Here is a 60,948-nt window from a genome sequence, read left to right on the forward strand (position 1 = left end):
AAAGAGGCGAATATGAACTACAGCTAGTTTGAACAACAGTCCAAACCACAAATCTCAGAATTTCGATAACACCTTCAAGAGGATTGGGACCCAGCGGTCCCTTCGACAGCAGTGACTCAAACAAGCGGCCTCACCAAGGGAAGGGACTCAGCCAGATTTTCAATCTCCTTCCTATTATCTATGCTGATTTTTCACCACCTTTGATTCAGCCAGTAACAGCAGTGACATCAGCAAATTTCAATATGGCATTGGAACTGTGCCTAACCTTACCATCATAAGTATAAAGTTAATAGAGCAGGGGGATAAGCACACAGCCTTGTGGAGAACCTGTGTTGATGGAGATTGTGGAGAAGATTTTGTTGTCAATCAGAATTGAGTGGGGTCTGCAAGTGAGGAAATCAAGGATCCAGTTGCACAAGGAGGTATTGAGGCCTTGGTCTTTAAGTTTACTGATTAGTTTTGAGGGGATAATAGTGTTGGATGCTGAGTGTAATCAATGAAGAGCATACTTACGTATGCATCTCTGCTGTCCAGGTGTTTCAGGATTGAGTGAAGTGCTAATGAAATGGCATTCATTGTTGGCCTGTTGAGACGGTAGGCAAACTGGAACAGGCCTGTCACCTCTCAGGCAGGAGCTGGTATGTTCATCACCAACCTCTCAAAGCACTTCCTCACATGGATATAGATGCAGCTCGGCAATAGTCCAAAGTGCGCATGCAGCCTGTTACAGCTGTTCCGATCGGATTCTTACTTTTCTCTTCTTTTTTTTTAACTTACGTTATTTTTTGTATTTTTTTTTCACGGTAACATGTCGAAGCTGCACCCTCTCTAACATGCTGGTAGAGGGAGTTTTATTTGGGTCTTTAGCGCTGGAAATAGTTACATCCCGGCACACGGGACAGAAGCATGGTCTCATTGTTCATTCCAGGGACCAGCTGCTTGCGCTAATGCCGGCCGGTTTAGCAAGCCAAGTGGCGGACACCCCTGCTGAAATCTGGAGGAAAACACACAGAAGATGCAGAGGGGGATCACAAAGTCAAGGAAAGAGGACTGGGTCGAGACAACAGAGACTTATGGAGAAGAGGAGTTCGGTGGGTAATAAAATGGACGAGTTCACAGCGCTAGCCAGGTGTCAGAGAACATTTCGGGAGTGCAATGTTAGGTATTTCACTGGAACGGGGCTGCACGAGGACATACCCGATCAAAACTTCTCCATGGACGGCTTCCAGACAGTTCAGGCTGACCGGAAGTGCACTGAGAGCGGTAAGCGTAAAAGAGTTGGGTGCTTACTGTTCTGGTTAACAACAGATGGTGCAATCCGGGTCATATTACAATCGAGGAACGTGTTTGTAGACTGGACTTGAACTTTTTACTGTTGGACTTCGGCCACATTCCACCGAGATTCAACACTGGGCGGCACGGGAGGTCGTTCCTGCCTGTGGCCATCGAACTTGCAGCTCCTCCCGTGGAGGGTCAGACACCCTGAACCAATAGACTTGTCCTGGACTTTTTTTCATCTGGCATAGTTTGCATTTTGTTGTTTGATTGTTTGTGGTTCTTGTATTGCTATATTTATGCTCTATTCTTGGTTGGTGCGGCTGTAACGAAACCCAATTTCCCTCGGGATCAAAAAGCATATCTATCTATCTATCTATCTATCTATCTAGTCATTGAGACAGGTTACCATGTTCTTCTTAAGCTCTGGAATAACTGAAGTCTATTTAAAGCAGGTACATACTTCAGACTGTTGAAGGGAGCGGTTAAGGATCTCAGTGAACACTCTAACTAGCTGATCAGCACAAGTCTTCAGTACCTAGTCAGGTATCCTGTCTGTGCCAGGTGCTTTCCATGGGTTCACCCTCATGAAGGATGCTCTCAAATTGGCCTCAAAGACTGAAATCACTGTGTCATTGGGGGCTGTGAAAGTTCGTGAAGCTACCTTGACGTTACGGTGGTCAAAACAAGCATAAAGTGAATTGATCTCATCTGAGAGTTAAGACTTGTTGGCCTTGTTGTCACGCATGCTGCTTTGTTTCACTTTGTAGAAGGTGATAGCATTCAAGCCCTGCCACACCTTTCGAGCATCCTTCAGTGAATCAATTTTGATCCAGTATTGTGAGAATACTTTCCAGACATCATACCTAGGCCCCTTGTATTTTACTTGGTTGCTAGACCTGAACACCACTGATCTAGCCCTCAGCAGGCTGCAGATCTCATGGTTCATTCAGGGCTTCTGTTTGGGGGAGACTGAATGACTTTGTAGAGACTCATTCATCTACAACTGTTTTTATAAAGTCCATGACAGCCATGGTGTGCGGATGAGTACTTGAACACGATCTAATCTACTGATTTGAAGCAATCCAGTAGACACTCCTCCGCAACCACCTCTTTGTTGTCCCTAACTCTGGAGATTTGCTCTTTAGCCTCTGCCTATATGCAGGTAGGAGGACAGCCAAATGATCAGATTTCCCAAAATGAGGTCAGGCATCGAACGGTAGTCATTCCTAATCGTAGTATTGAGACCCCTGGTGCTGCAGGTGATATGTTGATAATAATTATGCAGAGATTTTCAAACAAGCCTGATTGAAGTCTCCAACAATAATTAGAAAGGCGTTTCTTGTTTACTGATGGTGGCACTCAGTACATCAAGTTCTTGCTTAACATCAGTCTTTGTTGGTATGTAAGCTGCAGTTATGATCATAGAGGAGAACTCGCTTGGTAAGTGGAACAGTTGGCACTTAATCATTAGGTGCTCCAAGCTGGGGGAACCAGTGTGCGACAAGACTGCTGCATCCGAAGCATAGACCGCCACCTTTTTTATTCTCCAAAGTAGCAGTAGTCCATCCTGTGTATCGAGAATTTCTCGGACCTTAGCGATGTATTCAGCATGTCTGGAGTGAGACATGTTTCCGTGAAACAGAGAGTACAGCAATACCTCATTTCCCTCCGATACAGCAATCTTGACCTAAGGAATACTCCCAACAAACACTTACGAGGATCTCCAGCTAGTCATTACTCTTTGAGTGAAATAATACTTCTTGACGTCAGCTCAAGACTCTCTAAATTTCTCATTGATGATTCTCTGAAATGGATACACAGAAGCTTGAGTGAGTGCTACTCAGAAGTTACAGAGTTCCCTAGGTTATGGAACACTTGATGTATAGAAATCTGACTTCACACAAATTCTCCAATTATTTTCATATATTGTTCAAGACACTAATAAAAAATATTTTGCAATTATCATTTACCATGAGACTATAAGAGACAGGAACAGAATGAGGCCATTTGGCCCATCAGGTATGCTCCACCATTTCATCATGGCTGATCCAATTTTCCTCTCAGCCCCAATCACCTGCCTTCTCCCCATACCCTTTCATGTCCTGACCAATCAAGATTCTGTGAATCCACTGCCTTAAATATGCATAAAGACTTGGCCTGCACAACTGTCTGTGGCAAAGAATTCCACAGATTCACCACTTTCTGGCTAAACAAATTCCTCATCTCCATTCTAGAAGGACGCCCCTCCATTCTGAGGCTGCGTCTTCTGGTCTTGGACTCTCCCCTCATAGGAAACATCCTCTCCACATCCACCCTATCCAGGCATTTCACAATTTGATTGGTTTCATTGAGGGCACCCCTCATTCTTCTGAATTCCAGTGAATACAGGTCTAGAGCCATCAAAAATTCTTCATATGACAAGCCATTCAATCCTGGAATCACTTTTGTGAGCATCCTTTGAACCCTCTCCAGTTTTCAACACATCCTTTCTAAGATAAGGGGTCCAAACCTGCTCTCAATACTCCAAGTGAGGCCTCACCAGTGCTTTATAAAGTCTCAACATTACAACCTTGCTTCTATATTCTAGTTTTCTTAAAATGAATGCTAACATCACATTTGCCTTACTCACCACAGACTCAATCTGCAAATTAACCTTTAGGGAATCCTGCACAAGGACTCCCAAATCCCTTTGGTCCCTGTACACCTCAGTTTTTTTGTATTTTCTCTCCATTTAGAAAATACTTAACTTTCATTTCTTCTACCAAAGTGTATGACCATACAATTACCGACATTGCATTCCATCTGCCATTTCTTTGCCTATTCTCCTAATCTGTCTAAGTCATTCTGTAGCCTCTCTACTTCCTCAAAAATACCAAGCCCTCCACTTATCTTCATATCATCTGCAAACTTTGCAAAAAGGCCATCAATTCCATCATCCAAATCATTGACATACAGCATAAAAAGAATCAGTCCCAACACAAACCCCTGTGGAACATCTGGCAGCCAACCAGAAAAGGCTTCTTTTATTCCCACTCTTTGCCTCCTGCCAATCAGACACTGCTTTATTTATGTTAGAATCTTTCCTGCAATACCATGGGCTTGTAGTTTGTTAAGCAGCCTCATGTGTGACACCTTGTCAAAGGCCTTCTGCAAATCCAGTACACAACATCAACCAATTCTCCTTTGTCTATCCTGCTTGTTATTTCTTCAAAGAATTACAAAAGATTTGTTAGGCAAAATTTTCCTTTGAGGAAACCATGCTGACTACGGCCTATTTTATCATGTGCCTCCAAGTACCCTGAGACCTCATCCTTAAGAATAAACTCCAACATCTTCCCAACAACTGAGGTCAGACTAACCGGCCTTGGGAGATGTACCTCTCCCAAGACTCCAACATCCAGCATGAAGAACACACAGCGGCCATTTAAGCTACACTAAGTACCCCTGACACAGTAAGAGAAAAGGGAAACTCAACAGAAATTTACCCAGACAACTTAACCAGAGCCATCACAGGAAACCTCCACGCTGTGTGCTGCTTCCACTGCCAGAATAACGCCTGCGAAGCTCTCCTTTTAACTGAGCGCCATCGACTTGCAAGAAACCTGCTCACCGTGCGCTGCTACCACCACTGATTGGGCCACCAGAATATGATGAGAATAATGTAAAATCGACTACCCTACACCTCAAGTAACTGGAACTACGCCAGAGTCTAAATGTAGTGAGACACAGCGTAAAACAAAAAGGGTAGGATCAGTGCGTGAAGATGCAGGAGAACTTATCACTTTGGTATCATGATACCAGCAAATGCAGGGAATTTTCAATCTAAATGAAATAATGGTGCCTGAATGATGCTCCTCTACAAAGGGACAGGTACTTACTCATTTTCTTGGGAGACACCTAAGCAGGAGTGAGTTTAAGTCGGCCAAAAATAGAAAAAGAGAGGACTACTAGAATTAGTGGAAGCACATTATGCATCAAGGTTTGCAATGGTCAATACTTTAGATATAGCAGAATGAGGAAACCAGATGTAGTCTCTTCAGAAGAAAATGTGGGATATGAGAGGAGAAAGTTATTGGAATCAGATACAGACTAATGAAATTGGTCAGAGTGCATCACAGGTAACTCTGGGTTCAGTTACATTTCTGAAGCCCCTTCAGGATACCACAAATTTGATAGTTGACCACATCGGCCTAATATCTAAGGGAACACGTAAAGCCGAGATCTGTGCTACGTATACTAGTTGGTTACTCACCGTGATTGGTACAAATTTATTACAACTTGACGCTCTAGTACCAAATTGGGTATCAGATGAACAACTTAAAGAAGAGGTTGTGGAAAAATGCCCTTGTATCATATTACCTGTGATTACAGCAAAGAACGGTTTTATGTCAGTGCTGTATTTCATATTCTCCAACATGAACTAGGGATAAGTTCCAAATAAGCCGTTATTTGTGAGGTGTTCTTTGGCTGTATATAACAAGGTTTGTGAATTGTGTGGTCAATGTACTGCGTGACTCAAGCTGATTGCTGATTGAGAACAAAGAGCCATCAATTACCAGTTGCACTTGCTGGGAAGAGGGCAATAAGTGATGTTGGTCTGGAGCAGAGCCAATAAAAAGGTGTTAAAGGTCAGACACATGACTATAGCCAATGATGCTGGAATGCAATATTTGAATTGATAAGAAATGAGTGTAAAACCAGAGGTCTCCACGTACAAAGTAGCAGTAACTCTGCAGGAGAACAGCTGTTGTGGATGTGAGGTGCCCCACAGCACATGGAGATTTGAAACAGGACAACTAGGAACATGTGGCCCGCAGTAAAAACTCCCTTTTTAACTGGAATTATATTTTGGGTTCTTTGACTTTTCACAGAAGGTCAGGGAAACTTAGTTGATGTGCACACTGGTATTGGTTGTGTTAAGTTAGCGTGTTCTTCGATTGAGACAATAAAGGATTTGTCAGTAAATACAGATTCACTCTATGTATCACTAATCATTATTACAAAGGGTGATTCTTGTAACAGCCCCCTCCTGGAATCCAGCACTAACCAGATTTTCCCAATCTACCTGCATATTGACTATTGTAACATTGCCCTTTTGGCATGCATTTTCTACATCCCGTTGTAATTTGTAGGGCCACATCCTTACCACTGTTTGGGGATCTTTATACAACTCCCATCAATGTCTTTTTATCCCTTGCATTTCCTTAGCTCTGTCCATAATGATTCAACACCTTCCAACTCTATGTCACCTCTTTCTAATGATTAGATTTCATTTTTTACCAACAGAGCAATGCCATCCCTTCTGCCTTCTTGCCTTTTGATACAATGTGTATCCTTGAACATTAAGCTCCCAGCTATAATTTTCTTTCAGCCATGATGCAGTGATGGACTGCAACATCATACTTGCCAATTTGCAACTGTGCTGCAAGTTCATCTACCTTATTCCATATACTGCTTGCATTCAAATATAACACCTTCAGTCCTGTATTCACACTTCTCGATTTTGTCTGCCTTTTACATTGCAGCTCATCCTGTTGACTGCGATATAGCCCTATCAACAGCCTCCCTTCACTACACATTGCCTCTGTTTGTAAACCAGCTACCTCATCTTCAGCACTATCACCCGTCTTTCCTACAATACTTATTGTATTGAAATATATGCAGCTTAGTACATTAGTCACATCATGCTCAACCTTTTGATTCCTAACATCTGCCTCCACAACCTCTCCAGTAAGTGTTCTGACGCTCTGCTTCCCATTCCCCTGCAACTCTAGTTTAAACCCTATTGTGCAGCATTAACAAATCTTCCCAGTAGGACATCAGACCCCCTACAGTTCATGTACAAACCATCCTTTCTGTACAGGTCCCACATTACCGCCAATGATCCAAAAATGTTATGCCCTCCCTCCTACACCAACTCCTTAGCCATGTATTAAACTGTATAGTCTTCCTATTCCCGGCCTCACTAGCACCTGGCATGGGTAGCCTTTCAGGTCCTGCCCTGTAACTTAGCACCTAACACCCTGAACTCCCTATGCAGAACCTCATCACTTGTCCTACCCATATCATTGGTACCTACATGGACCATGACTTCTGACTGTTTACCCTCCCACTTAAGAATGCTAAGGACTTGATCCGAGATATCCTGGACCCTGGCACCTGGGAGACAACATACCATCCAGGAATCTCAGATGCAGTATATGACCCATTAGTTTCATTAGGGTCAATGTTAAAGTGGGCATAGAAGATATTCGATTGGAGTTTGGAGTTCATTCTGGGCCATCCTATAAGGAGTCTACATCCTCCCTGTAGAATGCATGGGTTTTCCCTGGGTGCTCCAGTTTACTCCCACAGTCCAAAGACATACTGGGTTGGTCATTGTAAGTTGTCCCATGATTTGGTTAGGGTTAAGTGGGTTTGTTGGAAGTTTCTGGGACAGTGTGGCTTGAAAGGCCAGGAGGCCCTGCTCCATGGTGGATGGATGGATAGATGGGTGGGTAATAAGTAAAAGGTTCATTATAATGTCTATGAAGAGTGATAATGTGTAACCATGGAAAATAAGTGTTTCTCACCAAATTTTTCTCACAGCCTAGAATCTGGGGAGAACTGATGGGAAGATTGAGAGAATGTAAAAACAAAAATGGGATTAGTGAAGGATTAGTGTAAATGGGTGTTTACATTTGACACAGACTCAGTGATCCAAAGATCCGAAGATCCCCATTTCCACACTGCAGCATGTATCTATAGCGTGCTTCTATTGAGTAGGTTTTGCTGGGTTGTTAGGCTTGGTGGGCTCGTCAAGCAGACAACTCAATTGTGGTAAAGTCCTTTCCATTGCCATTTCTCAGCTGGTATCTCCTTGGGGTTGTTTTGAGACATTACTGCAGCAATAAACCTGCAATAAGTATCCTTGGAGGAATTCTATCCAACAATCTTTCAGGATAAATGTCATATATGAATACCTAGCAAACGGCTTCTCCTCCTTTTGTTTTCATTACTGCTCAATTCTGATAAACCTATTTCATCATAAGTATGAGAAATGGCCTTAATACAATTGTCATGGATAATATTGACGTGAGAACTGTCAAAATAGATACTTAGACATCATCAGACCTGCTGGTAGCTTATTCATAAGTGATTGCTAACCAAAGCATACAACTTTCATAATAACTGAATGCCAATCTCACCCACGTTTTATTTTGTCAAATCTATAGGGAGCTGTAAAATAAAGGCTAACCTGCTAGGGGAATAAGATAACAATTACAAAACTTCTAGTTTTATAGGGAATCCTACTTTTGGTAAGCGAGAATAAGCAAAACTAGAGAATTCTGTTGGGCACATTTGAATGCAATTCAACATGTAACATTTGATCTTTTAAAGACAACTGTATTTCACCAAAGGAATTGCAGGGTACAAGCCAAAGAATGCATTAGTTTCTGTAGAATAACCTTAACTGTAGGTTAAGGTTTGGAAGAATACATGTCTTTCTTAAATTCTTTTTAATCTTGCAAAACACTGCAATATACTGTAGAATTGAGTCTGGAAAGGTACATAAAGCTGGTAATGTGTGGTAAATCAAAGTGTCAAGTGTAAGGGTTTACTGCAGCAAATTTTATTTCACAATACCCAAGGCACGATGTGCAGAAGTGATCAATGGCTGCATTTAGAGTTTTACAGAACCAATTGGTTTGCAACAGAATAAGATGCTGCGACTGCACAGAACTGGGATTATCAGTCTGCAAAGAAGGATCAGGCGCTGGAAAATAACATCAGTATATTTCAGCCTTATACCCAACAAATAGGGATGTTCTTTTAAGGAAACAATATTGTGAATGTCAAAGGAAAGTGAGACGAGTGCCCAATATGTTGTGATACAAGTATAAGTGAACAGTACTACTGACATTCTGATAAAGATATCCTGTTAAAGGATAGTGTGCAGACACTGGATGATAACTTTAATATGAAGTCATTAAAATGGTATTAGCTGTAAAGCTGCAGGTTTGGAACAAGGATCTGGAGAGAAGGTGAGGCAGTGATTGAATAGTTTCATTAAAGAACCTATCCTTGCACAACAGTTTTGGTGCTTTTCTCAGATATTGGATTAGATACTTGGTCAATGAATGAATTCAGTCAAAGCTGTTGTGCATAAAAAAGTCTGACACTTGAACGTACATGTTAAATCACTGATAATGTGGTAAAGAAGGAATTTTGGCATGCAAGAATATTGAGAATTGTGTCTGCATAAACAAATTAACTGAGGCCACACTCAAACGGCTGTAGCAAAGTCCAAGGTATTGAAACTTTAACGTAATGGTGAGACCCATTCATACAATTGCTATTGTGGAAGTTGCAGTAAGGCAAGTATCTAAATAATGTCCGGACATGGATAAATTGCAAATAGAGTGCAGCTGCCTAGACAAGAAAAGTCTTTGAAGAGCATAGCTTCCCTTTGCACACCAGGAGTGATGAGAAGAGATTAATTATCCAAGGCGCACATGGCAACTAAGGGACAATAGCTTTACTAACTTCAAAGTATCATCGGTTGCCAGCTTATAGTTTCTATTGACTTTAACACCTGTATTGTGAATGGTAATTGTTCTTGCAAGTAAGGAATTCAAACATGCATAGCTCACAAAATGGTCAATATCCATAAGTGACAGTTAATTCTGTATTAAAATGGTATTTTTCTGTTCAGAATTCAGAACAGTATGGCGACAGGCCCCCTGCTGTTCTCCTTGTGCACAAGTAAGTGCAGTTGAGTCGTAAACGTGTGTGTGTTCTGGGTCTAGTTACTTTATTTTATTATCAGTGGCAACAGTTACTTTGAGGTTCCACCAAGGTGGCTAACCCTTGCATTTGTTATATGGGAAAAAGGAATTCCCATCTGGAAGTTGATCAGTTCTAAATCCCAGGCTACACACATTTGTACATACTTTCTCTTTTTATTATTAGTATGCAGACAATTTTCACTCAAAGTTGTCCTCATCCACTTTGAACAATACTTGGGAAATTCAACCAGTCAAACCTAATGTGTAAAACAATTCAAAATACTTTCTAGGATTGAATGACTCCCTACCCCTATCTTGCCTCCATTAATCTGAAAAGTAGTTGGTATCAGGTCACATTTCAGACTTTAGAAATTGTTGCAGTTTACCTGACCTTAATCTACCTATTATAGATACGACATCCAGATGCAAAGTGGAAATTCAGGACCAAACTGGAATCACAGAAAGGTTGATCATCAGCTGTGGAAGGGCTTGAATGCTATCTCTGTGTTATAAGTAAGGTCCTTTAACATCTGTCAGACGATGCTGAGGGTGTTCTATGAGTCTGTGGAGGCCAGTGCTATCATGTTTGCTGTTGTGTGCTGGGGCAGCAGGCTGAGGGTGGCAGACGCCAACAGAATCAACAAACTCATTCGTAAGGCCAGTGATGTTGTGGGGATGGAACTGGACTCTCTCAGGGCGGTGTCTGAAAAGAGGATGCTGTCTAAGTTGCATGCCATCTTGGACAATGTCTCCCATCCACTACATAATGTACTGGTTGGGCACAGGAGTACATTCAGCCAGAGTCTCATTCCTCCGAGATGTAGCTCAGAGCGTCATAGGAAGTCATTCCTGCCTGTGGCCATCAAACTTTACAACTCCTCTCTTGGAGGGTCAGACACCCTGAGCCGATAGGCTGGTCCTGGACTTACTTCATATTTTACTGGCATAATTTACATATTACTATTTAACTATTTATTACTATTTTCTATTACTATTCTATTACTATTTATTATTTCTTTGACTATTACTATTTACTGTTTACTAATAGTAATATTACGATTACTATTTCTATTACTATTTATTATTTATGGTGGGTTGTAATGTGGATGAAATTACCGGAGAACAAAGCAGCTTCTTTATTCAACACAACAAGGTACGGCAGGCATCTTACGCACGGAGACGCTTTCCTCAGAAAGGTCTGCTAGCTAAATGTGGGCTGGATATTTATATGCTAAACAGAATCGCTACTTAAAAAGTTACAGACAATGCTGCCTTTTGAAGTTACATACAAACATCACACCTTCCGATTTCATCCTTTCCTTCTGACGCCAACATGTCCGTGTTGGTATCCACAGCCTTTATTTCAATCCACAATACATTTATTTGGCATTTTATGTGCTAACATAGAAGACAATTAATATTTATAATGTATAGATAAGACTGTCTTCAAAACTACAGCATCAGGCACCAGAAGCATCTGGTATTCACACCTTTTAGGAAGCCCGTTGTGGTGGACTCAATCCACAGTCCTTTGTCAAACAGTTAAAATAGAAGTCTGGTGGCCAAAGTCATTTAAGTGTTAACAAATCATCTACCCAAAAAGAAATCCACTCTAACATGGTGCAACTGTAACGAAAACCAATTTCCCCCGGGATCAATAAAGTATGTCTATGACTATGACTAAAACCAAGCAACATATGTGACAACAAGGTTTTGCTCTGAGATGATCTCAACACCTTTTATGCTTTGACAAAACATGAGGGGACTTTCACAAACTCCCACAGCCCCCGACCATCTGGTGATTTCAGTCTCTGAGACTGATGTGAGAGCATTCTTCAGGAGGGTGAACGCATGGGAAAGCATTTGGCTGAAAACTGAAAACCTGCGCTGATCAACTTGCTAAAGTGCTCACTGATATCTTTAACCTCTCACTTTGGAAGCCTGAGGTATCCACCTACTTCAAGCAGGCTTCAATTATATTGGTACCCAAGAAGAATGTGGTAACACGCCTCAATGACTATCGCCCAGTAGCACCTAAATCCACTGTGATGGAGTGCTTTGAGAAGATGGAAAATATTAACTCCTGCCAGGGGAGCGATTTGGATCCACTCTAGTTTGCCTACTGTCACAACAGGTCCACAGAAGATGCCATTTCATTGGCTCTACACTCATCCCTGGAACATTTGTACAGTGAAACTGCATACATCATAATGCTCTTCATTGACTAGATCTCTGCATTCAATACTATCATCCCTTCAAAACGTATGAATAAGCTTCATGACCTCGGCCTCATTACCTTCTTGTGCAACTGGATCCTCAATTTCCGAAAATCTTTGATGAGTGGTGCCACAACAACAACCTCTTGCTCAATGTCAGCAAGACCAAGGAGCTGATTATCGACTATAGGAGGAGGAAACTGGAGGTCCATGAGCCAGTATTCATCGGGGATCAGAGGAGTAGAAGGTCAACAATTAATTCCTCAGCATTATTACTTCAGAGGATCTGTCCTGGGTCCAGCACATAAGTGCAATTACAAAGAAAGAAAAGCAGCACATCGACTTTCTTAGACGCTTTCAAAGATTTGGTGTGTCACCTAAGCCTTTGACAAACTTCTATAGATGTGCAGTGGAGAGTACACTGACTGGTTGCTTCACGGGCCTGGCATAGAAACACCAATGTCCTGGAACAGAAAATCCAACAGAAAGTAGTGGATACAGCCCAGCCCATCACGTGTAACACCCTCCCCATCATTGAACACATCTACGTGAAGCACTGCTGCAGGAAAGCAGCATCCATCATCAAGGACCTCCACCATCCAGACCATGCTCCCTTCTCACCGCAGCCATCAGGAAGGAGATACAGGAGCCTCAGGACTCACACCACTAGGTTCAAGAACAGTTATTACTCATCAGCCATTAGGCTCTTGAACCAGAGGGGATCACTTCACTCAACCTCACTCACCACAACATTTAACAGTTCACACAACCGCTGGACTCACTTTCGAGGACGCTTCATCTCATGCTCTCGATATTTATTGCTTATTTTGTTATTATTTTTCTTTTTGTATTTGCAGAGTTTGTTGGTTTTTTTTGCACATTGGTTGTTAGTCCGTCTTGTTATGTGTGTTTTTTTCATTGATTCTATTGTGTTTCTTTGTATTTACTGTGAATGTCCCCATGAAAATATAGTGAGTCACAGGGTAGTATGTAGTGACACATAGGTAATTAGATAATAAATTTACCTTGAACTTTGTTCTTGTCTGTCTATATCAGGGGTCCCCAACCTTTTTTGCACTGCGAACCGGTTTAATATTGACAATATTCTTGCCGACTGGCCGACCGGGGTGGGGGAGGGGGGAGGGGGGAGGGGTAAGGTTGCCGTAGCAGTCAAATGCGTTGTTTACTCAAAAGACTACAATGACCATGAAGCCTTGCGCGGGCACAAATGTGCATGCGCGTCGTGACCTGCCGATTCCTCACCGCCCCCCCCCCCCACCAAGCAAATCCTTTTTGGCAATTCTGTTCGTGGGGGTGGGTGTTAATCACTACCGGAATATAGGTGATAAGTGGGTAATACACTCAATTTTGTTTCTAAAAGGGTTTATCTAATGAATTTAATATTAAACACGCAGCACATATTTTCCTCGCATGGATATAATGGTAAGTCAATTATTATGGGAGCTTGAAGTGTTGAACGAACTTCCAGTAGAAGTGGCAGAAGCAGGTTCGATATGATCATTTAAAAAAAAATTGGATAGGTATCTGGACAGGAAAGGAATGGAGGGTTATGGGCTGTGTGCAGGTCGGCGGGACTAGGTGAGAGTAGCGTTCGGCACGGACTAGAAGACCCGAGATGGCCTGTTTCCGTGCTGTAATTGTTATATGGTTATATAGGTCACTTATAAGTCAATAGCATCATAACATTTTAAGTAACATTTGGATATTAAACGCACAGCACATATTTTCCCCGTATGAATATATAAAATCATTGCAACGCACCAATATCGCTGAATCAGTGGGAGCCTTGGGCTTGTTTCCCTGCAACAACACCGTCCTATCAAGGGGTGATGGGAGACATCGATACTCGAAGGGGGTTCCTGATGTCCAGTCTATTCCACAGTTTAGTTTTCGTTGCATTCATTACAGAAAACTCCGCTTTGCAGAAAAATGTTGGAAATGGAAGCAACGTTTTCAGTACTTTCGTGGCTATCTCAGGATATTTAGCCTTGACTTTGATCCAAAATGCCGACAGAGATGTTATGTCAAACATACTTTTCAGCCCGTCGTCATTTGCAAGGTCGAGGAGTTCATCGCCTTCCCGCCCTGACACGGATGACGCGCGAGTCATGACCTCGCATGCATAATGGCTGATCAGTGGCCATGACAGGGAATGAGGAAAGGTGCAGCTGACCAAATCATATCGCTTCCTTGTGGCCCGGTACCGGTCCGCGGCCCAGTGGTTGGGGACCGCTGACATACATGATTTCACAATCTATGGAAAAATATTGTGTTCGCAACAATTTCAAACAACTTGAATTACTACAAATTGGCATTCACACCAATTCATGCTAAAATCCAACTCAGGACAGAAGGTGCAGGAAAATATTATAGCAATTCTACAGAACTGCCTGGATACAGACTCAGTATCTTTCAGAGATCCATGATATATGTCATTGTTTATTCAATTTTCAGAATGTGGATGTTTCTAACAAAAATAGCTTTTATTCCTCACCTTTGTTTTGAAAGTGTAATAGAAAATATCAATCAGTGGAAAGAATGCAAGAGATGCTCACAAGTAAAGCAGCTCATTTTTCAGGAAGTTTTACATAATTGACAGTACCTTACATAAAAAAGATTTTAACCAGAGTAATGTTACTTCTATTTGAGTGTGTTCAATTATTTGGTTCATGTTTATAAGCACTGTTGCTGAAATGTGGGAAGGAACCTTTGTGTTGCTGTAGGAATTAAATCTTGCAAACTATTTAAAGGGTCCAGCATACCAAGAAACCCCACACAAACCAAAAAGCACAGGAATAATACACTGTTTGGATTAAGTGTTGTGGAGCTCAATAAAGTACAGTGTTGCAGCAAAGGTAAAGAGGCAGCCAGGAGGACTAACCTTACTTTTAATACAGTCACAAGAAGTGGAATGGCCATATTCAGACAAAACTTGCACTTATAGTAATGTTCCCAATAAAGTTAATAAGCTTATTCCTCTTTGCATTCCACTCTGGAGTATTATATACATATTATCACTAAAACCTACATGTTGACTTTTATTGCTTTTCACTAGAATCCAGTACGGACTGTTTGTTGGCACTTGGATTTTTCAGCATCCAACTTTAATTTAGTATCCTTTAGAGGTGTGATAATCTATAAGGATGGGACAAAAAGTACTAGATCTATCAGACTTGGCCAACTCATGCCCTCTCCTCACAACCAAGGATTTTTTTTCTTAAAATTCATTTATTCACGTTGCTGACAAGTCCTGTTGTCCATTCCCACTTGGCTGTAAAGTAAGTATGCTGCTAGGCTATTTCAAAAGTAACTAAATTGGATCTGGAATTACAAACAGGATAAGGATTTCATATTTCTCTCCATGAAGGTGACTAAGGAAATGATAGGTCGTACAATGATCGAACTATTTCACGTTCATCATTTAATTAATTTTAATTTTGCTTATTCCTGCTGCTACATTGGGATTTGAATTACAGTCTCTGTAATTCCACAGTTAAGGAAATCCAACAAGATGTTCAGATTAGAACTGCAACTAAGATTATTCCAAAGTAAAGCTATCTCTACCTTATTTCAACAGCGTTCCTCAAATCCAAATTCATTTGTGTTCCCAAAATAATCTTTAACTGAAAGTTTTTATGAACCAACAGTCAACATAAACTCATGTAACTTCTTGATCAAGTGCAAAAACTCATTTGCAACTAATTTGTGGAGTTGGTAGAGAAATTCTTACATTCAACATTCACTTCAACTGTGTGCATTAAATTACAAAATAACTAACGGTGTGAAAGCAGACAGTTTTCCATATAATCAACCCCATCAGACTTATATTTTGAAGCGAAAGTGATACAAAATTAAAGACTACAGCAAGCAGGCATCATGATTTGTTGATTTAATATTTTTCATTGAATTAAATAAAGGGTTCAACAAGGAACTTCAGGTGTGCGCCAGTTTATACAAAACTCTCGTACCACTATAATATTTAGCATTTAAAATTTATACAGAAACAATTCTAGTAGATGATAAAGTAGTCTAAAAGTGTATAAAAGCAATTTAGTACCCAAAGGCTACAAAGGACTGGATCAACGTTACACTCTGAACTTTGATAAAATAAGACAACAGTGATCATACCAGGTATACTATAATTGAATGATTCCTACACATGGTCAATCCACTGTTGACAGTGCAAAGTTCTTTTTAAATACAGACTTCCAGATATTTCTATTATAATATAGGATTGGAAGTATTGAGTGAATACTTGTTAATGAAACTGTTCAAAAATAAAATAATCTGTTAAGAAACACAAAAACCAGAGAAATAACTTCAATAAATCAAGCTCTGTCACAGTTGTGAAATCTTAGCGGGTGTAAATGGATGGAAGGGAAATGGAAGGTGCGGGGAGGAGAGGAAGAGGTACAAGGTGGTAAATAGGTGAAATCAGGAGATGGGGAGGGGTGAAGTAAAGAGCTGGGAAGTTGATTGGTGAAAGAGATAAAGGGCTGGAGAGGAGGGATTTGATAGGAGAGCACAGAAGGCCATGGAAGAAAGGGAAGGGGGAGGAGCACCAGAGGGAGGTGATGGGCAGGTAGAGAGAGAAGGTGAGAGAGGGGAATGGGAATGGAGAATGGTGAAGAAAAAAGGGGGCGCGGCATTTACCAGACAATCGAGAAATCGATGCTCATGCCATCAGGTTGGAGGCTACCCAGACAGAACATAAGACGTTGCTCTTCCAACCTGGTCTCATTGTGGCAGTAGAGGAGGCCATGGACTGACATGTCAGAATGGGAATGGGAAGTAGAATTAAAATAGTGGCCAATGGGAGATCCCGTATTTTCTGGCACTCCATGAAGCTGTCTGTCAGTCTACATCGGGTCTCATCACTACATAGGAGGCCACACCGGGAGCATAGGATACAGTAGATGACCCCGACAGACTCACTGGTGAACTGTCGCCTCACCCAGAAGGACAGTTTAGGGTTCTGAATGGTAGTGAGGGAAGAGGTGTAGGGGCAGGTGTGGTATTTGTTCCACCTGCAAGGATAAGTGCCAGGAGAGAGATCAGTGGGGAGGGACGAATGGACAAAGGGAGCGATCCCTATGGAAAGTGGAAAGTGTGAGGGAAAGGGGTAATCCCTCTGGAGATGGCCAAATGTACCAGGAATTATGTGCTGGACACGGAGGCTGATGGGGTGATAGGTGAAGACAAGAAGAATCTCATCCCTGGTGGCAGGTGGCAGGGTTTCCAGAACTAAATAGATGTCTTCCTCCTTCAGAGAAAGGGGCTTTCCTTCCTCCACCATCAACACTGCCCTCTCTCGCACCACTTCCATTTCACGCACATCTGCCCTCACCCCATCCTCCTGCCACCTCACCAGGGACAGGCCTGCTGTATATCAATGAGAACCAGCATAGATTGGGAGACCGCACCTATGCTCCGACAGCCAGAAAAAGCAGGATCTCCCAGTGGCCATCCATTTTAATTCTACTTTCCATTCCCATTCCGAAGTATCAGTCCAGGGCCTCCTCTACCGCCGCAATGAGGCTACACTCAGTTTAGAGGAGCAACACCTTATATTCCGTCTGGGAAGTCTCCAAACTGATGGCATGAACATTGATTTCTGGAACTCCTAGTAAATGCTCCCTCCACTTCTCCTTCACCACTCCCCATTCCCATTTCCCTCTCTTACCTTATCTCCCTACCTGCCCATCACCTTCCTCTGGTGCTCCTCCCCATTTCCTTTCTTCCATGGCCTTCTGTCCTCTCCTATCAGAATCCCCTTCTACAGCCCTTTTCTTTCACCAATCAACTTCCCAACTCTTTACTTCAGCCCTCTCCCTCTCCTGGTTTCACCTATCACCTACTATTTTGTACCTCTTCCTCTCCTCCTTCCACCTTCTTACTCCGACTTCTAATCTCTTTTATCCAGTCCTGATGCAGGGTCTCAGTCCAAAAAGTTGACTGTTTACTCTTTTCCATAGATGCTGCCTGGCCTACTGAGTTCCTTTAGCTTTTTGTGAGTATTATGCTATGTAAACTCTAGGCAATTTAGAGAAAACCCCCCCTTACACAAAGTTTCCATTAGAATTAGCTTACAAGTGAAAAAATGCTCCACTTTGGTGCCAGTCTCAAGAAAGGCACTTCCATCTACTATTACATAAGGAATTCATAGAGCATTCCTTCTCTTACTCCTCATCATCTTAGGGTACAACCATTCCAAAGTTCGACTGCTGGAGTTGTTGCTGGAGCTGCCTTGATTTGTCCTACAGTTGGTGCAGAACTTTTATCTGAAACACCTGTTACATGTCCAGCAGTTCCTTCTTACTTTATACTTTTATACTTCATACTTTATTGTCGCCAAACAATTGATACTAGAACGTACAATCATCACAGCGATATTTCATTCTATGCTTCCCTCTCCCTGGATGACAAACCGATAGTAAATATTAAAAAATTAAATTGTAAGTCATAAATAGAAAATAGAAAAATGGAAAGTAAGGTAGTGCAAAAAAACCGAGATACAGGTCCAGATATTTGGAGGGTACAGCCCAGATCCAGGTCAGGATCCGTTCAGCAGTCTTATCACAGTTGGAAAGAAGCTGTTCCCAAATCTGACCGTACGAGTCTTCAAGCTCCTGAGCCTTCTCCCGGAGGGAAGAGGGACGAAAAAGGTGTGTTGGCTGGGTGGGTCATGTCCTTGATTATTCTGGCAGCACTGCTCCGACAGCGTGCGTTGCAAAGTGAGTCCACGGACAGAAGATTGGTTTGTGTGATCTGCTGCGCCGTGTTCACGATCTTCTGCAGCTTCTTTCAGTCTTGGACAGGACAACTTCCATACCAGGTTGTGATGCACCCTAGAAGAATGCTTTCTATGGTGCATCTATAAAAAATAGTGAGGGTTTTAGGGGACAGGCCAAATTTCTTTAGTTTTCTCAGGCACTGGTAGGCCTTCTTGGCAGTGGACTCTGCTTGGTTGGACCAAGTCAGGTCATTTGTGATATTGACCCCGAGGAACTTAAAGCTTTTGACCTGTTCCACTTGCGCACCACCGATGTAAATTGGGTCATGCGGTCTGCTACTCCTTCTGAAGTCAACAACAAATTCCTTCATCTTGCTGACATTGAGGGATAGGTTATTATCTTCGCACCATGCCACCAGGTTCTTAATTTCCTCTCTGCACTCAAACTCATCATTACCCGAGATACAGCCTACAATTGTTGTGTCATCAGTAAACTTATATACTGAGTTCGATGGAAGCTTGGCTACACAATCATGGGTGTACAGTGAGTACAGCGGGGGGCTGAGTACACAGACTTGTGAGGCACCGGTGCTCAGAGTGTTTGTAGAGGAGAGCTTGTCCCCTATTTTCACAGCCTGGATTCTGTCTGTGAGGAAGTTGAAGATCCAGCTGCAGATCTGAGTGCTAAGGCCCAGGTTCCGGAGCTTAGGAATCAGTTTATTTGGAATGATGGTATGAAAGGCAGAGCTGTAATCAATGAAAAGGAGCCTTACATATGCATCTTTATTCTCCAGGTGTTCTGAGGAGGAATGTAGGGCCAGAGAGATGGCATCTGCTGTTGACCTGTTGCTCCAGTAGGCGAACTGCAAAGTGTCGAAGTTGACCGGTAGGCTATGGTTGATGTGTGCCATTACCAATCGCTCGAAGCACTTCATAGCAATTGATGTCAGAGCCACAGGACGATAGTCATTCAGGCATGCCACCTTGCTCTTCTTCAGCACTGGGATTATCGTTGCCTTCTTAAAACACGAGGGGATCTTAGACTGAAGCAAGGAGCAGTTGAAGATGTCAGCAAACTCTCCAGCTAGCTCGCTTGCGCAGGCCCGGAGAACCCGTCCCGGGACGCCATCTGGGCCCGTCGCCTTCCTTGGATTTATCTTCAGGAAGGCCCTTCTAACGTCCTCCTCGGTGATGATGAATCTCGATGCCACCAGGTCCGGTTCATCCGGAGGGAGCGGGACGCTCCTCTTCTGTTCAAATCTTGCGTAGAATACATTAAGTTTGTCAGGAAGAAAAGCGCCACAGTTATTGATATTCCCAGCCTTTTCTTTGCATCCTTTCTGCCTCCTTTTTGTCTGATGAAACCTGTCTATCTCTGGAAGAGCTTCTTTCTCGGAATCTCCTGAAGGGCGACCTTATTCTCTTTCTGCTCTTTGATTCATGTTCTTTTTCGCTTCTAGCATTCATGACCTCGCTCATGCCTGTAATCTGCTGAATTTTCTTTTGCATGGTGACATCACTTATGCCATAGGTACCATACGTGCCACAGTGCTCTTGTGCCTGTCCTCACTAGCAAGAGAAGAAGAGCAAGTAGATACTTCTGTTGGATTTGAATACTGTGTCCACAACCTGGTAGAAAAAGGGATGAAGGATGTTAAAAAAAAACTTATTCAACAACATAAATACCTAAACTTCTGAGGCCATTTTCTTTTTTGTGGCACAAACCATCATAATACCATTGTGCTTCAGTCAAAAGTTTTTTGTCTAGTATATATAACAATTAAGTAGTATCAAAACATAAATGTTTAAAATGAGTATCTTTTGCTACCCATTATGAATCATAGAACTGAATCCTACAGCTCATGACACCTATTAGAAATTACAGATTATGTAATTCAAATTCTAATGAAAAGTTTATTATCTTCTGTATCACTGAATTGCTGTCTTTTTCTTCTTCTGAATATGGTGCTGGGATATGTTTCCACAACTATAAATCACAATTTAATACCTAGGTCATGTAACCATTACTCAAAATGAACTTTGACATTGACTTCCAATTGGCCATTGGATTTAAAAACTTTATCACAGAGTGCTCACAATTTTACACTTACCAAATAAACATATCTGATAGCAACCTCAAATAATTTGTCCTTGCAACCCAGAAACACTAGGATAAATTTCAGGATCACTCCGTTTGTGTAAATTGAGACTTTGCCTGACTTTGCCTCCACTAACCGGAATAAATCTGCTGAGTGATATACAGTGAGTACCTCAGGTTTTTTTTATCTTCTGTGTTTTTTTGTGCTGCATCAGACCCTGGGTAATGAGGTTCATTCTCCTTACATTTGTGTACAGTAAACAACATTAAACAAACTTAAATGATAGAACAAAATCTGTTCATTTGCAATGCGCACCAATTTCCACACTTAACAATGTGTGGATAATGCATTACCTTTTCCAGTAAGGTTTGCCTCATTAAAAATGCAGTAAGTGGTGTAATTTTTTTATAAAGTACAAACTTCTATAGCTTGAAATCATGCAATTTGTTCTCAATATTTACACAGAAAGGAAATAGAATACCACTCATTATACTATAGATTATTGTCAAATAAATGCTAGGAAGTTATAAAATATCTTAATGGTCACTTGAAGCACAGTTTTGTTTTTGCCAATAGGTCTGCTGAAATAGAGCTAAAACTTTATCATGATTAAGGGTCTATCTGCTCAAAAAAAGTGAACTAAACTGACCCTTGTTGTTTTCTTTATAACTTCCACTCATCACCTCCCAGCTTCTTACTTCATCCACCCTCCCCTCCTCCCCCCACACTTGATTTCACCTATCACCTGCCAGATGCACTCCTTCCCCTTACCCCACCTTCTCATTCTGGCCTCTGCCCCCTTCCTTTCCAGTCCTGATGAAGGGTCTTGGCCCAAACTGTTTATTTCCCTCCATAAATGCTGCCTGACTTGCTGAAATCCTCTAGCATTTATGCGTGTTGGACAAGATTTCCAGCATCTGCAAAATCTCTTGTGACCAGGAATAAATTATTGAGCTTACTCAATTTTCGTCAGAGACTACAATTGTATTAGGCTTCATTTTTAGAACACATGAATAAATAGATTGGGTTTAGTTCAGAACAAATCATAGAAAAATTACAGTACAGGAACAAACATTTTGTCCATTACATCTATGTCAACCTCTGGAACAGCAATCTGGTCACCTTCAACCCCCTACTCTTGCCTTACAGCCAAAATCTTTCTCTTAAGTCTCTTTTCAATTTCTATTTGAAAGTCCTGGTTGATTCTTCTTCCACCCACCTGTTGAGTCGGTGAGTTCCAGATCATAAAGACTTCCTGAATTAAAAAAAGATATTTTTCACATAACCCTTGTCAAACTTTTAAATCTGTATTCTCAAGTTTTTCAACCATCCACTAATGAAAGCAGCTTTATTATGGTTTACTCCACCTAAAATTCTCTGAAATCTCTTTCTGGCCCAGCCAGGTTCAGTGCAAGTGTGCTGGGACCTTGGTCGATAATTCCAAGACATACATCCAGTATAGTAGATTTCAGCTTTATAGTATAGTATAGTAGATTTCAGCTTTATAGTATAGTATAGTAGATTTCAGCTTTATAAAATTATGCCAATGTCATTAAGATATTTAAATTGATAAGCCTCCACCAGGACACCATTACAAAGATTCCCCTCAACACCTTCTGCTTCAATGAGAATGGTCTTAGTTTCTCTATTCGAATCCTGATAGCTGAAACCACTCAAAACTAGAATGATTTGTTTCTGCATCCTCTCAGTGTTTCAGATACTTTCCAAAATTTGACAACTACAGCTGGACACAATGCTCTAAGAGCTGGGGTTTTATAGGAATTAAACACAACTTTCCTGCTTTTGTGTTCACAAAATGCTGGAGGAACTCAGCAGGCCCGGCAGCATCTATGGAAAAGAGTCCTGCCGAAGGGTTTTGGCCCGAAACGTCAACTGTTCTCTTTTCCACAGATGCTGCCTGGCCTGCTGAGTTCCTCCAGCATTTTGTGTGTTTTGCTTGGATTTCTGGCATCTGCAGATTTTTTCTGGTTTGTGATTTGTTCTCACGCTTCTATGTATGATGGTCAACTTATAAATATCTGAATCGGACCCTAAATCTCACATATGCATTTCATTGAAATGTGACAGGTGGTAGCAGACAACTTGCCTTCTAATAGAGGCTTATCAATGTAAATATATTGCCCTTACTTGAGCCAGTAAAAGAGAACCTATGCTAATGATCTTCCAAACTCTGAAGGCAAATGACATGCCCCAAAAGACAACTGTAACATGGAGATCATGGTGTGGAATCCCTGGCTCTGAAATACTGCAAACTAAAGGCAAAGCTAACAGAGGGCTTTACCTACTGTCAAAGTGTCATTAATTTTAATGACACAAAATTACAAAATTAGAAACTTGAAGTCATTAAAAACAAAAACTGAAAAAATATAATTTTTAGGGAATCAATGATCTGTTTTTTCCTGGATTTTTGCTATAGTATCACTATTCTATTAAAACAGCAAGAGGTTTTGCTAAAATACAAGCAATTCTCCTTTACACTTACAGGATGTAAACATTTCATGAGAATGGAACTCAATAACAAGAAATATCCTTTAGAACAAAAATGGATAAAACAATTACCAAATGATGGAGTTGATAATTTTTTGCGTGAGTTGCTTGAAGGTACTGCCGGCAATTGCAGGGTTTGGCTCATTCGTTGCTGTACTTGGTGCTTTCCGTGCTGACCAGATGACCTTGTAATTACTGGGGACATGTCTGAGCTTTTATACGACCACCGTTCACCGAAGTTCTTGCTTACTGTCACAAAACAAAAGCAAATAATAGCAGCACCTGACTCCAAAAGTCATTCGGTATGATTTAATCAAGATAATTAATGTCATGTAGGTGTGTTAAATAATAACCTGAGAAACTTCAAGAAAGCGTAGCGTTACTTGGGCTGCACTGAAACACAATCCAATACAGCCAGTATATATTTTAGTTTAAAATTACTATTTCTTGCTAATTTAAGAAATGAACCAATTTTATTTATGAATGTTTGGATTGCATCAGCATTATTTGATAATTCCATTCAATTCAGAATTATAGTTCTTTAACATATCACAGTTTTATATGAAATATTCACTTATATTTGCTCTAGGTATGACACCAGTTGTAAAATAAAAATAAAATTATCATTATTAATTCTCATTAAGCTCCCAGTATAATACCAGCATTGTGCTCCATTTAATTTTTATCTCCACTGAAAATCCACTTGATTTCATTTCATTACTAAAGATTCCACTACAGACACAACCACCTGATGGCAGTATGCTGTTGCGGCCAATGGGCAGAATTTTTAATAGCACTTTCGCACAACATTAATGTGTTATTGCTCTTGCTTCAATCACTTATGAAAGGTCAGTCCACTTTGCAATTTAGCCTTTAACCTCCTCATCCGTGATTCTGAAAGTGTAACTTCAACATGCAAAAAAGCATGGAAAATCAATGTTCATTTAAATATATTTTCATTTTTCATTTCCTGCACATTTTTAACAATACACCTGCTTGAGCAGAGAGGTTAAATAGAAAATGGACTCCTTTCCCCCTGTGATTTCCAGCTACAGTAAGCTACTATGTGGCAGCTGAATAAGAAATATGAAGGTATTCATGGCTTTCAGATTTTCTTCAACTGAGTCTATACTTGCAGACTTCCATGATTAATACTGTATCTCATCTAGTGAAAAGGTAAAAGCATGTGATGGTATAATCTTGTAGCTCTGTTATACAGTCATGCTGTGTTGTCATAAAATAAAATTAAAATTATGCCCTCTGTTATAACCGATGACTATTTTATATGCAGTTCCTTTTGGTTTAAAGACCGAAAATGAACTATAATTGATCATTTACACACAGCGAGCTGAGAATGACCAACTTATTTAATTAATATCAAGTAAAAGGTAAATATTGGCCAGGTGTACAGGATATGGTGCTGTCCTCTTAGTTCAGTAAATCTAGTTGGTTGAGAGGTGAGCGATGCAGATCAAACAGCTTGATGTATGATTCCCTGCCATTGATGATATGGAGAACACGCTATAATTGAATTAGAATGGACAATAAGCCAGATTTCACCATAACCACCATCTAAATGTAATTGTATTTGATATTTGATATAAGGGAAGGCAGGCAGTTGGCATAATTCTCTTGAGATTGCTAACCGTCATTATATCAGTAAAGGATAAATTATTACCTAATTGGGCAAATACTGATATTAATCTTTATCTATCAAATCCTCTTTCAAAAGTGGGTCAGGAAATTGAGAAGAGGGAAAAAAAAACAGCTGTTGTACATAAACAGATAATTTGCTTGTTGATGATTCTAATTTAATAAATCCCAAGCCCAAATAAATGGTGGAAGTTAATTGTTCTATATTTACTTCCGGAAAAAAAGTCTTCTGTATCTGAATAAAACTGAATATCATGAATGGCAAAAACTATTCCTGCTTAAAATTATTTTCAAATAATAAATTGCTAAATGTTTTTTCATTAACAATTCAAAACAATTAATCACTGGAGTTCACTCACATGTGCTATAGGCTGGCTCACATTGCAACGACATCATTTGAATGTTTTCTTCATTTGTCTCCACGTTTAGGTTTGAGAGATACTGCTTAACCTTTCGAGCCATTTGTGCACCCTCATAAAGCTTCTTAGCATTGAGCAGGGAGCTTCGGCGTACTCGCTTCTTATGACCTCCGCCTTGGACTGAATCTAACACGTTGGAATTTGTGCTGCCTTGACTTAATGACCTGTCCAAAGGGAAGAAGCAGAAATCAAAATGCAGCCAGGTTTTCTCAGCGGTTATAGAAACTAGCGCATGCAGTGAATGAGTGGAGGATGTTAGTTCATGGCACCTGCCGCCACTTCATCAGCATCACATGCCCACAGTAACAACAGAGAAAGATTTGTGAATAACAGACCTTACAATGGCACAGGAATAATTGCGATGAGTTAATAGATAACAGGATACCGAGAAAAATTTTAAGCAATATAGTTCCTCTTGACCATACTAAAGAAAATTTATATAGGTAACATAGTCTATGTAAATTAATAGGAGATTTGCTTTTATTTACTGAACTACAAACACTGACACTGCAAACCACCTGGTGGTCAGCTTGATACTTCTAAGGATGATTAGAAAGTTCTTGAACACTCCTTTCCTCAACCAGCACAAATAAAAACAGATAAAGGTCCTCCCCAGTTTATGAACACCTGACTTATGCACATCCCGTACAGACGATTGAGTGTTTGGGAGTCTTTGGGTATATTAAAGGCACAGATTGATAGCTTCTTCAATGGCAAGGGAGAAGGTGAGTGAATGTGGTTAAATGGCAGAATAAATGTGATGGCCAATTGGCCTAATTCTGCTCACATAATCTAAAACATTTTTAACAATTGTGTGGCATCCAAGCCCCTTTTACTAAGGCAATACAGGTCAATGCTGGAAAAGTTCAAAAAAAACAGGAACACAGCTCTACATTCAATACAATCATACCCTCAGTTCTAATTAATGAGCTCAAAAACCTAAGCCTCTGTACTTCCTTCTGCAACTGGATCCTTGAATTCCTCACCAGGTGACCACAGTCTGTGAGGATCAAAAATAACATCTCCTCCTCGCTGGCAATCAACACTGGTGCACCTCAGGGATGAGTTCTTAGCCCACTGCTCTATTCACTCTACACCCACAATTGTGTGCCTAGGCACAGCTCAAACACCATGCTAATGATACAACTATGGCCAGCAAAATTTCAAATGGTGATGAGGAGGCGTTCAGGAATGAGGTAGGTCAGCTGGCTGTGTGGTATCATAGCAACAACAATGCACTCAGCGTCAGTGAGACCAAGGAATTGGTTGCAGACTTTAGGAAGAGGAAGTCAAGGGAACACACATCAGTCCTCAGTGAAGAATCAGAACTGGAAAGGATGAGCAGTTTCAAAACCCTGGGTGTCAACATCTCTGAAGGTCTATCCTGGGCCCAACATATTGATGCAATTACAAAGAAGGCATGACAATGGCTGTATTTCATTAGGAGTTTGAGGAGAATAAATATGCCACCATACATATTTGCAAATTTCTACAGATGTACTGTGGAGAACATTCTTTCTGGTTGCATCACCATCTGGTATGGAGGGGCCACTGCACAGGATCATAAAAAAGCTGCAGAAAGTTGTAAACTTACCCAGTTCCATCATGGGCACTAGCCTCCCCATCATAGAGAACATCTTCAAAAGGTGATGCCTCAAAAAGGCGGCATTCATCATTAAGGACCCCCATCACTCAGGACATGGCCTCTTAGATCATAAGAGCATAAGACATGGGAACAGAATTAGGTCATTTGGCCCAATGAGTCTGCTCCACCATTCAATCAAGGCTGATCCTTTTCTCCCCTCCTCAGCCCCACTCCCCGGCTTTCTCCCCATAACCTTTGATGCCGTGTCCAATCAAGAACCTATCAAGCTCTGCCTTAAATTCACCCAACGACCTTGCCTCCACAGCCGCCTGTGGTAATAAATTCCACAAATTCACCCCCCTCTTCTAAGTGCTACCATCGAGGAGGTACAGGATCCTGAAGACACACACTCAGCGTTTTAGAAACAGCTCCATCAGATTCCTGAATAGACAGTGAACCAAGAGACACCACCTCAGCATTTTCCCTCTCCTTTTGCTCGGCTTATTTTCCTTTATATATGTATTCTTATTGTAATTTATATTTTTATTATGTCCTGCAATGTATTATGTATTACTACAAAATAACACATTCCACAATATATGCCATTAATATTAAACCTAATTCTGATACTATATTACTCCAACCCTACTGCTGTTACACCTTTTTATGCAAATTTCTTACCTAACTGTTCCTTTAATTTCCACTCATTACTGGGAGGCCTAAAGAATATCCCCTGTGAATGATTCCTCTCTCTCTTGCTCCTAATTTCTACCCACATGGTCTCACAGGATAATCCTTACAATACATCCTCTGTAACTACAGCTGCTATATCCTCCCCAGTCTGTAGGGAGAACTGTCCTCTTCTATCATGTCTGAAACTGCATTACCATGGAAAAATAAGCTATCATTTTTCCCTTTCCTCAATCACATTTCCATGATTGTTAACATCATGATTCCCAGTGCTGATTCATGCTCTTAGCTCATGTTTTATCCAGTAAATCCAGTAAAGTAAATTCAGTTGAGACCTACCAGACTTCTCATGCTACCAAACCTGTTTCTGTCTGCTCTTCCTACTAGATTGCTTGTTTTATCCTCTACACTAGGGGTTCCCAACCTGGCTCCATGGACCCCTTACTTAATGGTATCGGTCCATGGCATAAACAGGCGTTGGGAACCTCTGCTCCACATCTATACATGCTATTTATTAAAAGTGTCTTAGGTCAGTAGATGTCCCATCACTCATAAAAAATATCAACACTATCATATGAGAACACTCAGTCCTCCTTTATTGTCATTTATAAATGCATTCACGTTTCTCTGCAATGTTTCTCTGGACTGATATCACAGAAAACAGGACAAACCAAAGACTAACACTGACAGAACCACATAATTATAACATATAGTTACAGCAGTGCAAAGCAATACCATAATTTGATGAAGAACAAACCATGGGCATGGTAAAAAAAAAAAGTCTCAAAGTCCCCGAGTCGATCGACTCTCGAGTTCCCGATAGCAGGTGGGAAAAGGGAGAAATTCCCTGCCATAAACCTCCAGGCACCGTCAACTTGCCAATGCCTTGGAAGCAGCCGACCACAGCCGACACTGAGTCCATCCACCCGAAAACTTCAAGCCTCCGACCAGCCCCTCCGATACAGCCTCCCGAGCGCCATCCTCTGCCGAGCGCCTTCGACCTAGCCCCGGCCGCTGAGACAAGCAAAGCTGAGGATTCAGGGCCTTCTGCTCCAGAGATTCTGGTTACTACACAGTAGCAGCGGCAGCAAAGCGGGCATTTCAGAAGTTTACCAGATGTTCCTCCGTACTCTCACGTCCGTCAGAATTGTACACGGTCCCCTACTTGACGGATTACAGATATCATTCACCAGAGAGGCCACGCGTGCTGCTGTCGCGCCGACATCTTCTTCTCCTCCTCCTCCTCAAATAGATATAAAATTATTCACCATTAATTCAGTTGCAAAGCACAAAATTTACTGAAAAATACTCTTTTTTTGCAAAATAAATGCACAAGCTCAGACACAATTTTAAAAAAAAACATAAAATGGATCTAAAGTTATCCATCATGAATACAATTGCAAAACACAAAATTTACTGCAAAATGCTCTTCACTTGTAAAACAAATGCATAAGCCCAGGCACAGTCTTAAAAAAAATTTAGAGTTTATATATTTTTTTAAAAATTGCATGCATTGTTTTGTTGTAAAAGGCATTTAGTTGAAGTAGTTTAGAAGTTATTCTGTAATATAACAATATTATAAGGGGACAGGTGGGATGGGTATTAGGTTAAGTGAGACATGCTATTTTACAGGGCAGGCAGTTGTGAGGAGGATGCAGAGCTGTTATGTGCCAAAACCTCAGCACCTATGCACAGACTACTTACCCCAAACTCCTCCATCTCTTCTTCCTGTAAGTGAGAGCCATGAACATTGAAGCATGTGTTCAGAGAGAAAGGTAGAAAAGATAAACCAGTTCAGAAGAGAAAGAGGACGAGGGGAAGAGTGCAGTACAAGGGAACAGAGAGTTCTATAAAACTGGCACTACTATTCATATTATCAAATCAAAAAGATCTGATCTAATCAGAACATACTATTGATATCAAAAAATAAATAGCTGGACGATCTCTGCAGGTCATGCAGCATCTGTGGGGCCATAGAGTCGATATTTCACGTCAATTTTCTGCATCATTACTGACAAGGCAGAGGGAGGAAAGCCAGTATATAGAAGTGACAGGATTGGAAAGGGTAAATTCGGAGGTTATTGGGTGATGGGTGGATTCAGGTAAAGGAACCAGGTGAGGAAGAGATAGGAAAGGTAAACCAAGGATAAGAAATCCACGTAGATAGGAATGTGGAAGACTTGCAAATGGAGCCAGGTTGGAGGGGGGTGTAATGTGTCTACGTAATGAGGGGGAATGGAGGAAAGGATGGGAAAGATGAATAAAGGCAGGTAGGCCCTAGGTGGGAATCAGAAAGGAATACAAGGAGACTGCGTTTGTTGTCAACTTCTAGCCTCTGTCTCAACCATTTCCTTTGCCCTCTCCCAACCTGTCTACATCTCCCTAAAAAAAACCTACTTTTTCCTACTTCTTATATTTTCACTTATCACTCACAGTACTCAGCCTGTGTCTCATCTCTCCCACCTCCCCATGGCTCTACCTGCTCATCTTCTCATATGCTCCACCTATCACCTTACAGCCTTTGTCTCACCCTTCCCTCTCACTTCTGTATATTGGTTGTGTTCCCCTTTACCCCAACCCCTTCCCAACCGAAACAGCAACAAATCCATTTTACCTCCGCAGATGCTGTTTGACCTGCTAAGTTCTTCCAGTAGTTTATTTTTTGCTCAAGATTCCAGCATCTGCAGACTCTTGGCCTGATATACTACTCTTATGTTGCATACAAACTAGTGAATAGTTATAATCCTACAACTATTCCAGACTGAAAGCTGGATTTTAACTGAATGAAAGAAAAAGTTCAAGATGCGCACTATAAAGATTTTAAAACAAATCGCATTCTCTTGTGGCCTTGTAGGTATTAGAGTGAGAAGGAATGCAAGATTGAAGCAGGATAACAGACCATTCTAGATTCTGCAAAACCTATTTCCTAGCTTTGTGGTTGACTTTACTTAGTTTCAAGTCCTCTTGGCTAAACCTGTTCCCTAAAAGTACATTCCATTCAATTAACCCAATAATCTAAATATAATGAAAGAAAAAATATTTTGTACATGGAATCTTTCAGCGAACCATGAGAGCAGTACTGTATTACGGAATCAAAAGTTGAATGATCCATTTTTATTACATCATGATTTGGGGCAATGGTATTTTGACCATGGAAGTTGCGTCCCAGCTGTGTATGAGATACACAGGTCAGGGCAGTACGACATAGAGAGCAAGCTGTTGCCTATGTAGCAGGCTCCCTCTCTCCATGCAGCTGATGAATCCAAAGGAACGGCAAAGACCACTGAAGTTTGGGACCATCGTGGTCACAGGAGTTACCAGTCAGTGTTGAGCTTAACCCAGGACTGCCTTGAGGACTTCAGCTCCAGATTCTTCCTCAGGGTTTACTCCCGAAACTTTCCTCAATAGTGGGTATTGCCGAAAGGCAAAGGAGGTTTGAGATCAGAGTTTTTCTTCACCTAGATGAGTTGTCAAGCCCCATCTGACTGGTTTTAAGGTGCCAATAGCCTGCCTTTGCACCTTCTCCTGTCAGTAGAAATGGTTCCGAATAGCTTAGTAGCTAAGCCACACGAGAAGGCCAGGAGCTGGACTTGGTTGTCAGAGGCTATTTGAGATGCTCACCATAGAGGGCATTTAATAGGTAATATGAGCTTATCCCCACTACCACTTCCAGCTATAACAACGTTAAGGAACCAGTGCATCTTTTAATTTTAAGATCAAATTCTAACAAAAAAAAAAGGGTAGTACCTCTTTGTGCAAAATAAAACTGGAATACAGGGCACAAACTTTCAAATTGCCTCAATATCTTATGGTCTTTTGAATGAATTTCCATTTCTCCTTCAAGGGTAATTTCATTTACAATGAAGTAAAATCTAGTGTCAATAAAAGAAATGAAGAACTGCCTCATTAAAGATCCTACAGTCCTTTTGTTTTTCCTAAATTAGTACTCTCTACCAATTACTGCCAAGTTGAGAACAGCAGCTCTGGAAGGCAGCAATGACATGTTGTGCATTCACAGTAAAAAAAAATCATAGATGTAGTCAATGTATATGCATCTGCAATAAGCACAGCATTTCATTGATTTGGACCACGTATATCCAGAGGTGGAGTAATTTATTAAGAACTACGTGAAAATATTCTTCAGCCAGTTTATCTTCAATTTATTTTGTAGCTATTTGGATGCTGGAGGCCTGTGACTAGTGGAGTGCCGCAGGGACCGGTGCTGGGTCCCTTGTTGTTCGTCATCTATATCAATGATCTGAATGATAATGTGGAAAACTGGATCAGCAAATTTGCGGATAACACCAAGAATGGAGGTGTAGTGGACAGCGATGAAGGCTATCATGGCTTGCCAAGGGATCTAGATCAGCTGGAAAATTGGGCTGAAAAATGGCAGATGAAATTTAAAGCAGACCAGAGCGAGGAGTTGCACTTCGGTAGGACCAACCAGGGTGGTCTTACACAGTGAACGGTAGGGCTTAGGGATCTGGGAATGCAGGTCCATAATGTATTGAAAGTGGCATCATACATAGATAGGTTCATAAAGAAAGCTTTTGGCACATTGGCCTTCATAAATCAAGGAATTGAGTACAGGAGATGGGATGTTATGTTGATGTTGTATAAGATGTTGCTGGGGCTTAATTTGGAGTATTGTGTGATGTTTTGGTCACCTACCTACAGGAAAGATATAAATAAGGTTGATAGAGTACAGAGAAAGTTTACAAGGACGTTGCTGGGACTGTAGGACCTGAGTTATAAGGAAAGATTTAATAGGTTAGGACTTCATTCCTTAGAATATGGAAGACTGAGAGGAGATTTAATGGAGGTATACAAAATTAAATGTATAGAGCGGTTAAATGTAACCAGTCTCTCTCCATTGAAGTTGGGTGAGACTACCACCAGAGGTCATGGATTAAGGGTGAAAGGTGAAAAGTTTAAGGGAAACATGAGGGGGAGCTTCTTCACTTAGAGGGTCGTAGGGTGGTAAGAGTGTGGAACGAACTGCCAGCACAAATGGTGCATGCAAGCTCAATTTCAATGTTTAAGCCAAGTTTGGATAAGTACATGAATGGCAGGGGTAATGGAGGGATATGTCTCAGTGCAGGTTGATGGGTGTAGGTAGTTTAAATGGTTTTGGCATGGACTAGATAGGCCAAAGGGCTTGTTTCTGTGTTGTAGTTTTCTATGACTCTGTATGCAATTGTTTAAATGAAAATAAAGGTAGTTAATTTAGTTTACAAAATGAAATGATGTTAGATTGTGACACCTTATTTGCTTGTATTTCTAAATAGTTTAATCTTTGAAGTTGGGCATGTTATTGCTCATTTTGATCTGTCAAGCTCTTTGGGTAATTGTTTACTACAGCAATTATTTTTTATACCCAGGGTTAGCTTGATTTTTAAAAATCTTTTCTCTTAAATGTTTAATTAACAGCAAATTCTAATTCATTTTTATTGCTATCATTTAGTTCAAAAGCAAGCTCAACATCTAAAATCTAAATGCATTATCTCAAAGTCAGAAAAATAATCAGATTCAAAGTACCAACACTAATTGGGCGAATGCCAAAAAACACAATTATCAGTCCTTGTGAAATTTCAATGCAGCAATTACAACAATGGACAAATGAGTTGTTCCCACTTTTGCCATCAATCTCAACCATTTTACGAAGTAAACATTTCCATCCTATCTTCTTCAGGACAATGAAAGGGAATGGAGAAAAACAGAAGAGAAAAAGAAATGTGTCAATGGATATTCATGCTGAACTGGTGCATAAGTACTGGCCATTAGTTATACCTACCTCTACGCATACTGCTACGTTAACCACGGGACTGAGAAAACAGGTGGCTGACTGAAACTGAATGTGTAATGAGCAAACTAAAAGCAATACACATACTAGTTTAAAACAGAGGCTGTGGGGGAATTTCTAACAACTCTTGATAGATTATGGTTGAAAAAAATTGGCTATCTTCTTGGGGTCCACGTCTACAGATCCTTCAACTTGCCAGACAAGTTGATATGGTGGTTATGAAGGCATATGGTGTGTTGCTCGTCATTAGTCAGGGAGATTGAGTTTAGAGCCACAAGATAGCTCTATAAAACTCTGATTTCACATGTATTCCCACTTAGAATATTGTGTTCAGTTCTGGTCACCTAATTATAAGAATGACGTGGAAGCTTTAGAGACGATGTAGAGGAGGTCTACCAGAATGCTGCTTGGATTGAATGTCTTATGAGAATAGGTTGTGCAAACTAGGGCTTTGCTACTTTGGAGCAAAGGAGGATGAGAGGTGACTTGACAGAGGTGTATAAAATGATAAGAGACATAGATCAAGCGGACAGCCAGAGACTTTTTCCCAGGATGGAAATGGATAATATGAGGGGACATAACTATTAGATGACTGGAGGAAAGTATGGGGGAGGATGTCAGAGGTAAGTTGTTCATGTTACATAAAGGGTGGTAGGAGCATTGAACACACTGCCGGGGTAGTAGTAGAGGCAGATATATTATGGACAATTAAGAAGCTCTTAAGATAGGCAAATGCATGAAAAAAATGGAAGGCTATGTGGGAGGAAAATGTTAGATTGATCTTAGAGTAGGTTAAACAGTTTGGACAACATGGCCGAAGGGCTGTATTGTGCTGTGCTGTACTGTTCTGTTCTATGTTCTATGTTAAAAGCAAGTTTAAGTGTTGAGGTAACACACATAAAAGTTGCTGGTGAACGCAGCAGGCCAGGCAGCATCTCTAGGAAGAGGTGCAGTCGACGTTTCAGGCTGAGACCCTTCGTCAGGACTAACTGAAGGAAGAGTGAGTAAGGGGTTAAATGTTGAGGTGATAGTGTTTCTTTCCACGGAGAGGAATGAAAGCATAAAACAACAGATAACCAGAAAGTCAGTTGGCAACATATACTGTGATTAGCATTAAGTTGTATGCTGTAACTCTCTCAAAGAAACTGAAAGCATTATCTTTATAAATTATACAACCATTTATGAAACTTACTTGTTTAGAAGTCCTATTAAATAAGAAATAGTTTTCAAAATGGAATACATTTTCAACAAACTTTCCCAAAACTAAAACATTCAAGGCTTGCATTGCCCTGATAACATTTTAAAAATGGAATCCTTTGTTGGTTTCTTGACAATTACTAACCTATTCCTGAACATTACAGCAGGATCCATGTTAACTGAAGTCATGCGGACAGCATGGCGAATCTCCTTGGCGATCATCTGCAGCTTCTCGAAATTTGTTAAACCGTCCACTTTGGAATCATTTCCTACACAGAAAAAGAAAGATAATTTTGCCACTGGATGACAATTCCAATTTATATCAAACTATACAGGAATAGAAAAAAAGTAGGCCTTTTGTCCTTTGATCTTATTCAGTAGCTACAAATGCATTTAATGCAAATGCTTTTGAGAATCTGCTTTGCCATCACTGATGAAGTTAGCAGCTCAAAGGCCAACTGCCACAATCATCCTAACTACTCCTCCTCACAGCCTGACTCCTGCAATGATGCCATTGTCCTTTTCTTCCAATTTGTCTGTTTCTGCTGCAGCTGTTCTCAAAGTAAGGCCCTCTGCTTGAGGACATCCAAGATCTCCCCTTTGATCTGGAAATTTGGCCTCACACTGGTTGATAGAGCACTCACTTGCATTTTCTCTATTTCCCGTACACATGCCCCTACCTCCCCTCTCCACAGGCAGGGCAAAGTTAAGACTTCACTTGCTCCTCACTTTTCAGACTCCACATCCAGTATGTTATCCTTCACTAGCTCCAAAGGGATCCTGCCACAGTCGCATCTTACTCCCTTTCTACAAGGACCACTCTCTCTATAATGTCCTGGTCTACTTATCCCTTCCCAACTACACCTCCCTGTCCTCTGGCACTGTAGGAGGTACAATGTTTGCCCTTTACCTTCTTGCTCACCACCATCCAGAGACCTAAATAGCCCTTCTAGCTGAGGCAGAGATTTATGGGCACCTCCTCCAACCTGGTCTATTGTAGCTGATGCTCATAACGCGATTTACTCCTCCTTGGCAAGGCCAAGTTTAGGCTAGGCAACTGCTTTGAAAAGCATCTGTCCTCTGTCTGCAACAGTCATCTTGAGCTTCCAGCTGCATGTCACCATTAGCTAGCAACCCCTGTCCTTCTCTTCCCCTGCATTTCTTTATACTGGACACCTTTCCTCATACCCATCATCTCCCTTGACATGAAACTACTGCACAGGACCAAAAGAAGCTTCAGCTAGTCAGCTCCATTTGGGCGCTAACCTACAAAGGACCCAGGACATCCTTAGAGAGCAGTGTCTCAGAAAGGCAGCGTCCATTATTAAGAACCTCCAGTACCCAGGGCATGCCCTTTTCTCACTGTTACCATCAGGTAGGAGGTACAGAAGCCTGAAGGCACACACTCAGTGATTCAAGAACAGCTTCTTCCCCTCTGCCATCCGATTCCTAAATGGACATTGAAGCTTTGGACACGACCTCACTTTTTTTAATATACAGTATTTCTGTTTTTGCACATGTTTTAAATCTATTCAATACACGTAATTGATTTTCTTGTTTATTTATTATTATGTTTTATTTTATTTATTATTATTATTTTCTCTCCCTCTGCTAGATTATGTATTGCATTGAACTGCTGCTGCTACGTTAACAAATTTCATGTCACATGCCGGTGATAATAAGTCTGATTCTGATTCTGATTTCTACAGATTCCACTTGAACTGCTGTGTTCTTCCAGCAGTTTACTTTTTGCTCAAGAATCTAATGCAGCTCCATTTAGACAAGGCACACAGAAATGTGCAGCTTCGTACACAATATTGTTAGAACCTACCACCTATTCAGCACACAAAGTTGATTCTTGACGAAGGCTGGTGGCATTGTGGATTGTGTAGAAGATTATCAAGAATTACAACAGGACATTGATAGATTGCAGAGTAGGGATGAGAAGTAGCAGATGGAGTTTAACCCAGAAAAGTGTGAAGTGATTCAGTTTGGAAGGTCAAATTTGAAGGCAGAATATAGAATTGATGGTAGGATTCCTAGTAGTGTGGAGGTACAGAGGGATTTTGGAATCCACATACATAGATGCCTCGAAGTTATTTGGCAATTATGTTATGTTGTATGGTGTGTTATCCTTCACTGTTCATGGGATTCAGTTCAAATGCAGTGAAGTAATGTTGCAGTACTATAAAACCCTGATTAGACCACATGTGGGATATTATGTTCAGTTCTAGTACCTCATTGTAGAAAGGATGTGAAAGCTTTACAGAGGGTGCAGAGGAAATTTACCAGGATGCTGGCTGCTTTGGAGAGTATATCTTATGCGTATAGGTTCATCAAGCAGGGGCTATTTTCTTTGGAGCAAAGGAGGATGAGAGGCAACTTAATAGAGGTGTTTAAGGCAATGCAAGGGGGAATAACTTAAAGGTGATTGGAGTAAAGAACAGGAAAATGACAGAGGTAAATTTTATATATACAAAGAACAGTGGATATGAGGAACACGATGGTAGTGGTGGTAGGACGATTAAGAGACACTTAGTCACAAGAATGATAGAAAAATTAAGGGCTATATGGGAAAGAAGGATTAGATGGATCATAGAGTAGGGAAAAAGTTTGCACAACGTCAAAGGCAAGGCCAAAGGTTCTGTTCTGTAATGTTCTATGTTCTTGATCCTATATAAATCTGTAAATCATGTTGGAGCACAAATTTAACATACACATTATAAGATACCTGTGAACTACGTGAAACTAGCATTTGCATAATTTCAGCCTTGGGGGACTATGATATTATCTGCCATCTATCCAAATGTATGATACAATGAGACGCTATATATTAAGGTGACTCTGTATTGCACCAAGCAAATTGATGACTGAAGGTAGAGTTCTGGGATGACCATGACGATGAAGTATTCTGGTGAAAAGAATTATTATTTTGTAGTATTGCTCATTTCTCCTTAGTAAACAAGTTTAAAAACTGGGGCAGACTCAATGGGCCGAATGGCATGCTTCTGCTCATGGTCTAAAATGCCACAGGGATTTTGTATTAATGAAAGACATAAAGGGAATGTTTGCTAATGGAAATTTGGAAAGCAGCCTGTTTCAATTGAAAAACTGTCAGTACCTGTAAAATGCAAGCCTAAAATATGATGAACTTCATAACAGCAATTGATTAAATAATCCAGATCAACAACAGATCCCAAAAACTCTAGTTAATCCTAATCCCAAAAAAAGTCAAGTGCTATTGATCACAAAATACTTAATTTAGTTGAATATATATATATTACTGAGGTCAGAATATTTTAATGTGTTTAGGATTTTTAGAACAATCGGAATGTTGACACATTGAACAATTGCAATTATATCAACTAGAGACAATTAACTGAATTATTTTGTGCAAAATATATCACATAAAAACAGAAAAAATAGACTTCCTGGATTTGATTCATTTCATGTCACGTGAAATTCTTGCTCTGCTGAACAAACATTTTGCAGAAGACATACAACAAATTTGTAGCTATTAGGTTAAACATTGCCCTATTAGGTTAACCATCACCCTGTTAGGTAAATTTATACAGCTATCAAACAAAAACAAATCTGTCAAGTTTCATCTACCTGACAACTGCACAGTTTGCTTCAAAAATTTGATACACCCATAACCTCAAAAAAGTGTTTCTCTTTGTATTTAAATTCTAGTGTCATGGGTGTCATGCTCACCAAGTTGTGAAGGTCACTCATATTTTCCAGCATTTGACAGAGTTGTGACTGGCAGCCTAACCCTCACCTCTCTGAATAAACAAACCCACACAGTTAGAAAATTAGTATGTGACCAGTGGTTTAATCAGCATCCTGAGAATAATGGAAACTCCACATTGTCACACAAAGGCTGAGGATGCCACTGCAAGAGTTAAACACTTAACAAGCAGTTGATCGCATGCTGTGAATTATCTACATGAGCAATTCTGACTTGAATAAAGGAATACCTTCGTGCAGAAAAGTGAGATCTTTTTTGACTACAGGGAACAGTGGAATGATGGTGGCTGCAGACTCTGACTGCTGAAAACATTTCTGTATTTTGCCATGTTTTCTCGAGGGATCAAAGAGACCTTGAAGGTCTTGTAGCAGCTTTTCATACTTGCTTGGAAGCTTTTCTCAAGTGCCTCTAAGATGTGCAACCGGTGCAAGATTTAACCCACTGAAAAATAAAAAAAGATAATGAAAACCTTTGGAATATTTATATATTTGGTTTTTCAAAAAAGTAACACTGAATAAATACATTATCATGCAGATTTTTAAAATCTGAGATGCATTAATTACAAAGTATGATGTTATTTACAGTACAAACACAAGCCTATTGGTCAAACAGGTACATTCCGTGGTTTATGCTCCAAGTGAGTAGTTTCCCATTCATCTTTATCTAACTTAATCAATATCTTTCCCTTACTTTCTCCCCTCCACTTACTTGGCTGCCATTGAATGCATTTATACTATTCTTTGCAAACACTGAGGACATTGAGTTACATGTTCGAATGAATCTTTAGGTAACAAATATCTCCAGAAATTGCTACCGAGTTATTAAGACTTACAGATTTAATGCCACTGTTTCAGTACAAACATTTTCAAACCTATCCTCTCAAACTCCTGCACCATCTTAATAATTGCTTCAGAATGCCCACTGGTTTTGTGTCTTTTTTTAAAAAGGGAATGGTCCTCAAAACTGTTTAACCTTTCCAGATTTGTATTTTCTCTCAGTTTTATCATGTTGGTATTTATTGCCCCTTTTGCTTTAACCTGTCCAGGCGATACAGACCAAAACAATAAACCATACTTGAAGCATAGCCAAATAAAGGTATGATGCAAGCTTCACATAGCATATGCGCTTTTCAATTCTATCATATGTGAAACCACCTTCGGTATTTGATTCCCTTTTCACCCTTTAAAATGGCTTTATAAACCTGCAGCACTATCTTTTAGTAATTAATGCAGTTGTTTCATTGATCCCCCAGTTTGGCAGGTATTTTCCAAGGAGTATGCACTCTCATGCCCTCTATCAAAACAGATATCACTCTTTCATGAAGAAAAATGTTTGCCAATATATGAACATTCTGAAAGTTTATTAATATCTTCCTTTCACAGTCCTCCTCTGTGGTGCTGTGGAGGATGGTGTCCACAAGTTTGGAAACTATATTGTGAATACCAAGCCCGAGTGTTTATGAAAATGATGAAGCTGAGAAGCCTCGCCCTTGATCTTCCTGAAATAACACCTCACACATTTTTTCAGTCTGAATACTTATGAAGAGTAAAGCAAGCTTAGCAATTATTACAACTTTTCTTTCTAAAAATTCATTCATTATCTGATAATAATTGTATCATGGAGAGCATTTTGACAGGCTGCATCACTGTCTGGTATGGAGGGGCTACTGCACAGGACTGGAAGAAGCTGCAGAAGGTTGTAAATCTAGTCAGCTCCATCATGGGCACTAGCCTACAAAGTATCCAGGACATCTTCAGGGAGTGGTGTCTCAGAAAGGCAATGTCCATTATTAAAGACCTCCAGCACCCAGGACATGCCCTTTTCTCACTGTTACCATCAGGTAGGAGGTACAGAAGCCTGAAGGCACACACTCAGTAATGCAGGAACAACTTTTTTCCCTCTGCCATCCGATTCCTGAATGGACATTGAACCCTTGGGCACTACCTCACTTTATTTAATATACAGTATTTCTGTTTTTGTACATTTTTAATAATCTATTCAATATACGTAATTGATTTACTTGTTTATTTATTATGTTTTATTTTATTTATTATTTTTTCTCTCTCTGCTAGATTATGTATTGCATTAAACTGCTGCTGCTAAATTAACAAATTTCACGTTACATGCCAGTGATAATAAACCTGATTCTGATTCTGAATTGACCACTGTTATCAATGCCTGCTTTTACTGTTATGATACAAAGCAGATGATACAAATCATCATTCCTGATGTAGTCAGCACTTTGTTTTTGTTTCAATTACTCAGTAAATTAGACAACATCTAGAGAAACAGATAGAGAATTAGTGTCCAGGTCAATGACCTTTGCAAAGTCAACCAGGTCAGAATGCTAATAGATATAAAAAGGACAGACCAGGAAAAGAGACAAATTAAGTGGTTGGCAAATCAGTTGAGCCTTGATCAGTTGAGTCAGTGGCCTTTCTTGTATCTGTTCCTAAACTTGAAGTCATTCTGCCCTACGTTAAACCTTGTTCAATGATCACTGTTCCCAGAATCCTAGAAACATACAAGAGAGAAACAGGCCATTTTGGTTTAACTCTTGGCCTTTTAGTTTTACCAACCATGACACCTACCTATGCTAATCCCATTTGCCACATTAGGCCTTAATCTCACATTCCTTAATGCCTTTAAGTATTTCTCTAAATGTCTTTTAAACTTTGTAATTTTCTCTCCCTCCACCACCTCCTCAAACTCATTCCAGATAGTCACTTCACTGTGAGAAAAAACTTTTCCTTCAGATTATCTTTTACATTTCTCCCTTCCCCCTCACCTTGATCCTGTGTCCTCTTGTTCTAGACCAGGGGTGGCCAACCTTTTACATTCCATGCATCAATTTTTTCACTCATGAGTTCAGATACGCCATACGACTCTTGTACCCTCATTCAATTCTTGTAAAAATACGTTAATATAAAACTCGTGTGTGAAAAAATCACATCTGAACTCATGCGCGAAAAAATTGACCCTCCTACCCTGAGAAAAATTATTTTGACTCTGTTTTATCTTTGTAAACATCTGTAAGATAAACCTTCAGCCTGCTACATTCCAGTGAGAATAAATCCTCTAACCTTAATGAATTATGTGAAAAAGACACCTTCTAATTGGTCGCTTCTCTCTTTATCATTCATTGGTCGATTAATTCTATTAAAATGAATATTTTACCTAAATTTATATACCTTTTTCAAGCCGTACCTGTTTTTATACCTAAGTCTTTTTTTTGATTCTTTAGATTCGGTTCTTTCTTCCTATAATGGAAGAACAGAAAACCCCAATTAAATAAAGCCCACCTTCAAAAAATTAAAAAAGAATGGAGGCCTTGCTCTACCCAATTTTAGGTTGTATTATTGGGCAATTAACATACAAAATCTTACGTTCTGGTTATATTATATTAATTTGTGAGGATTGTCCAAATGGGTCTTTTTGGAAGGCAACTCTGTTACGAAATTTTCTAATTTCTCTTCTTGGTTCCTCTCTTCCTTTATCTTTAAATAAATTAACTGACAGTTTGGTGGTTAAACACACTTTGAGGATCTGGCTACAGTTTAGGAAACATTTCAGTTTATTGAGATTTTCCCTTTCTAGTCCTATTTTTTCTAAATTTTTAAATCATCTACGACCGATTTGTTTTTTAGAGAATAGGATAGATTAGGCATCAAACTATTTCAGGATCTATTTGTTGGAGGGGATCTTTCTTCTTTTGAGCAGCTCTCAGTGAAATATAGCCTATCAAATACCCACTTTTCTCAATATCTACAGATTAGAGATTTTTTAAGATCTAAACTACATATATTTCCTACCAGCCCAGATAAGAACATAATAGATGTAATTTTTAATTTGAAACCTTTTGATAATGGCTCAATATCTTATATTTATGGTCTGTAGTTGGGACTGAGAATGGCTCCTTTAGACAAAATTAGAAAAGATTGGGAAAAGGATTTATAGACTTCATTATCTGATGAGACCTGGAGGGCTATTTTCAAAATGGTTAATACTTCATCATTATGTGCTCGTCATTCCCTCCTACAATTTAAAGTGGTACATAGGGCTCATATGTCTAAAGACAAGCTCTCTCGTTTTTTTGCAGATATATCTCCTTATTGTGACAGATGTAATAATGGAGAGGCTTCATTAATTCATATGTTTTGGTCATGTTCAAGCCTTGAAAAATATTGGAAAGATATATTCCAAACTTTTTCTGTACTTTTTAAAGTTAATTTTAAGCTCAATCCTTTGACTGCCTTATTTGGTATTGTTGAGGAAAGAGCTATAATTTTGGAGCCTTCTCATTTGCGGGTACTGGGTTTTATTTCTCTTATGGCTAGGAGGGCGATCTTGCTTAATTGGAAGGAGGTTGCCCTGTCCCCCCACACATGCTCAATGGTTATGCGAAGTTATATCATGTTTAAATTTGGAGAAGATTCATTGTTCAAGTTCTGATTCTAATCAAGATTTTCAAACACTATGGGGACCCCTTCTGAACTATTTTGAAAATCTTTGAATTGTTATTGTTATTAAAATATAGATCAGGGCTATTATTATAAAACACTATATGGTAAAGAATTCCTTTTTAATTTATTTTTTTTTACCAACCAGCTTTGTCTTGGTAGTGGGTGTAGATTTTTTTTAATAATATAATTAACCATATTATTGTATTTCATAATTCAATTTATTTTATTTGATTGATCATGAATATGGGATACCATGATTGTATCAGTGTGATTTATATATAGTGCATATTGTGCTACCTTATTTTGATTTATACTAAGTATCCTCATGAATTCCGTATTTGTGTATATGAAATTTTATAAAATTTACTAAAAATATTGGAAAAAGAAAAAGAAAAGGAATAAATCCAGCCAATCTAATCTCTTCTCCTAAATACAGCCTTCCAAGCTATTCAATGTGTTCTGCACTTTTTAATGCTACCACCCCATTCCAGCAGTGTGGCGACCTGAACAGTATACAGTATTCCAAGTGTGGTCAAACCAAGTTTTGTAAACATTGTTGGGTCCTTAACTTTTTCCAGCCCCTGTACAATATTGCATTACTTTAAAATTTGGTGTTTTAAAAGCTCTCTTTGTTTCTCTGCTTTTATGTATTTATTTATTGAGATGGAGTACAGAACAGGCCTTCCCGCCCTTCAAGCTGCACCACACAGCAACCCTTGATCTAACCCTAGTCTAACCACAGAAACATTTACAATGTCCTATTAATCTACCAAACAGTAGGTCTTTGTACTGTGGGAGGAAACTGAAGCACCCAGAAAAAAACCCACACATTCCACAGGGAGGACATAAAAGATCCAAACTCCAAAGGCATTGAACTCTGAACTGTGACACCCGAGCAGTAATAGCATTGCGCGACCGCGGTGCCTCAGTTCTATGACGGAAGCTGTATTTCACTGAAAGGCCATTGTTGTTAAATGGAAGAAGGCAGATGCTCAAGAGTTTTTTTATTCCCATTCTATGTCGAGCACTGCTCGTTTTACCCCATGACCCAATGACAAAGACTTATAGGTTGGTTACAGATTGGTTAAGACTAATAGGCTGGACTTGGTTTGAAAGTTTCCAAATGCATTCCCCATACACCTCTGTAGCAAGTGAAATTCTTGCTGAGCCCCAGTTCAAGCAAAATCCTTTGTTTTAGTAAAGTTTTTAAAGTAAATTGTCAGTAACTAGGGAGGAGATATACTTGATAAAGGGTCTTGGCCCAAAACGTCAGATGTTTATTGATTTCCAGGGATGCTTGACCAGCTGAGTTCCTCCAGCATTCTGTGTGTATTGCAGAATGTTTCTGTTTTTTTAAAGTTTCCAGCACCTGCAGATTTTTTTTAAAATTTCCAATGTATCTCTGTTAAACTATTTGCATACTTCTTACACCTTGGCTTCCTGACTACTATTTTAATGGCTACAATACATTTGTTTCCTTCCTAGTCTAAGTCTTCTATCTGCCTTTCTTTGAACTTAAAGAAACCCTCATTGTTAGCTTTCTAATATTTCTTTCAGTTTGTTCTCAATTTACATTCTTCTTTTCTTTGGCCTTATTTGCTGGAGTCTGAATTTATCCTAATCTTTACTGCCTACTTGCAACTCTTGCTAGCTATACATTTTCTCCTTCCTCAATTTCCTACATTTGGTATGGATTGATCATTCCCCATTTCTCAGAATCGTTCCTCCTCAATTATCCACTTTAGTGTCCACTACTGCTTATATATTGTTTTATCTGCCAATCAATTTACCAGTTCTATTCAACCAATTCTCCCTTCATTCCACTCTAATTCCCTTTATTCATGCAGTAGTTTTAGACCTAAGTTTTTCATCTTCTAGTTGAATGCCAAATCTATTGTGCAATGATTACTGTTTACCAGTGGATCCTTTTCTCTGACGACATTCAGAGCATTAAGTGCAACACTTCAGATAAATTCAAAATACAGTAAAGAAGCACGAAAGAAAGGAGAAATTATAGCAGAAAAGCCATAGGAATTGACCATAAAAGTTACACTTTTCTAGTTCCAAGACAGAGTGGTGGGTGAGTAGTCTAGACATGGTTTCTGCATGTTCTATTCAGAGACACGAAGTGCTGAGAACCTTTCTAGGTTGCTTCTTCATTTTTATCGGTCACAATACAAGAAGACTCATGAACAAGAGAAAATCTGCAGATGCTGGAAATCCAAGCAACATAAACAAAATGCGGGAGGACCTCAGCAGACCAGGCAGCATCCATGGAAAACGTACAATCAACATTTCGGGTCAAAGCCCTTCGTCAGGACTGGAGAAAAAAAGCTGAGGTGTAGATTTGTAGATTTGAAAGATGGGGGGAGGGGAGAGAGAAACATTAGGTGATGGATGAAACCTGGAGGGGGAGGGATGAAGTAAAGAACCAGGAAGTTGATCAGTGAAAGAGACAGAAGGCCATGGAAGAAAGAAAAAAGGGGAGGAGCACCAGAGGGAGGCAATGGGCAGACAAGGAGATAAGGTGATCGAGGGAAAAAGGGATGGGAGATGGTAAAGGGGGGCGGGGAGAGGCATTACCAGAAGTTGGAGAAATCGATGTTCATGCCATCAGATTGGAGGCTACCCAAACAGAATATAAGGTGTTGTTCCTCCAACCTAAGTGTGGATACTCATGAGTTGGTAGAGTGTTATTTTGCTCCTGAGTTAACTTTGGAAATGTCCAAGTTTTTCTTCTGCCTTCCGAGACAACTTTTGCCTTAACAGGTTTTCGAATAAAGGACAATTTTCAGGAAACTGGTATCAATGTTGTCCTCTTCCAAAATTGATTGAATGCAATAAGAAATTTAATGCTGGCCTGGAGGAGGATACTATCAATGGTTAGGCTATCCTACCAGCTGAGGTGGAGGTTTTGCCTTTTTCCATTAAATAACAACTTAAAAATCAGTTCAAGCACTGACATAGTTTCCGTCTTGCTTAATTCCACTATATGGAAATTATCTGTGTGAGAAGGTTTATCTTGCTTATTTTTTAAAAAATCATTTTGTATCTCTAGCTCCTAGTTTTAAATCTCTCAAAAACTAGAAATATTGTAATTTTAAAAACTTCTATAAAGTGAACTCATCTTACAGTGCCAGAGTGGATTAGGTTTTCCTCTCTGGGTTATTTTATGTGTCAGCTTTGTATTTTAGTATTGCCATCAGATGCGCAACAATGCAATGTGTCCTATCTTACACTGCTATAGTGCTGACTGCATAACAATAGCATAAAAATGGATTTAATACAGGGCAAATCTATATTCGAATCACAGAGCACATAGCAAAGTATTGTCACGGTCTGGTTTTGGAAGGTGTTTTATCCTCAATACCAGACCTTCACTAAAACAAAATATCAGTTTTAAAAATTGCAAACTGTGTGCTTTCTGTTTTTTAAAACAATTCCTATTTGTATATTGAAGGTAAGGGAAAAAATGAAATAGGAAAGCAATTAGTGACCCAAGAATAGATTTCAATTAACAATGATTAGATATTATGATTTTTTAATGCTGCCACAATGAGAATTTACATTATGGAATATATACTAATCAATTCTCTAGGGGAAATTAAAAAAGCGTTCTTATAAATTTAATCATAAAGTAATTGCATTTTATTTCCAGTGTAGCATGGCCTTACAATGCCGTAAACTTTGTGTAACAGAGTGACAGCTGATTTGGTCCTAGACTTCAATGATATTGCAGTTCATCCCCATGGAATCCATGACCAGATTTCAGATTACTCTGTCTGATTTCTATGATCTCTTTTGGAAAATTACCAGGATAACCTAGTGGCTCTGCTCAGCAAGTTGATTGAGAGTAACAACTCAACAGGTGAAGGGGAGGTAAAGGATACTAGGCAGAGAACGTTAATTCCTCTTTCACTTCATTGTACTGTGCATTGGTAACACAAAGCACAATGCCATCAAATATATAGTTTTTAAAAATTCTGTCCCTACAAAACTAAATAAAAATAACACAATTATCTATAACCTCTAATTAAATACATGCTGTTGCATCAAACAAAATATATCACACAAGAAAACAATCATTAAAAATAAACACAGCAAAAATATTCACTATGATAACCTGCAGATGAAACGGGTACAAAACAGAGGAACAGACAAAAAGAAGTTACACTATTTGTGGACTATATAGATCATTTTAAGGTGATACATATTCTAGAAATAATTTAAGTTAAATTAAATCATCAAATCATGCAAAAACAACATTTATACATTTTGAACTCGAGCTCAAACATTGAAATCAATCTGACTAAATCACAAAGGCTGAAATAAATATATCACTATTACTAGATTGTATTTAGCTCAAGCAACTATGGAAAAATAATTTCTTCATAGATTTTTAAGGAAACTAAATTGCTGAAGCTATGATTTTTTAAAAAATCCTTATGAAAACCAAGACCAAAATTTTCTATGATAACAGCTGATTATAGTAAAGAAACTGAAAAAGATTGCACAAGTCATTGAAAAAGTAAAATAAAGGATCCTCAATAGATTCTTCTTAACTGCAGGATTTGTAAAATCAAGCATACTAGTAGCAGGCTGCAACAGGTCAGGGCTGCTAGAAGAAAGAGTTCCAGGGAATGGCATTATAGCAACGCTGTGCCTGAACTGCCTTGTTCCAACGATGCTATCATCCTGAGACTGGCTCACTCCAGCATCACTGTGAACCATTAAAGAAAGAATAAAACAAATTGGTGTTTGTGATAAGCTGTATGCAACAAATAATAACAATAGCAATAATTCTTAATGGGACAGAACTGCAGTCTTCAGTGTCCAACTTTCAAACTACTAAAAATATCTATATTTCACACTTTCAATGCAATCACGCCAACAATGAAGAATATTTATTGGGCATAGGCAATGCCATACACAGGAGGGTGAAGCAAAGCAAAGTGAGAGTCACCCTGGGCTGTTCTTGGGTACTTCTGATGAATGATTGCAGATCAACACTAGCAGTAGGCCAGAAACCAGGTTACTTGTCTGCCCTCATTCAACTCCAAAGGGACGATGCATATTTTAGGGAGTCAATGAAAACAGCACTATGATGCTAAATGTTTAAAAATGAAGGATGACACAGCACAGGCAGACATTGTTTAGTTGTTATTAAGAGCAGTTACTAAAATGCGTGAGAATGAGGTTAGAGCAGAATGCAATTGACGCTTATTTCATTCACAAATACAGTATGTTCAATACAGAATAACATCACAGCACAAATTTATATTAAAACTTTGGTGGAAGTGGGCCAAAACATGGAAATGGGTGATGCTACCCAAGTCTGTATATCAGAAGTGTAATGGATTATCTTTTACAAAAGCACAAGTGAATGTCACATGATGTCAATCAAAAAAAGTACAAAATTATGGATGACACCTCCAGCAGTTCTGCTGCTTGACAACTTAAAAGAACAAAACTTCAACTTAGAACAAAAGAAAAATTATTTTCCTAAATTGTATAAAAACATGGCTTCCAGCAACTGGGCCTTTAAATGATTTGTATGCAAAGCCTTTAATAAATTAAATATCTTACCAAAATAGTCCCCTTTATGGGTTATGCAATCACAGAAAGAAGACAACATTTAATATAATGAGATGAATTACATTACGAAAAGCATACAAAAGACATGGATAAACAACTGGCTGTGAATGGAGGAGGGTTGGCCATGGAGCTAGCAACCCTTCCCCATAAAAATCTAGTGTTACAGAAACTCCAAAGATCTCGTGCCAAAGAGAGGAAAGATCTCTGAAGATGGGCTACACCTGGGGACCAATTGAAAGATTTGCCCAACATAAAGGACTCTGATGAGCTGCTGCCGGTGGCCTATGACCCAGTAGGGGTCATGGACTTAAGCAAGAAAGTAAATAACAAATGATTATAATAACCAACAGTATTGAAACTGTCTTACAGATCAACAGTTAAAGGCAGGACTGACTGGTTTAGATCATCAAGAAATGAGAAATAAGGATAAACAAAGGACAAACAGGAGAAACTCTGCAGATGCTGGAAATCCAAGCGACACACACAAAATGCTGGAGGAACTCAGCAGGACAGGAAGCATCTATGGAAAAAGTATAGTCAGCATTTTGGGCCGAGACCCTTCAGCAGGATAAATAAAGGATTCAGGTTCAAATTATCTAAAAAATACGTAAGTAATGCAATATTTAATTTCACCCTTATTTGGGAAAAATAAATAACAAGGTTCACTTTGAAGATATTTTTAAATATCCAGATTGTAACACCACCTTGTTATCTATCAAAAAAAGCACGAACCGTGATTTTATTGAGGTGAATCATACCAAATCACACTGATGGTCACTTATGTGCATGTGAACAATGAGCAAGAGGCTGCTGTAATGTTAGCGATGACTCAAAAGCTTCAAAGTACATTTATTATCAAAGTACGTATACAGAATACAACTCTGAGGTTTGTCCTCTGGCCGGGAGTCTATCCACAATACAGGATAATACTGTTACACAATGAACATTATAACAGAAAGGAACATGGATGTCTTGGTCCACCACAAGAAAATCACTCCAATAAGCATCAAACTGGAATAATAGAAGCTTGTAACCTCTGTTTTATTAAGCTGATAGGAAAAATGTGTCTTTTACTTGCTGCTAGAAACCAGCATAGACAGCTAGTATTTTATCCATTTGTCCTCTTGGATACAGGTAGCCAAGCAAATCAAAGGAAACAGAAGGATTTGATGGAAGTACTCATTTAAAAAAAACACTGCAGCTTGTTTTGATAACAAAAAGAAAAATACTGTAGAATTCTCATGACCATTTGCAGCAGAACCATGAAAATTCAGAAGTTCTTTTATAAGATGTTATAATGAAACCAACAAGTGAACACATGGAGGAATTTAAAGCGTACACACATGTAGAATTACAGCATTTAAATTGATTTGGCATCCATGTGTAATTGAAGAATGAGCTTTGCTTTCATACCATGATGTCACTTAACAGACTTGAAAAGCAGAGATCACATTTCAGAAATTTAGTCCTGTCACACCAGCAGTATCGCAATTGTGAACTGTGGAAAACAGAAGTGGTCGTCTTTTTGTTACATTTTGAGTCCCCGGGAATATTTTTCCAAATTTTATTTAATTTCCCAAAAACTCTCAGATAAATAGTTCAATCTTGAGAGCATATGCATGGAAGCATTTCATGAAAATACTTCAAAGTGGGTGAGAACATAGGATATTAAGATGTACCACCCTATTCTGTTTATTTACCTGATGCTTCATTTAAGATTTGAAGCTTGTCCTACAGGGTTTTGTAACTTCTCAGAATACTACTGCATCGATCTGCTGTTACAACCTCTAAATTATCTAGATTAATCCAGAAGCAAAAATGGCCATTATCAATGAACAAGTAATCCCAAATACAATTACTGATATTTTAAATTTCAGATTTCTGTGAATAAAGTTCATGTTATTGTTATTACAGGACAGAAATTGGAATGTGTGAACATTCAACCACAGAAAATATCAACTACTGTTCCTTCTAACAAGATACAACAAAACAGATTATCCTTATCCATCAATCCCCAGCAGCATTAATTGCTCCAGTCATATTCGCATGCTGTACTCTGCCTACCATGCTTATTTATCCGCGTCAGCAACCTCTGATAGGGACCATGCATTTCCCCATCCAACACTTCTGATCCGTCCAACTCTTCTAATCTACCGCACGAAGCTTCCAGCCTCTCTGGCCTCACCATTCAAATTTAAGCTCCAATCTTCCCTCTGGCTTCCAATACTCTCACCTGCTCTGGGACATACTCTTTCATCCGGCCACCAGTCAGCACTCGTTCTAGCCTTTCTAATTGTGTTCTGCTCTCAAATTGAGACTCAGCACTTTAGACCTCCCGATCAACAGCTGCTTTCAATATGGATGGCTATAACTGGCAAATAAATATGAAAAAAAGTCGCTACACAAATTCTACCATTCAATCTGGCATGACCTCCGATTCTATGGAGTTCCAAAATCTAAAATCATCACTTATAACCCATTTCTATGGGCTTCTAGGTTAATCTGCAGCCCAGGATTTCAATCTGCTACTTCTACTAAACCAGTTGCCTCTGGTCTTTACATTTGTCAGCATTTAAGAATATAAGAATTAAGAGTCAGAGAAGGCTATTTTGTCCCGTGTGCCTACTAAATAACACTATGGCTGATCTTTCTCTTGAGTCCAACTTTTTTCTACTATTACTCCTTGATTTCATTCATATGAAAAGATCAAATGATTTTTAGCATGAATATATTAAAGGAACTGGATAATCTTCAATCAAAAATTCATCTCGCTGAGCATTGCACTTACCTGAATGGCTTTGGTGGCAAGATGCTGAAACTTTTGTCAAATATTTTTCCCATTTTGTTTCAGCTGCCTGACATTGTGTTGGCTTTCATTTTCTTGTTACTTTTATCTGTTCTAAATCTCTGTGTAAATCTGGATGTGAGTAACAATTCCCCTTTCTTTTCAGCGGTTTTAGGAACATGAGGAACTCCATTCTTTTTCTCCTGCATCAACCTGCTTAAGAGTTCCTTAAAAACTAGAAGACAAAAGTGAAAAAAATAGCAATAGTAGAATGATATTTTTTTAAAAAAAACTCTCAGTTAAAGAATGAAAGTTGTCCAGGACATTGAGATTTTTTGGTAGTTGTTGTGGGATATTTTACAGTGATTCTGAGTTAATAGATGGGGCCTCAGTTTAACATCTTCTCCAAATGAAGCATTTTTCTCATTAATGCTGCATTCTTATTTTTATAGGCATCTGTTAGTCACATGAGACCATGCGCAGGCCTGGGCAAGACCGCCAGTTGCCCATGTTGCAAGTCTCCCCTCTCCACACCGCCGCTGTCGTCCAAGGGAAGGGCACTAGGGCTGATACAGCTTGGCACCAGTGTCATTACAGAGCAATGTGTGGTTAAGTGCCTTGCTCAAGGACACAACACGCTGCCTCAGCTGAGGCTCAAACTAGCGACCTTCAGATCACTAGACCGACGCCTTAACCACTTGGCCACGTTCCAACACATTCTTATTATTGTACTGAAATGCCAGCTTCGATTTTAAGCTAAAGCTTCAAAAGTAATGCTTGAACGCATCACTTTATGAATCTAAAGAAAGAATGTTACCACCGAGCTACAACAGAAATTGTATTTTAAATATACTATTTTGGCATCATAGTCCTTTGGTTCACCCCAAATACAGTTGAAGTGGAATTGTTTTCAGATTTATGAATAAAAATTAAGTACCATTGGACAATTCCAAATTGATATTCAAAGGACCTACAATCATGGACTCAACAATTCTCAATGGCAGCTTAAGTCTAAACATAGTTACCAAATATGTTAGTTTTCACTGTGATGGATAGATGAGTGTTAATTCTCAGAATTTCTTGAGCTTTTGTATACTGGCTATTCTCAAAATTCTGTCCATTGACTTCCATAATCTGTAAACAATTTATCATTGTTTTAAAAGTAGGCAGAGGAATCAAAGCATTTTCCATTCCTACAGGTTTGCATCTGTTCACAAGACTAATCACAACCACTACTGTTCAGCGATGCTCCTCTGCACATCACCATTGTAACGCATCATTATTCGAGTTACTGTCACCTTCCTGTGAGTTTGAACCATCCCCCCTCTGACCTCTGTCATGAACAAGGCATTTTCACCTACAGAACTGCTGCTCCCTGGATTTTGTTTTTGTCTAGCACACTATTCTCATTGCTGCTGCATGATTAGCTGGTTAGATATTTCCATTAACATGCTCGTGTACTGGGGTAACTGATAAAGTGGCCACTGAGTGTATATTCTATTGTATCACTCTCTTCTTGTGTTTGTGCTCTCCCTCTCACTTATAAGCACTCTGACCCAGACTCTCCCTCTTGCTCAATAATTATCTGGATTGAGATCAACTCCCTTTGCATACGTGACCAATGGATTAGAGCAAGTACACTGTAAAGTTTGTTGTGACGAGAGAGACCAAGGAAAGGTGGAATATCTCATGAAATGTTGCTTTAAGGAAGTTTCTCAGCAATGCAAATTAAATGTGCTATCTGCAAACAGCTTCAAAATCAGATGCAAAATGCTTGGTTTGGGGCAAAGATAGAAGCAGAAGTTCAATCTCTTGTACAGATTTATATTAGTCAGTTTTATATTATTGCTCTGACATTCCAAAGAAATAGTCACAGTTCATCTCTAACCAAACAAGAATCCAAATAAACAAGTGTTTCAGCAGCTACTTGAGACCCAATACGCAATTTATTTTTAGAACTGAACAAACAGAATGGTAAACACAAACTAGCATGTTCAGCTTAAATGAGGGGGACTATACTTAGTCTCTTTGTCCAATAATTAAATACCATTTTTTACAAAAAACTCAGAATTCAAATTGTTTTACTCTTACAAATACAGTAGCAGTATTTTCAAATACTATGTTCTTTACCTGGTCATCTCGTTTAAGTCCAGCCTCAGCAGCTTTACTACCAGGCTCTACACTTTCCACAAAGATGCCCAATCCTCTCTCACTGCCGCCAAGTAGACTAAAGTATAATGGGTGCTCCTTGGAAGGGTTTAGCAAAGTTATCTGTCACCATTTGGCTTTAGCAACAAAGCAATATTCAGCAATCTGAAATTTCCTTTCATTTTCTGAAAAGTACAATACACCCTGTACCAAATCTTACAATTCAGCTCACATATGTAAACTTGTCTCTATGAATACTTTATAATGCTTTTGGGAAGAACAATTGACATTTGTGAGAAACACTTTGGTGATTTTTATTGTATATAAATCACTTAATTTTTATAAATGTATGTCAATCAATATAATACAGCTATATATAAATTGTTCACTGGCTACGGGAACAAAGAAGCAGAAAAAATATGAAGCTAAAAATTAAGATAGGTTAATTAAATCATCCAATTAGAAATAATCAATTACAGTTTAGAGATGGGCTAAGTTTAATAACACAATTGATAGCTGTTAACCTTAGAGCAGAAATCTTGCTGAGGTTGGTGTAGAATACACCTCCTGTTGCTACTTGGACACGTCTTCAGTGATGAAAATGGAAATGAAAAAATGTACTTGAACAGTTTATTTCAGCCACCAAAGCATTGTAATTATCACAATTGAAGACTCTGTACTTGGGAACGATATTACTGAAAAACTGAAATGCTTGCAGGAATAGGACATGCTTACTTAAAACTATTGTCCAGTCATAATCATCTTAATCAGTGCATATTTGGCTTACCGCTGTTTCTAAATTGTCTTCAAATTCCTTTAAAAATTTGGTCGTAGCAAGACCTTCAAAGTCATTGAAATGATTATTCACCCATAAGAGTACAACTCATGCGACCTACAAAAGAATTGGTTAAAAGTAGAGCACAGAATTAAGTAGTTTAAACATGCACATGGACACACACACACACACACACACACACACACACACACACACACACACACACACACGCACACACAGGTTCTGCAGGTGCTGGAAGTCTTGAGCAACACACACAAAGTTCTGGAGGAAGTCAGCAAGTCATGCAGCATCTGCAGAGGAGAATAAATCGTCAACATTTCAAACTGATTCCCAGTGACTACAGACACGAGGAAATCTGCAGATGCTGGAATTTCAAGCAACACACATAAAAGTTGCTGGTGAACGCAGCAGGCCAGGCAGCTTCTCTAGGAATAGGTACAGTTGACGTTTCGGGCTGAGACCCTTTGTCAGGACTAACTGAAAGAAGAACTAGTAAGAGATTTGAAAGTGGGAGGGGGAGGGGGAGATCCAAAATGATAGGAGAAGACAGGAGGGGGAGGGATGGAGCCAAGAGCTGGACAGTAGATTGCCAAAGGGGATATGAGAGGATCATGGGACCGGAGGCCGTGGGAGAAAGAAAAGGGGGAGGGGGGAAAAAGCCCAGAGGATGGGCAAGGGGTATAGTGAGAGGGACTGAGGGAGAAAAAGGAGAGAGAGAAAAAGAATGTGTGTATATAAATAAATAACGGATGGGGTACGAGGGGGAGGTGGGGCATTAGCAGAAGTTTAAGAAGTCAATGTTCATGCCATCAGGTTGGAGGCTACCCAGACTGAATATAAGGTGTTCTTCCTCCAACCTGAGTGTGGCTTCATCTTTCCACCACCTCCAACGGGATCCCACCACTAAGCACATCTTTCCCTCCCCCCCGCCCCGCATTCCACAGGGATTGCTCCCTATGCAACTCCCTTGTCCATTCGTCCCTCCCATCCCTCCCTACTGATCTCCCTCCTGGCACTTATCCTTGTAAGCGGAACAAGTGTTGCACATGCCCTTACACTTCCTCCCTTACTACCATTCAGGGCCCCAAACAGTCCTTCCAGGTGAGGCGACACTTCACCTGTGAGTCGGCTGGGGTGATATACAGCGTCCAGTGCTCCCGATGTGGCCTTCTATACATTGGCAAGACCCAACGCAGACTGGGAGATCGTTTTGCTGAACACCTACGCTCTATCCGCCAGATAAAGCAGGATCTCCCAGTGGCCACACATTTTAATTCCATGTCCCATTCCTATTCTGACATGTCTATCCATGGCCTCCTCTACTGTAAAGATGAAGCCACACTCAGGTTGGAGGAACAACACCTTATATTCCGTCTGGGTAGCCTCCAACCTGATGGCATGAACATTGACTTCTCAAACTTCCACTAATGCCCCACCTCCCCCTCATACCCCATCCATTATTTATTTATTTTATATATCTATTCTTTCTCTCTCTCTCTCCTTTTTCTCCCTCTGTCCCTCTCACTATACCCCTTGCCCATCCTTTGGGCCTTCTCCCCCCTCCTTCTTTTCTTTCTCCCTGGGCCTCCTGTCCCATGATCCTCTCATAACCCTTTTGCCAATCACCTGTCCAGCTCTTGGCTCCATCCCTCCCCCTCCTGTCTTCTCCTATCATTTTGGATCTCCCCCTCCCCCTCCCACTTTCAAATCTCTTACTAGCTCTTCTTTCAGTTAGTTCTGACGAAGAGTCTCGGCCCGAAACGTCGACTGTACCTCTTCCTAGAGATGCTGCCTGGCCTGCTGCGTTCACCAGCAACTTTTATGTGTGTGGCTGCCAATTAACTTTGTGTTACAACAGTGATTACTCAAGTTTATGAGCATTTCATTGGCTGGCCCATGCACTTTATGATTTAAGGACAATCAATGCTTGCCTTGACAACCCTATCCCAAGAGTGAAACTTTAAAAAAATTATTCCGCCTTTAAAGTTTGAAAAGTACTGTACAAATGCAAGAACAGACTGTATCTTGTTTTAAAAGAACAAGTATTAAACTGAATTCAAAGGCACTGCAGCTTGAGCTACATGAAAATTTATCATTGCATATGTCCAAAAAAAAACCCAAGTTAAAACACCTGTATCACATGGCAGTGGAAAATTGAGTTACTAAAATCATTAAATTAAGACTGCACATCATTGCAACATTATTCTAAAAGGAAATAACATAGATGGTACTTTTGAGAATGCTACTAAATGGTAGTGTGGAAAGATATTTTACATGTTCGGCAAGGGAGCATGTGGTTCTATTTTTCAAGAAGGAATCAGAAACATTGCACAAACTCTAAATGCAGCATCTGTAGAGACCCATGAACAGGCCTCCCTACGTTCGGTTAATAATGCCACAAACAGAATTGATTAGTGGTTCTCATCAATGTGTCACAAACCCATCATCTTTCCAGCTAATGTCAAAGTGGAGAGTAATGAAAGTCTTTGCCTTTTTAAAGATTTGCAGTTGTATAGTTCCAAGATGAAAACTTGACTGGAAATCTCAGGGGTATGCAAGCCACATTGATGCAGCCGCCTCCTAGCTCCGCACAACTTACAAAAGACTGATACTGCAGGAAACTGTGGCAGCAAACCACCCTCTTCCTTCACCAACCTCCTACTACCTCCAAGAACCTAGTCTTTCTAGCTCTTCCTCTTATTTGCCTCTTCTCCACCTTTCCATTAGGTCCTGACCTGGAAGAGTTTAAGAACACTTGAAATAGAGAATTGCATGGAAAAATAGCAAAAACTTTCCAGATCAAGTCGTTTGCGCTACATAAGTAAATCAAAATAGCAGCAGCAACAAATTAAACCACTTCATCAACTAAAACCACCACATTAACCATAACATTTAAGCAGTTTAAAGGCTCAGACAATAGTACATTCTAAAAGTACTACTTGTCCATTCAACAAAATCTTCTGCTTTGCTGTCATTAATATATCAAAAATTGAAAAGTGCTTTAGAGATAAAATAATCTAACACTCAGCAGCGTGGAAAGGAAATTAGATTACAATTGAAGCTCTAATTAGAGAGAGAAGTTTTCAAATAGTTTCACAAAGAAAGCGGATTTACTAAAGTCAAGCATTAGACTGAAACAAAATACATATTTAACACGTCATTTGTAAGTTGCAGACTTGTTTTTTTTGTTAATTTTTATCTACTGTGAAAGTGCATTTTAAGACTGATCTGACACCATAGGTCATAATAAATCAGCATTATGGTGTATATACAAGAATATATTGTGTGTCAAAATACAAATTTAGCCACAAGGTCTAATTACACCCAGAATGGGACCACATTACATCCAAGGGTTTATCCAAGAGTTGTAATGACAAGGGATAAATGTGAAATATCCCTTGTTGTTTCCTCTGTAATGCTTCAATTGCAAATGAATCTCTCATTACCTTTATAACTATGTGTCCAGTATGATCCAGCTCTCTGTGCTCTTTCACCATTACTATCTCTCCTTCCTCCTCCACCTTGTGAGAATTTTCCTCCTCTTCATTCCGAATTTGGCAATTATCCTGCTGAGTTACACTTACAAACTGGTACAAGAGAAGCAAAAATAAAACATGTAAGTTATTTTGTTAATCAACCCTTGGTAATAATTAGCTAATCTTTAATGTATATAGCTTGAAACATACTTCAGGTTTAGCGCTGAAAGAAAAACTATTCCACATATGCTCACATTTCATACAGTTCAGTATTTAATGACAGTACTGGAAAATCAGCACGTCTTTCCCAAATATTAAAATGGCACAACAGAGCACAGGGGGAAGCAACTATCAAGACTGTTTCACTCTGGTGACTGATGAAACATGAATAAAATGGATCAAGATGCCAGTAAATTAGTGTATACTTAAACAACTCTTTCAGATCACACAACAAAACAAACACAACCCACAATGTTGTAACATTATTTACAAAAAGCATTATGGAACCCCCATTGATACTGGACTATGTAATGATCGGAGACTCCGGTCTTCGTGCTAGCCACAGTTAAGTATCTACAAGGTTTCATTTGACTATCCCAAAATGAAACGTTATGAAAACAATAATTTTTACTACTAAGTTTCAAAACTGTATTTTACAAATCTAAATATTAAAAATGAATGGAAAATAGAAAAATGTAATGCATTCTATTGAAGATAGTGGTTTAATCATATTCAGAAATGTACAAAAATAACTTTTCCTCTGATCTGGACTCATATCAGCATATGAGTAACAGACTTAAAAAGAAAATACGAAGGGGCAATTCATATTATATTTTTTCTAATGCCAGGACCACAGACCCCTTGGAGATGTTGGATTGTGTAGCTTCTTCTAGTAGGAGTTTAATTGGCCGTTGACAGACCAACATAAGGTGCATTACCGCCATCTGCTGAGATGGTGTGTAGAGCAAAGAGATAGGAAGTACAACCACTTTAGTCACCCCTTCCAAAAACTCAAATAAGATCAAAGGGTCTAATGCTTTTCAGAAAGGCAAATATACATTTATATAATTAGGGTGGCAGTGATATCTTTACCAATTATCCATGTTAAACTGTGTCTATCCCAATTATCTCAACTTAGCAATCAGATGTTACCTTTGCACCTCATAGGATCTGTATTCAAACAATACAGTGTATGCAGCACTGTTTCTCGACAAGAGCACTCCCTGCAAATGTCTGTATCATCTATAATAGTTCTGAACAAGGAATTATTCAACCTAGTATGTTCAATATGTTAAAGTTTAAGTGTACAGTAACTTCTTCTCTCTTGTTGTACCCATCTCCCAGTTGAGCACACACCATCCTCTGAATTTTATATAAATGACATCCTTTCTTTTCCTACTCCCATCTTTGTAGCCACATTGATCAGAATTCAGAATCAGGTTTATTATCACCAGCATGTGTCGTGAAGTTTCTTCCTATACACATTTTAATTATGCTTTTCACCTCCACTTTATGCAAAGGCACAACTATATTTACATCCTTAATTCTGAATGATTCTTTGCCTAGAAGGTCTGTCACATGGATTCCTTCAACTCCAACACGGGCAAGGACCCATAAGAAGTGGAATCATAGGTAAGCCCAGACACTGCAGCCTCAACAGATGTCGTCCAATTGTCTGGCCTACTACTTGAAATACCTGTTTTAATAGATGTTAAAAAACGAGAATGAATCAGAGCAAAGAAGTACATAATTAGGGCACACTTCTTCGACCCATTCCAAAGCTAAAATGATAACAACCATCTCAGATGTGAATACTGATACTTTGTCTGATCATGCTTTCTTGTTAGTCAACTGAACCCTTGAAACATAACCAGAAACACCTGAATGACCTGTCACTGGATCTTTTGAACCATCTGTATGGATGTGTAAAAAACAAAATATTTGCCTTGCACATATTGCTGAACTACCTGTGGCACTGATATAGCATCGATCTTCATCGTGATCTTTTCTTGATGAAACGCAAGCAAAGGGAAAGGCTATAACGGAATCACATAAAGGGGTACATTGGATTACATAGCTGGAGAGAGATTTCAAAAGAAGCTTTTCGTGATTTTTATTAATGACCTGGATGTGGGGGTAGAAGGGTAGGTTGGCAAGTTTGCAGACAACACAAAGGTTGATGATGTTGTGGATAGTGTAGAGGATTGTCGAAGGTTGCAGACAGACATTGATAGGATGGAGAAGTGGGCTGAGAAGTGGCAGATGGAGTTCAACCCGGAGAAGTGTGAGGTGGTACATTTTGGAAGGACAAACTCCAAGGCAGAGTACAAATTAATTTGCAGAATACTTGGTAGTATGGAGGAGCAGAGGGATCTCGGGGTACATGTCCACAGATCCCTGAAAGTTGCCTCACAGGTAGATAGGGTAGTAAAGGAAGCTTATGGGGTGTTAGCTTTCATAAGTCGAGGAATAGAGTTTAAGAGTCATGAGGTAATGATGCAGCTCTATAAAACTCTGGTTAGGCCACACTTGGAGTACTGTGTCCAGTTCTGGTCGCCTCACTATAGGAAGGATGTGGAAGCATTGGAAAGGGTACATAGGAGATATACCAGGATGCTGCCTGGTTTAGAGAGTATGCATTATGATCAGAGATTAAGGGAGCTAGGGCTTTACTCTCTGGAGAGAAGGAGGATGAGAGGAGACATGATAGAGGTATACAAAATATTAAGAGGAATGGATAGAGTGGACTACCAGCACCTCTTCCCCAAGGCACTACTGCTCAATACAAGAGGACATGGCTTTAGTATATTAGAGGAAGGTTTTTTACTCAGAGAGTGGTTGGTGCGTGGAATGCACTGCCTGAGTCAGTGGTGGAGGCAGATACCTAGTGAAATTTAAGAGACTACTAGGCAGGTATATGGAGGAATTTAAGGTGGGGGTTATATGGGAGGCAGGGTTTGA

General features: G+C 39.6%; 1 pseudogene; it reads right to left on the reverse strand.

Moving 5' to 3' along the window:
* Positions 1 to 20,847: 20,847 nt before the first annotated feature.
* On the reverse strand, positions 20,848 to 59,984 carry LOC140200976 (rap guanine nucleotide exchange factor 6-like; annotated as a pseudogene).
* Positions 59,985 to 60,948: the final 964 nt, after the last annotated feature.

The sequence above is a fragment of the Mobula birostris genome, chromosome 7 (genome assembly GCF_030028105.1).
Source record: "Mobula birostris isolate sMobBir1 chromosome 7, sMobBir1.hap1, whole genome shotgun sequence".
Lineage (NCBI taxonomy): Eukaryota > Metazoa > Chordata > Chondrichthyes > Myliobatiformes > Myliobatidae > Mobula > Mobula birostris.